The sequence below is a fragment of the Vidua macroura genome, chromosome Z (genome assembly GCF_024509145.1).
Source record: "Vidua macroura isolate BioBank_ID:100142 chromosome Z, ASM2450914v1, whole genome shotgun sequence".
Classification (NCBI taxonomy): domain Eukaryota; kingdom Metazoa; phylum Chordata; class Aves; order Passeriformes; family Viduidae; genus Vidua; species Vidua macroura.
Genome location: NC_071611.1, coordinates 75,305,252 through 75,376,168, shown reverse-complemented (window position 1 = coordinate 75,376,168; position 70,917 = coordinate 75,305,252). Strand labels below are relative to the sequence as shown.

Below are 70,917 nucleotides of genomic sequence, written 5' to 3'. Positions count from 1 at the left end.
GTGCAGCTGTAAGGGGCTGAGTGGTCTAGAGAGCAAGAAGGTAGCAAGAGTAACTTTGGTTTGTGTGTGTGTTCCTTCCAAAGAGAGAGAGTTACAGTGTAAACGTTCCCGTGCCTGAGGAAAAGCCAGGGTGGGAATCCTGGGGGGAGGTTGCTAAGTGGACAATTGCCCATGTCCTTGGCTGCAGCCCTGAGGAATGAGAGCCCAGCTGCTTTTCCAGCTCGATTCAGCACTGCATTCTGAGACGTAGAGTGAGGAAGCCTTTTCCTTGGTTCCCTACTTGAAGCAGTGTTTGTTTTTCTCCTCAGCCGATTTTGGCCTCTGTGCTCCGCTCAGCCGTGAGCAGAGTAAACGGAGGTCGATGGTCGGGACCACTCGCTGGATGGCACCCGAGGTGGTGAGAAGAGAGCCATACGGCCCCAAAGTGGACATCTGGTCCCTTGGCATCGTGGGAATAGAAATGGCCAAAGGAGAGGCTCCTTATATTCGGGAAACCCGTGAGAGGGTAAGGTGCAAATACGCTCAGAGAGCGGTGTCCTTCTCCTGTGTGTCCATTAGATAACATCCCATGCCCACAGCTTAAAGTGCTTCCACCAAGGCCCACTTGTAAAACCGTCCTTGGGGCTGGCATCAGCTGTCAAGGCAAGACCTGTTGCAGCTTGGAAGAGCTGGGGCTGCACTGGAGCCTTTTTTCCTTTGGGAGGGAAGGCTCATCTCTAAGCATCTGCTAGGCAAGAAATTGCCACTGCAGGCTGGAGCTTAAAAGATGGGGTTGAGGTGAGCACTGAAGGATATGGAAGAATCACGTAGAGTCTCATGTTTCCTTTGGCTTCAGGCTAAGTACCTGATAGGCAAGCAAGGCGTACCAGACCTGCACAAGCTCAGGCTGCCCTCTGGCTTGTGTGAATTTCTGGGCTGCTGCCTGCAGATGGATGTGGACAGGCGAGGCTCTGCCAAGGAACTTCTGCAGGTACAAGGCAAAGCGGCTGCAGCCCAAAGAGCTGTTCCCTGTCAGGGTTTGTTCCTCGGCCAAACTCCAGGGCTTCCGATGGGCCCCCCCACATAGCAATATCCACTCTGGGTGCTTTTCCAATGAAAACCAAGTAGGATCCAAGACTGGTTGAGATTAGAAGGGACCAGTGAAGGTCATCTAGTCCAAAACTCCAGTCACTGGCAAAGACATCTTCAAGTGGATCAGGTTGCTCAGGGTCCCATTCAAGCTCACCTTGAATGTTGCTGGGCTTGGGGCTCCTCCCAGCTCTCTGGGCAGCCTGTGCCAGTGTTTCAGCACTCTCCTCGTAAACACTTTCTTCCTTAGAGCCAATCGAGTGTCTTGTAGCTTAAAACCATTCACCCTTGTCCTCTTACAATTTGCCCTACTAAAAGATTTGTCCCCATTCTTCTTAGAAGGCCCTACGAATATTGAAAGGTCTCCTTGGGGCTTGCTCTTCTCCAGGCTAAACAAGCACAACTCTCCCAGCCGTTCCTCAGAGGAGAGCTCCCAGCTTCTGGTCATTTCTGTGACCCTCTTTTGTTCTCAGGTGGTGTATTCATGTTTACCTGGTAGCAAAGGAACTGAAGTATTGCAATGCCAGGGACGGGGGCTTGAAGAACACAACAAAAGCAGTCTAGAACCAAGCGGTTCTAGATTGGTCCGTGGGAAGGCAGGGGCTGTGGGGGAGCTCACTGTGAGCATCCGAGGGTACTCAGCTTGTCCCTCCTGCCCCAGCCTTAGAGGTTTCTGCCAGGCAGACGGGGACAGCTGAGCAGGAGTTGTGCCAGCCCCATGTGCTGCCTGGCCCGCTCAAGTAGATGAGAATTGCTGCGGCTTTGCTGCCAGGTTTTGTGGCAGACAAGGAGCTGGTGACCAGGCCATTTCCTTGGCTGTTCCTGCTGAGAAGGAAGATGGCAGCCAGCACAGGAGCGGGGGGCATGCCAAGGCAGACACTGCTCTTCCTGCAAGCCAGAGCTCAGCCCATCTGTGCCCTGCTGCTTGTGTCCTTGCTCCTGGCTTGCTGCTGAAAACCTGCGTGTCCAGCGCTCCTGAGAACAACACGTGCGGTCAATAATTTCAGAGCCCTTGGGAGTCTCTTGAGGACTGCCCAATGCCCCACATCTCTTTTGGACACTCAAATAGCCCATGTCTGTAGAAAAGAGGAGCTGGAATAAGTCTGTTGAGTTTCCTGAAAGGAACAAAACCTTTGGACAGCAAGCAGCAATCCCACAGTGCTGTCAGGACAAAAATGCCAGCAAGTGATGACACCTTGAGGAACGGACTAGTGCAGTTCTGGGCCATGTTTGCCTGTGCTAGCAGCATCCTGGACATGAAGGCTCATGTGCTGATGGTGACCTCAGGCCGCCTATGTTTGTGTATTTCTGGGGGCTAGAGGAATCCAGCTTGACCCTGTTAGGAAGTCAGTTTGGAAAAGAATGGTTCCTTTTTCCTTTGTGTCTTTTAATTTGATTTGGTTTGTTCCTTTTCCCCTTTGGGCAGCATCCATTTCTCCAGTCAGCGGAGCCTCTCTTAAGCCTCTTCTGACAGCCTGATCGCTGTCATCCCTGCAGCCAAGTCATGCAGGAAGCAAAGGAGATGACAAGGACCACTTCAGCACTTGGAGAACTGAACCTGTGAGAACAGGTAGAAATCCTGAGGGGAGAGGGGCCAGGAAACAGGCAGCCATCAGAGCAGGAAAGGAAGGTGGCATCTCCTTTTCCTCGCACCTGCTGATCCTGCTTTTGAATTTCTGCTTGGCACAGCATTGCTGGAGGGCACAAAGTCACTACTGACGTGCACTTTTCAGGTGGGGGGTGGTGCGAGGCATGAAGCTTCCACTGATTATTTGGGGAGTTTGGCTGGCACTTCATGTGGAAGTGTCTTCCTCCCCTCACCAGGAGTCAGAAGGGCAGCATCTGGAGGCACAGCAGCTGCTGGCACAAGGGGAAAATTTCCTGACAGAGGTACAGAAGGAGCAGGAGAACAGGCTGCTTGAGATGATGCTGTAAATTGCCATCATGCAGCCTGGGCGAGAAAAGATAAGAACCAGAGAGAGTCAAGAGGCACAGAGTGTGAAAAGAGAGTTTGTGTGTTGTTTTGGACTCCTCTGGGCCCCTTATGGGCACTGTTTCTCTGGACACTGTCTGTCTGGGTGGCATTGTCTCTTAGCTGGCCCTTGGTAAACAGTGCTGGAGAGATTTTTGTGTCTTCAGGGAGCGGTCTGGTGAGAGGCTACCAGAGCGCAGGTTTGAGGAAGGCAGGAATGGCGCTGCAGGCCCAAAGAGAAAGGGAAGCCCAGAACTTCCCCTCAGAAGGAGGGAGGTGCCACGGGAAGCCCCTGCAGAGCCAGGCTGGAGCTGTGGGAGAGGGCTGGCTGTCAGGCTGCTGAGGAGGTGCCTGAAGCTGCTGAGTACGTCCTGTGCATTCTTTGTCCAGTCGAGCAGTGTATTATAGTGTGTGTGCCTCAGCATGGGCTGTAACACACGTTCCTCCTCCTTTGGTGTTGGGAGAGACATTTTGGACTCCCTACAGAAGCCACTGTGGCACTTGGATGCAGGCAGGGAGCATTTGGGGCATTCCTTTTGCCTTTGAGGGCAGCTGGCAGTGGGTGGGCTTTGCCTGAGCTTCCCTCTACAGTAAAGACAAAAGCAGGGATTGTTTTGGGAGCAGCAGATGGCTGTGACCTAGCCAATGACTCAGAGAAGGTGTGTGTGCTAGTCTGGCCACACTGATCAGAACAGTTGGCTTCCTAGATTCCCTTTAGACTCCAGACTTGTCACCAGTCTTTGGAGACAAAATACTTCAGAGAAATTGATTGGCTGTAGGGCTGGTTTCATACTGCTGTTGTTTCTATGACTGTTTGTACTTCTATTATTCCTTCTCCAGATCACATGGGCCCCTGCCATCTAAATCCCAACTCTAAGGGCTTTTCAAATGAAAAGGAAGGAAACTTGCAGCGAAGCAATCGAGGAAGCAGAAGAGATGACCAGGACCACTTCAGGATTACTTCCTTCAAAGGCAGCTTGGAGCTGGACTCACAATAAAAGTCCTATACACCCTCAGGCCTTATTTTAAATGATGTTAATATCAGCACAGTGATGGCTTGGTTTGCTGTTTGGGTTTTTTTTTTACTTTAAAAATATACTAACATTCCCAAATGACCTTAAACTGCTAAGGGTGTTAAACTACTGAAAGAATCCATTAAATGGTACAAGAAAAAAAATTAGAAGTTCCCAGCACCATACCTGTGCTCTTGCATGAACTTCTACAAGGATATTTGAGTCCTGCTCTTCAAGATATTGCTTTTCTTTCTGCCTGCAATGTTCCTGTGCTTTTAACTGTTCAGACATTTTCTCAAAAGCCTTCTCCTGCTTCTGCTGAAGGTTGTTCATAGTGTCAGTCTTGTGCTTGCAAATATATTCTAGGTGAGATATCTGTGTGACAAGAATTTAAGAAGAAATTATTATTTACCTTTTCACTTTGAGTCAAGCACAGACTATTCCAGCATAAAATCTAAACTGTAATTTCTTCAAAATTTTCATTAAAACTAAGTAAAACCCTTGCACAGCAGATGAATTACTTGGTTCTCAAAACAAAACTGAAATATATTTTGAAACAAAATATTTTATTTGGTTTGGGTTCTGCCATCCTTTTACCACCTTGCAGATATTTGTCACCTTCTTTGTAGGAAACCTAAGCCAGACACTTCGAACATTTTTTTAAACAACTGTATTAAAAGTTAGTATATTCGTAAATTAATAATCAAGTATATCCTTTAGAAATTTGTGATGATTGCAAGCAATAATTAAAAAACAGCGTTTAATTTTTTGTTTTATTTGTGGTTTTTGTTTGTTTTTTGTTTGTTTGTTTTTTGCTTGTTTTTTGTTTTGTTTGTTTTGTTGAAAAGTCAAGACATTCCAGATTATTATTAAGTTTTGAAACAATTTCAGGGAATTCTAGCATAGAGAATGTTTTCCTTACAAGTAGCTCCTAAGTTTACGATGTGTTTTCAACAAGCATGAAGGGATTCAGTCTTGTGGTTTAACACTGCACCTCCCATGCAAATTAAATGGAGGAATGAACCAAGCCAACAATGATCTCCAAATGCACACACCTGCACTTTGCTACTAGAAAATATCAGCAAGACACTTCCAGATAGATCATGCTGAGCTGTAGGAAAAACGTTTGGTGCAACACAGTCTAAAATCCCAGAAAAGCTGCTAAGTACATGAGAAGATCCCTAGAGACCTCACAATCAGTCTCAGTAACAAGGCTCAATCAAAAAGCAAGAACAGTAAGACACAAACCCCACAAACACTGCCAACAATATCCATCTCCTTCCCTTCCCATGTCTTTCCTTCTCCCTTTCCTCTTTTACTTCAAAAGAGAAATAAACCAGAAAACAAAGTGGAACCCTGAAGAGTGGCTTAGCCACTCTTAGCTTAGTCTCTGGACCCAGCTGATCTATTTAGAAAGGGTTTTTTTTTTTTTTTTTTTTCCTAAAAATACAAGGTTTTCTGGGAAGAAAGGCCACGTAAGCTCACTTGCATTAATATCACTCAGAAAAGTACAGCTCCTCCTTCACACAAATACTGACATGTTTTAGAATAGGTATTTCTATTGTGTTTCTGAATAAAAATGCCATAATCCGAAAGTTGCAATTAAACAGAAAACCCCAGACTGGCAATCTTTCAAATAGTGCATCTGAGTCATAAACACATCATTTAAAGATGGTATTCCTGGAGAAAGTGTATTTTGCCTATGGATTATGGTAAAATAAAGACTTGCTTTATGACTGGAAATGACTACATTCTGTGAGTTTCTTCATCAGTAAGATGAATTTATTATCCTTGAATTAGGTGCCTGTGGCGGGTATCAGACAGTCCTTTCAGAATGTCCTGCACAGAAAGTGGAGCTGAGAGACTTGATGCACACTCCAGCCCCATCTAAATGCTCACAGCAACAGCATCAAACTGAGCAGTGGACCAGCCATAATTAATGGTGTTCATTTGTTAATGTCCAAATCCTCTTGGGGGGATGAATACCACTCCTTCTTCTCCTTTGTAACGAGACTGCAGTGTGCACAAATGTCCCTGAGCTCAGCAGAGGCAGCTGATGCCTGGGGACACTCAGCCTCTCGTTAGCCTTGTGGAAGTTCAAGATCAGGGCTTCAACATTCTCACGCAAGAGTGCACAAAGCCCTGTCCAAGGTAACTCTTCCAGGGCGACGTCTGAATGTTTGGCAGGCACATGGGCATTTGCCACGCTCTGGTATAAGTTTAGGAGGATGGACAGCTCCCTCTGGAACACAAAGAAAAATTAATTGCTGTAGCTGGGCAATGTTAAAATCAAAAGAGATGCATCATATGTGCAGTAGCGGTGCTGCGTGCAGCTGAAAACAAGCCCTCAAAGTTCATTCTCACAGCTTTACAAAATTCCTCAGTTCATTTCTAATGATTGCAGCCATAACATTGCATAATCTTACAGCAGAGTAAGAAAAGAGATTTCACAAAATTTATCTAATTAGACACAGTATGTCTATAAAGTATGTGGATAAATCCCAGTGCTGTCGGGGCCACAGCCGTGACCTGGCACAGATAAAAATTTCCGTGCTCTTAGTGGATGCAATTCATTCTCCCTTGTTAATACTGTGAGGTGCATTCAAACTGTGCCCCCACACAACTGCACAGCACACAGAAAACGGTCCAGTTGGCTGGGCAGCACAACACACTCTGAATTTGTTTAAAAATTGGTTTTGCATGGATTATATACGATTAAATAGCTGGCCAAAACAGGCCTACAGCTCCATCAGTCAAACTCCACAAGCCATGCCTCATTGCTTTACAGTGATTTTAATCAGTGGCAGAATAAATGGATTCAGGTTATAAATAAATTTCAGCTACAACAGCATGCAGTAGAAATTCAATTCTTCCTAATTTTAGAACATACAAGTGACTTAGAAACTTTGATTAAGCTAATAGAAAGCTGTTTCTCAAATGCCATGAGGACAAAGTATGTAAAGCACCGTATCAGTACAGTCAGAGATCAAGATAAGATTCTCAGACTAGAGTGGAAAGAACATATTCAGGGAGCATAAAAGTGGTATACAAGATGAAAAAATACTGTATAGGTCAGGAAAGCAGGAAGTGAAAATGAAGGGAAGAGAACACACTGACATTTTCACACAATTTTGGCACGGGTATAGCAAAGACCAACAGCAATATATTAAAAGTTATCTATACTTAGTTCCTGCTACAGTCTCCTGCTTTTTCATTTTGGGAAGCAAAATCAAAGCTGTCTCAATGGAGTAAACAGGATCACATACAGGCACTCCTGCTTCCCAAACAAATACAAACAGCTTTGGGAAAAATACAAACCCATCGAAGGCAATAAATACCTGATTTCATAAGGGAACCACTAAAAATGGGGGAGGTGGATGGTGGGCACTGTTGCCCTTGGAGTCGTGAGGGGAACCCTGCCCACACTCCATCCCCACAGATAAGAAACACTCCCCTGGGGAGCACTCTGGGGTATGGAGAGGACGTAGACAATATGGGAATGGTGTAATTGCACCAGTTGGCCGAATTATGTTCTTTTCAAATTGGTGTCACATCTCTTCTAGGAATTAATTGGGCCTGCGTGGCTTCAGACCATAGCTGATTAGATTGCTTATAGTAAAACTGAACACACAATGTTGCTTTGGAAGACCCCAGTTCTTGGGCTTCTTGTGGTGCATGTGGTAAAATCTTTGTCCACTCATCCCAGGTGCCCACAGGGTTGGGCCTCTTACCTGTATAGGGATAATCTTTGGATGCCAAAGGGATTCCCAGCAGGCATGGGGATAAAGGCTCTTCCACGCTGCCCATGGCCATGCAGAAACTGTCCTGTTGTAAAGACTTCACAAGAGTGACCCATATATTTTGCTTGGGCTGTTGGATGATCCAGGCAGTGCTGGTGCTGACAATGATCCAGGGCAGCCTCACAATCCTGTTGGAGAGCATCTTGATGTTTGTCCGGGTACTGGGCTGTAGCCTAAAAATTGTTACAATAAATAAGGCACCTTATTTATTGTAACAATTACATGAATCCCTCTCTCTCCCCTTTTCTATGTGCACGCCTCTATTCCACTTTCCCCTGTTCCCCCTTCCTCCACTCCGCTTTCCCCATTTTATTAGTTTAAGAAAACAAGGAAGGGGTCAGGGGAAAACATATGGAAGGCTAAAACTGCGTGAAACTAGGAGAAAAGGGAAAAGGAGATCAGGCAAAGTAAGGTATTGGTAAGAATGTAAGTAAAGAAATTAGTAAAAATATCATCTTTGATATTTTACAATTAGTAGATGGGCAACAATATATCCAACCCATGAGGGAAGAGGGAAAGGAGAAACCAGGGGTCAAAGAGCCAGAAGTCCATGGGGGAATCTGTCTTTTACTCCCAGGAGGACTACTCTATGCTAGCTAGTCACTGCCATGGCCAGGGCAGAAGACTTGGGAATTGACTGAGACAGGAGAGTTGATGGGATGCTACAGCTTTGTCCCAGACAGATGCCTGAGGCATTTGCAGGCTGCAGCAGTTTCTGGCGGGCCCTTTTTATAATTTTCTGATGTCACTGCTATCCTGCAAACCCCAGAGACACGTCTGTGGAGGCATGGCCAGTCATGACTTCTAGTTGTTACTGAACCTTGACACAGCTGGCACCTCTCTACTTAATCAACTGAAAACCAATGATGTTTAGCTCAAGAGTGTTAACACAAAAAATACATCCATGCCTGAAGAAAGCAGTGAAAAATGTTACTGAAGGCAACAACTTGTCCATTTAGTGCAAGATTGTACAAAATCCTGCCTGCTTTAATAGCTGCACTTTAATTTGCACCCAAAGGTACAGAGCATCCTATGCTTCTTTAGTATTCATGTGGGCACAGCCCCCAGTTCTCTATAACTCTACAGCGTAATAATTAGAAAACAGATGACATTTATCAACTGAAAGAAAAAAGAATGCAACCACCAAAGGATTAATGATCTGGATGACATAATAAGGGGGAAACTTTCTTAAATCTGAGATGACATCAAGCTAGGGAAAATTGGAGGCTTGCTGTGGGATAAGAGTCACAATTGGTGCTGACAGATGAAGCTGTTGCTTGAAAAAAATCAAGTGACATAAAGTAGGGATAAGCAGACATTAGCACATTTGGTGGTAGACATACAGGATGTGAGCTGGATGAAAAACTTTATGAGATTTATCGTGGTTCTCAAGTTAAACTTGAATTAACAGAATTGTGCTGTTGCAGAGCGGGACTTCTGCTTTTGCCTTCCAGTCTCTTTTCAGTGACGCTTTAAGCTGGTGTCTAGTTCTGTGTGCTGTCATCCATTCAGTTGGTGGATCATTTAGAGAAAGACAAGAGCAGCTTAAGATGATTGGAGATACAAAACATGGGGTTCTTTATTCAAAAGAAGGTGGAACATCTCATTCTGGGCTTTAAATATGTAAAGACTGTTTTTCTTACCCACTCTAATGGCAGAAATCAGTGTGTTAACTTCCTTTTTGAAGCAGCAATCTGAATTGTATCTGGGAAAATTGAAATTAGGAAACTTGCAGAAGAGAACAGTGAAGTGCTAGGACAGAGCACACGTGGAGGTTGTGGCATTCTTAAAAAGTAGCTTAGACACCTATGCATGAGGGATGACACTTTTTTGAGTCTGGTATGTTTTCTACACTGGTAGGACTTCCTTGCCTCTCTTCCTCTGTTTAAGAGTTTGTCTGCTGAGTTACACAATTTGTCTCTTGTGCTGATAATCAGGCAAACGTGCAAGATCCCATATAGTGCCGTAGAGACTTCCATAATACAGAGCTCAGTGGTCACAGAGTAAATATCTGTGAAAAATGCGTATTTTATAATTGGCTCTTGGCAAATATTGAATTGAATGCTCTATGTATTATGGAGGGTTATTTTGTAATACTGTATTAATCCTTTCTAAGTAGTGTGTTAAATATAGTCTTAGGTTACAACATAATGGTAAAATAGAAACTCTGCGATGTAAGATATTTTTTACTAGCTCAAGAAAGGGATAAGATAATCAAGAAGCTCTTCGCACAGAGATAACAGCAACAGGACACCTAATGAGTTACTGCCTCCTTATGGGAAAAGACAAACATTCTTCCACCTTCTCTCCATCTTTATGGAGCCACCAGGATTAAGAGGAAGGAGTTGACAAAAACCAGAAAAATTCTTAATTTGCAAGGAATTTCTGCATCATGTATGAGATATATGAATATGCAACAGGCTGTTGCTTTTAAGGGCTATTCCTTTGTTCGCAAGGCATGTTTTTGGCAGTTTAGTGTCCAAAAAGATCCAGACGTCCATAGTTCTTTGCTTTTTATTTTTTATTTATTTTTATTTTTATTTTTATTTTTATTTTTATTTTTTAATTTTAATTTTATTTAATTTTTAATATTTCATTTCATTTTATTTTCTCGTAGTGTCCTAATCCTCATTGTCCAAATTTTTATTACTCTAATTTTATTACTATTTATTTATAATTATTTTATTACTAATAAACTTTTAAGATTTTAAAAAACAAGTGATTGGTGTTTTTCACAATATCCCCTTGTAGGACTGCAGTCTGGTCTAGAGAACCTTTTCCCCCATTTCTTTCAACGTTATTGTTATAAATAAAATTGGCTTTCGTAGGTGGGGTTATAAATTGTTAATGATGTCATGTTGTTATGAATTGTTAATGAATGTAATGAATTGTTATGCCTAATTAATGCAGTAAGTTCTGAAGTTAAATGTACTGTAGCATGAGCATGTGCCCGCTAGAGGAGGGTGGTAAGAACTTTCCAGAAGGTTACCTCACGGCCTGATGACAGCAGCCCGGACTGTAATCGGACAACGAGCCAGCCAGTGACATCGAAGCATCCCAGAATGACTGGCCAGGAACGCACCGCAAATTGGACCAACCGGTGACCGGAAAAAGGCCAATCTATGAAAGGATCAAGAGCGCACCAATCCGGCAGCTTTAAGAGACTTTAAAACCCCCGGGTGCTGAGCGCCTGGGTCTTTCTGCGGAGCCAGTGTCCAAGGAAGCACCCTGTGCTGCCTACAGGCTGACACTTGTATCTCTGACTTGCTGCGTAGGCCACAGGCTTACCCTGGGCTCTCGTCTTCAGTTGCTTTGATTTTTAATAAACAGGCCGGAGCTTTTTAAAAGATCCTAGCCTCATTTTGCCTGTTTTTAACATTTATGTTTACGCTTTGCTTTAATCCCTTCATAAATGGGGACAAACATAGAAAAAGTCCCATAAAACAATCCAAAACTGGCCTGGCCAGGGCGGAGCCGATGAGGCGACCGGCGGGTGGCCGGGGAGGGGGAAAGGGGCCTGGCTCGCGGCAGGACCGCCCGGCCCGGCCTGGCCGAGACGGGGGCCAGGGCCCTCCACCTCCTCACCCATCGCAAGAGACAGTTCCCGGGTTTTTTTGTCTTTAACATGCGTGTTTCACAGAGCCGTGTCCAGCTTCTCAGTGGTTCAACAGACTGTCACTTACAAAAAAGCTTTGCATCACTTCCCTGAATTTCCTCCCATTCCCAACCAGGACGCCCATCCAAGTCCACTGCCTTCCCAGTCCCATATTCAGAAAACATTTGTTAACTGATTGTTATGAATAATTGATGTAGTTATTGACTTCCACTATTATTTGCTTTAGTAAATTCTTCTGATATAGTACAGTTAAAAATGGGACCACACTCCCGGTACTAAAAGTGATTTCAGCATTTATTATAATAAAAAGGCCTAAAGCAAGGGGGCCCGCAGGCCGAGCAGGAGCGTTCCCGTTGAGGATGCTGCGGTGCTGGCACTGGGTCTTCTTGAACAGCCACGTCCTCAATGTTCCAGGTGGAGCGGCACGAATTCAGTGGGTCAGATGCCCCTTTTTATCCTGTTTCTTGTCCCTTTGGATTTGTTTCTTTTTGGATCCTTCATTTGCATGAAAGTTTAAGGGGCTTCATTGGCCCATTACAGTTCTGTCCAGGCTGGCTGGTTTCACTTGGGGGGTGGTGCACTTTACTTAGGTGTGTGAAAAATGCGTATTATGTGATTGTCTTTTCACAAATATCAAAATGAATACTATACATGTTATGTTGGAAAGTTATGTTAATTAACTTATTAATTTTGTATTAATTTTTGTAGTGCTGTATTAATCCTTTTAAGTAGTGTGGTAAATATAGTTTTAGGCTCTAAGATAATATTAAAATAGAAACGATGCGATGTAAGATACTTTTTTTAACTAGCTCAAGGAATGGATAAGATCATCAAGAAATTCTTTGCACAGAAATAACAGCAACAAGACACCAAAATTTCAAAAGAAGAATTATTGCCTCCTTATCAGGAAGAACCAGACTTCTTCCAGACTTCTTGGAGCCAAAACACTGATTTACAAGATGAGGGGGGAAGTTGACAATAACCAGAAAATACCCTTTGTTTGGAAAGAATTTGTGAATCATGTATGAGATAGCTGAATATGCAACAGGCATATTGGGTTTGAAGGGTTAATCCTTTGTTAGCGAGGTATGCTTTTGTGGCTTAGTGCCCAAGAGCATACGGATGTCTGTTATTCTTTGCTTTTTATTGTCTTTTGTTGTCCTAACTTTGATTCTCCAAATTCTTATTGTCCTGTTTTTATTACTATTCTTTACTATTAAACTTCTAAAATTTTAACACAAGTGGTTGGCATTTTTCACAGGTGTAATACAGTATGCTGAGTACCGAGTTTCTTATAAATACCCTTTTAACCCCTTTTACCATAACCAAACTAACAGCACCTGCTTAACAATTATCAACTATTTTACAACCCTTTCTAACCTATTGTTAACAATTCCCCCCTCTAACTATTTGATCAGGCTTCTAGCCTGCATCAACCTTTATAAAGTTCCACTTCTACTTTTCTCAGTTGCTTGTGGAAAATGAGATGTTCAAGCATATCTCTGGCATTCTGATCACTCTGTTCTTTTATTACGGTTACTTTTTCACCATTTTTCCCTTCCACGTTACCTTGCAGCATGATGCTGCTTTGGACAATGCTGGTTACTATCTGGACTAGACATGGAATTACACATGGTAGAAATATTACACTTGCTAGTGCACACACCACAAAGAAGACCAATTTCTTCCACAATTTGCCATTCCAGGTGAACGAGTTGTCCCACTAATCAGATTCTCCAAACAAGTGTTCCAACACAGGTTAGTTTTCTAATATTTTGAGTAACGTTTTTAATTACATGACTGTGGTCATCGATCTCTAGGCAGCATTCTGAAGTATTAAATTTTCCACAGATCCCTCCTTCCTCTGCGAGGAGGTAGTCTACTGCCAATCGAATCTGGTAAATTACTGATCGTGTTTGCTGTTGCTGCTGTTTAAGAGATCCATGGTCAGAGTTTGATTTGACATTATTTCAAGCACTGCTTGTAAATGGATTCGACTGAGCACTCACACTGGGCTGTTCCACTCGCTGATCACCACATGTCGCTGTCGAGGTGGTCGCGACACAAAGCAGAGACCACACGCAGTCTCAGATGGCAACTCTTTATTATCGACAGTGGCTGACCTTTTATATACTTTCTAATTGTTTATACTTCTTCTGCCCCAACTATTGGCATCAATAAATCAACATAACACCACTGGTGAAAAGTAACAGTGACTTCAGCTAACTTTCTAAAACTACGTTGTCCAGCTACGAAGTTCTCTCCTTATCTTTCCTCAATTCCTCTCTTCTCTCGGTCTCCTTGGTAACAGCCTTGGAGAGAGCTCCTTATCAGCTTCTTGCTTCTCAGCTTCTCCTCGCTCCTTTAGCTGACAGGCCCGCCGTTAGCCCCTTCCGCAGTAATTCATCCATGAGGGGCAGAAAACAAGTAGAACAGAATAGGATTAAAAAGTCTGGTGATTAATTAGACTTGGTTTAAGTCTGACACACCTTGAGATGACACCAAAATTAATCATCCTAGAGTGCAGCCTACAGCCCACTACCCGCATTTCTGCATTCAGGAAACATAGTTTCTTCCTTTTACACTGTCTTTATTGAAAAGCTGAAAGATTCAAGAGGAATTACTAAATCCTCCAACGAGTCCATGAAGTTTCCTCTCAATGATCTCTTTAGTGCTACTGCAGTCTACTATTCAAGTATACAGGGACAACTACCACAATACTCTCATTAAAAATGCGTGCTTTGTTAAAATAACCATCACCAAAACCCCAATCAGTCATAGTAAGGCAGATAAGACAGAATCAGTATTGATACTGAAAATCTATTAGAGAAGCCGAGAAAGGCAGAATCTAAAAACTTCAGGTGTGCGTATAATATACTCATGTAGTTGGAAAAAACTAATACACGTTTATTAGAACAAGTTTTGTTTTAAAATCTCATTTTTTCTACTTTGCATAGCTTTACCTCAGCAGTCCACAAATTATTTTTGCTGTATTAAACTAGTGAAACAAGGATATTTAGTCTAGATTTTAAGTTCCAGAAGGAAGTATTATGCAGCTGTTATAAATGGAAAGTTAAGTTAGGTTCCTAATTTATCAGTAAAATACCTAATTGCAGAATGAGATCAGCAAGAAATTCTATTACTTTGGAAGAGCAGGGGGATATGTTAGAGAACTCTACCTTTCCAGACACTGGAGAAGGAGGACCAGCACAGGGGCTGGAACAGCTACTGCTCTCTGCAGGCTTCACTGAGGACTGAGCTGGTTTGTCAGCTGAGGATCGTCTGGAGAGCAAAATGTCTTTTTCTTTGTACTTCTTTGGTTGGCGGAGTGCAGGAGAAGCAGATTTCACTGAAACCCTAAAAAGGACATACCTTGAGTTTCACAAGCAGTCACTGAACATTTTACATCGACCTGTCAGCTACTGCATGACCAGACGTATTACAGCAACTACAAAATCTATTAAACCCTAACTAAAAATCCCATACTGATCATGCATTGCTTTTTAATGCTACTGTTAAACCTCTTCTGCTACTTCTCAAGCATCACAATTCACGGACAATATTCCTGACAGCTCTCTCAAACAGCAGGCCCAGGTATGAAACACTTCTTTATGGGATTACAAAGCAGCACACAACAGTATAACACCTTTCAACCTTATTTCCATGGTTTCCACCTCCTATGACTAGCAGAAATTTAAGTGAAGCTTGTATACATCAATTGCAACCTACAGTGAGAGGAAGACCTCAACATCTTACTTTTCAGCATGAGAGGAGGCAGACAATTCAGTTTCTGTTGAGCTTTCTCTGCTGTTGGTTGACTTCCATGTAGATGCCAAAGGAAGCTCTTCACAAGTCACAGGTCTTGGTCTCTGGCCAATTCCTGAAGGCTGCTGCAGACCTGCAGACTGTTCTTCAGCACTCAGAACAGCTGTAATTGCTCTTACAGTTGTTTCATCAACCTGAGACCACGGCTTAGAAGGAGCTCGCATACGACGCAGGAACAAGCTGTGCCACTTCTGCCTGAGTTGCAGCAGCATACCAGCAGCCTGCAGTGAATTCCAGTTCTGTTAAATACTGATGAAAATTAGATCACACAGGTAAGAGGACCCTGTCTTTTTCACAGCAGGCAGCACCTGGCATTCTAATATAAACAGGGCCCACAATGAAAGGCAAGACTAAGGTCTTGGGGAAGGGGAATAATCCATATTTAAACTAAGATGCTGATTTACTTTCTTTGCCTTGGGTGCAAGGTAATTTTTGAAACATTTCATTTAGCTCTGTACTAAACTTAGCTTTGTACTGTAAACCCACAGACTTTTTTTTTCCTTTTTATCTTCTGAGAAAACCCAATCCTTTCATGCTTTATGCCCTTCCTCTCAAATCAGTCTCTACTCATGCACTCTTCAGTCATACTTGAGGGAAAAGAGCTCTAAGTGACATTTTTCTTACAGAGACACCTGCTCAAGTGTGATGACTAAGTTCAGAAGACTGTAGTCTAATTCCCATGTTATCAGAAGTGCTTCCATTGAAATCAGTTTTTAAAAATTACTCTTTTGGACACGTCTAGGAGAGACAGTGTTATTATTAGAGCTGGTAAAGCTGTATGTTTCATGACCCATAAACTACCTCCTACCATCGCCACAGCTCCTCAATGACATAAAGACTTCTATTTCAAAGAGGTTTTGAAATTTCTCCTTCCAAAATCTGACAGCAACTTTCTTTCAGCAACTCCAGCTTCAAGTGCTCCTTTTTTGATCTGATTTTGGTTATTCTCTCAGAGAAAGAAGAGCACAATATGCCAATGTGGCTGTTCTCTCAGCTCTTGTTCAGATTTTGGCTATCCCAGCTCATGCTATGGCCTGATGGAGCACCATGCAGGCAGGACAGGAGGCCAGAAGGAGCAGAAGGGCCCTTACGCGGCCACTGTCACCTGCAGCTTGCTGTCCCTTGCAGCCATTATCTTTTGTCTGGCAGAATCTCTTCAGAATCTGCTGACCTGTGGAAAGGGACAAATCTGCCAAGCTCAGACATTTAAAACAGCGCACTGCCCAGAAAGTTTGTGAAGCAGATCCAACAGCATCTGGACTGCAGAGGCTTTCCTGCTCCCTTGTGTGAGAGACAGGACACCCACACCAAGAGGGAGGAAGAGGGGTGAGCACTCTCACTGTTGACTTAGGTGACTAATTATTTTCTTTCTTTTTGCTCACAGGTAAAAGAACAGAAAGGTATGGGTGATAGGTGATGAAGCATTGCAGCCCGGATGTTGAATACACGAATTCACGTGACAGACAACTCTGTGCCAAAGGGGATTGAAGCCCTTCAATTCCTGACGAGCTCGTCAAGTAAAGGTTAAATCACAGAGTACATGGTTTGAGAGACCCAAATGGACCATGACGTTCTTGGAGAAAATTCTGGGCTACTCAAATGTTACAAACACCTTTTCACATCTTTTTACAATTCTTCTACATGAAGCAAGCCCAGGACTAATTTCTTTCTTACTTCAGGGTCCAGTTTGAGATGGAGCCATTCATCCAGCTTCAGCAGGGGCAGATCAGCAGCTGTTTTGTCCTCCATCTCACTGTCACTGCTATCATTAGATACCCATCCCCCTGAATTAAAGACAAAAGGTGCATTAGCATCTCTATATTATTTCTGCTTACACACAAAAACCTGCATACTACTGTGTTACCAGCAATAATATTTTTCCTTCTAAAACTGACTTTTAAATGTAACCATTTGTAAAACTACCTCTTCTTTTCTGCAAATACACTGGAAAGTCTTTGCTCCAGATAGCAGCAATCAAGTAGCCAGACCTGCTGAAAGTCCTGCTATGTAAAAACCTGTACTGATATGATGTGACTCAACTCATGTACCTTCCCCAGTATTCACAGGCCACTATCCAACTTTTGCCTAAAGCTGTTTGCAAAACCACACGTGGCTCTATTTTCTAGCAAAGCAGCAGATTTAAAGACCTAGTAAGGAAATATATATATACAGATATGGCTATTAATTAGGATTCCTGATTTTTCTAAAATGCAATTCAATCAGCATAAACACTACTCTAAGGTTCACAGTTTAAAAGCAAGACAGGAAAGCTTCAGAAATAAGTTGGACTTTTAGTTTGATTCAAACTATGACAACTAGCTGCAGTTATTTTTGCTTCCATTCCAGCAGGACTCAATTGAAATGAGGAAAAAAAGGGAAATTTCTATATCTTCTCTATTACTTACAGTTCATAGTGCAGTTACCTGACATTAAAAATTATCAATAGAACCTATCTTGAAAATGTATGTGTCAGCTAGAAGCAACATGACTTGTTTGCCATATTGATTGTTTCTAAATTATTCTTGCCGTTTCAATAATCTGGTTCAATGTATCAAATAAAGTGGTCTGTAGAAAAAGAACACACATACTACACTTCTCAGTACCAGTATGATCATTAGACATTGTGGCTGCATTCTTTCCTTATGAACTATACTGCAGTTTCTGATACCCTGGAACTGTGTCATTTATGGACTTGAATATGTAAGGAAACCCAAAACGGAGAGATTTCTTACAGGACCAACAAACTCTTCCTGAATAACTACAGGAATTATAACAGTGCTGTTTCCAGAATCAGCCAATATATGTATTAAATATTACTGAAAAGTAAGCTTTCCTTGTCACACACTGATGGACACCAACGGAAACATTCCAAATCCAGACTCCGGTGTACCTCGAAAGGATGAAGATGCCTGCAAGGCATTACTTGGCAGTCTGGCTGGTCCACAGAAGAGGGACACGGTGACAGGTGTCACAACAGAGCAGCACCTGATGTTTGCTGTCCTGTGAGCTGCCGTCATTTCATCAATTCTCTCTCAGCTGAGTAGAACAGTATTTTCTAAAGCTGTAGTGTTAAATGCCCATAGTGCTTTTAACGTACTGACAACTAGGAAAAGACATTTCTAAAACATGGGAGAGATTTTAGTGCTGTGTTTTTTGAACTATGAATTCCAAGTGATTTTACCTTTTTATACTGAGACTGGCCAAGAACAGAGGTAGGATGAAATCGCACTTTCTTCTCCTTTGGTTCAGTCAACAGCAGGCTTTCTCTGTCTACATGCACCAGATTGGGATACATCCCGGCCACTAAGGCAGCTTTAATCACAGCCCAGTTCTCAGAGTTAGCATTAACATCTCTAATATCAGCTCCTCCTCTGGCTCTCACAAAACCTGACAAATGAAAAAGACAAAACAGCGCCACGTTAGCTTCTCTTTGGTTCTCAAAAGGAGTTAGAAACTAAAGGTGAAATAAACGACTTATTTGTTTCATTTTTCACCACTGCCAACCATAACAGCAGCAAGAAGAAACCATTACACTGAAATCCTTCCTGATAAGGGGTTTCATACTAACACAGAATATCACTATTTTCTACAATTTAAAGACATTTCCTCTGGGAATAATTTATTAAAACATGAAATGCAGTGGCATGTGGAGATGAGGGTGCTTTCAGTTAGATCAGCCACACTTCCTCATCTACTCCATACCCTGCACGAATGTGTACATGGAGGTGTATTTCAAATTAAGTAAGGAAAATTACACCAGTGAACATGACTTTTGTTACAATTTCTAAATGCCTGACTTTAAAACAAGGTTAAAATTGTTTCCAACTTCTTTACCTGAGGCTCTAAGCTGGCCAAGCAACTGTGTTCTCATTCCTGCAATGATTTCCATTGTGGCTTGGGATACAAAGTTCTTTTCACAGAAGGCTCTCTCCCAGCCGTCACTGCGGGCCTTCTGCCATGCCTGACAACGTTTTTACATTTGCCTATTAATTTGAAGGGCTTAAACTAAAACTGCATTTTTAAAAAAAGATTACATTTATGTCAATAAAATACAAAACCCACTCCAAAAGTTAATGTATCAAACGAGATACCTTTTTCTGCTCAAGAATTAGATTCTCTTTATGTTTTCCCTAGAATGATGATTATGTCAAGTTAAAACAAGAAATAAAGATCATTATATTAAGATTATGATTTGAAGTTCAGTGTAGTAGGATATAAAGAGGCACATGGTTAGAACATTTAGAATTGTATAAGGTTTGAAAATATCAACAAAACATACTACAAAAAGGGTTCCCTCACAAATTTATGAGTCCAATACCCAGGAAAGCCACTAGGCAAAAAGAAAGTCTTCTCCGAGGACTTAAGCACAGTCCACCACTCTACATCCAAGTGGCTTGGTACATTTGCATTGCTTGGCTGGTGTGCTGTGATCAGAACTCTCTGAAATGAAATTCTACCTGGAAAGCCCTGAGCAGGGCCATGTGGTCACTGAACGTCCCGGCAGCAAAACGCTTCCTGCACAGCACGGCTGCTCGCTTTTGGGAGGCCAGCGTGGGCAGCACAAAAGGGTCTTGGCAGGCAAGAGCACAGGCAATGGTCAGAACGGGGTCCAGGCACTTCAGAACTACAGCATACAACACCATTTTACCGAGGTGTGGCTCTACAGGCAATTCAGTGAGGTGATAACCAAGCTCAGTGAGATCTTCCCAAGGGTCCATGGCATCTATGGTCTGTTTATAAACAAACAAACAAACAAAGGAGAGGGGGATGGGTACGGTGGACAAAATCACTTTACAGAGAAAGCAGAAAGGATGTGAATACTGGACATTAACTAGACTTGTTTCCAAACACTAAAAAAGCAAGTGAAACTATTAACAGAGACAAGACTTCAAAGCACTCTCTTCCCTTGACATGGAAAACGACATCCCACACACAAAATGAAAACAGACAATAAACAAAAACTCAGAACATCCTTAGGTAATTAAAAACGGCTTCAGTACAAACTGAAGTCCGTAAGACAGACTGCTACACCACAAATTTGGGATCAAACACAATTACCATCTAAACCTATTCCTTCTCTGACCTTAAGCATATGCACAGCATTTCTCACAGTTACAGCAGGCGGCGGATCAGGAGCTTTCATAAGAAAGTCTACAACTGGACAATTAATTGGAGTCAGAAGTTTTGTGTACAAACAAATCTCCTGCAAGGTAAAAGGCAGAACAAAAAAGATTACCAAGATTTGGAAACAACCCCAAACCCATGATTTGTTGCAATTAATAGTATGGTTTGAGGACATTGTATTTTTTAAAGTTACAGTTTCTAACTGAACATGCACCTGAAGCGGCATTCTTAGAAGTTCTGGAGATTGAAATTCCAACATATTCTGAAATCGCAGCCTGCTGAAGAGACGAAAGCAGACTCCAGGCTGACAGCGCCCAGCCCTTGAAAATAAAATATGGGAAGTGGTGAAAATGAGGATTTCTTTCTAAAAACAAAACCTAAAGCCAACAGACAGACACAGAAACTCAGAATGGAAAAGAAGAAGCAGTTCTATGAAGACAGTGTTGTCAGTCACATGCAAAGTGAGAGTTTTCCAATCGTGAGTTATTTTTGAGAGTGTGGCAATTTTTTACGGTAATTTTAACCCACCACTGAGAAATCTGGAGAAAGAAAAACAAGGCTTATCTAATGTAAAGTGCTGTGGGGTTTTTGCTAACTTAAGACCAGTCCAAATCTCAATCATCCTTTGTTGTAAGGAATCAGTTGCAAACTTTATTGTTTCCTCTCACATCCCCCAAACAGAAGTGATGCTTGGAGTAAAAGGCAGAATAAAGATTAAATAACTTGTGAGTGAATGAGAGACAGCCAGCTCTCTCATTGATATACATCTATGTGCAAATGTGCAGCTTAATGCCAGTATGACTGATTAAACAGGCATTTGTTGCTACACAAACTTCTGAGCCCTCACCCACAGTGTTGGGAAGAATATAATCATGGCCTGTTAAGTCATGGATAGCTTGGAGAAAGTGAAACAGGCAGTCCTCTGCCCACAGACAAGATGTGAAAACACCCCACTGGACACTGTGACTGCTGGTGCTACATGGGAGAAAGAGGAAGGAGAACAAATTAATGGGGGGAAAACAACCCAGACCTTTGGGAAATGCCTGAGCATCACTCTTCTACAACTTGGGAAATTATTCCAAGGAAATACATACTGACCCTACACACTGGACTAGGCTAGAAACAGTTACTACATTGTGTGCTTTATTCGAAACACAGATTGTGGATATCTGCAAAATGGAAACCAGTATGAGGCATTTCTTACCTGCCTTTTCTCTGGACAGCACTGGCTTTTGAAATCCACCCCATTTTTAGCACTGGAACACGACTCTGCACATCAAAAGACTTTTAGAAAAACAAAGAAAGGAATATAAACTGAAAACTCAATAGGGTACATGAAATAAAAGTTACTAGTTATTTAGATTACCAACAGAAGTTTTCTAAAAAGTATGAAGCACTAATAGATATACAGTAGCTTCTGCAACAAAGGTACCTTCTCAGTTTCAAGTGAATTTATGATGGTATCTCCTTTGTAGTACCTTAATGCTCCACAGTTTGTGAAAGTCAACATTTTCTAGTCAATAGGTAATTGCAAGTCAGTAAAAGCTATGTCAAATCTGTGTTCTGAGAATCACAAAGCAGGTAAAACTACATTATTATACCAAATAAAGTTTTCCTTTTTATCTCACTTGGAAATTACCTACTTGTTTTCTTAAGACTGATGTACAATTACAAAAAAACCACTTTATGAGAACCTCAGAAATTTGGTGTGCATATCACCTATGAAATCCAATTTCATTTTCAAAGCTGTACACTAGGTCTTAAATTGCCTCATTGTGTGTTCTCACTTTTTTTGAACAAGTAATTAGGAATGGGCACTGAACACAGCAAAAAAAACTGCTTAAAAACTTCATGGATTATTTTTGGACTTGATACAATAGTAGGACAAAAGGAACTCCCAGTGCTCTCTAAGTCTCAGGAAGGTGGTGGTCTAAACTGAGGACTTGTTTTAAAAATCCAGCAGAAATACTAAATTGCAAAAGGGAAAGATCCATTAATACATCAACCTAGATTAGCTTTTACAAGGTTTTTTTAGACAGCTAGCTATTTACAGTATTTGTCTTCAAACAAATGGATGTTGAAACTTTTCAGCGAGGACTGTTGCCTGACAGGCAGTAGATCTCAGCATGTAAAAGCTTTTTTTCATTTTCATGTAAAGTAAAAAGGAAAAAAAAAACAAGTTCCCCAAAGTTTATGCACTGTGTGTTTTAGAATTGCACTAGGAAAATTTAAGGCAATCCTACCTCTTTCACCTTGCCTGAGTCAATGACAAACACCACATCATTGACTGTTATGCTGGTTTCTGCAATATTAGTAGAAAGAATCTGCAAAGCAAAAAAACCAAAACCACCGGAACTAGAGTCACTGTAAAAGCAAAGGCAAAACAGATCATTGTAGCATCGGACAAAGTCCTCTAATACTTGCAATTTTGCGGATGCCAAAAGGTGGAGTTTCAAGCACTTTCTTCTGATCCAAAGTCTGCACACTTGAATGAAGCATGAAAACTTGGTATCTAATGCAAGACAAAAGGAACATTTTAAGGATCCTGAAAAGAAGCAATGAAAAGCCACAGCAACTAAAGGTTTTACCTGTGAGCATTAGCAGCAAATCTCTTGTCATCCAAAAGAATGCGGTCCCTGAGGCTCACTATCTCATCATACCCAGGAAGAAATATTAAAATTGCTCCTAAAAAAGGAAGTGGGTTTGCAAAGTTAAACAGAAAATTCAAATACGTGTCGACTAGCACTCAGAAGGTTTTAACGTTTGGGGATTGCTGAAAGAAGAGCACGATTCATCAGAAGCCAAAGCCACAACAGCTGGTTGGGTATTTACCTACCTGCATCACAACTATGACAGATGCTGTGAAGTAAGTGCATTATCAGATCCAGATCCACTTTTTCATCATCAAAACTGTGATGATAAGCTGCCAGTAGTTCTCTGTCCTCTGCACTAAGGTCACTACCACTATTTTGGACCAGGGAACTTTCATCCAGATTTCCAAATGCAAATGAAGTGCTGTAACAGAAAAATACACCAGAGTCAAGGCTGCCCCTTCGGGTTTGCATTGAGCCATCAGCTCAAACTTAGATCAGGACCAACACGACTATTGGTCTTGAATTCTAGTGCTGAAGTGTAGCAGAAGGGAACCACCATACTATTGCTGTTCACTGATTTCAATGTTAACCCAACAAAGGATGCCCCTTCATTTATTAGTGCTAACTTTAGGTTTCTTCAACTTCATTGAAACAGAACCATAAGCAAATGAAAGTGTAAAGATACTTCTCGTTCATCTGTTCAAGGAAAAATATTTAAGAGATATGTATTCTCCAAAAATTTCCCACTAGCAGAAACTGCACTAAGAGAAATTATAATAAATATAATCTTTACAAAACACTACCTCAACTATGATAACTGTAAGTTAATCAGAAAAGCATTCTTGAATGGCCTAGTGTACACATTACTTCTGTCAATTTTCTTTAACATGCCTATTGCGTATAAAAAATATACAGATAAAAACACATGACAGATTTGTTTGCAAAGTAAGCATGTGAAAAGAAAATGGCACATAGCATACAATTAGCAAGTTGTGCAAACATAAACAATACGATACTGAGTACAAACTTGTTTGGTTTTGAAATTCTTATTCTTAAAAAATAGGTATTGCTATTCAGTCCAGATTTTACAGCATGAAAAGCTAAAACCTGTTCTGATTAAAAGAACACAAACCTCAAATTCCCCATCACTATCATATACAACTCCTTCTGCAAAATAGCTACAGCTTACCTGTAGGATTCCAACAGATCAACAACCTCTGTCTGTCCAAAGTGCCTAGCCCAGTCCACAGCCATCCTGAAAGAGTTGCACAAGTCGTTTCATTAGATTTTTCACTTCAAAAGATGAAGATGAAGAGCACATCAGGTGAGGCAATTGACACCAGACTTTTGTACCCATTTCTCTCAGTTATCTCTCAGTTATTGCTGGATCTTCGACTTCCCATTTGAAATAGGTGTTAACAGCTATCTGACTTTTAGGTAACTACAGTTCTTTACCACAGAAGAATGTCCTTGTACACAGGAGCACCGGCAAACATGCACAAGGAAATGAGGAGGAAGGAGGTGCCATTCCTTTAAAAAGCCCACAACAACGTGCAGAGATCAGACCTGCCTGTTTGCAGTACCCTTGAAGTCATCTCCAAAAGTCACACCCCAGGCTTAACATTTGGCTATTTCAGGTCTTTCAGAAGCTGTCCTCCTCACAATGCACTTCACTGTTTTACACCTTTAAACTGCATTTCTTCCCAAGTTTTTCAAATGTTAGTACCAGATATCAGACCCCTGGAATCCTAATTCTTATCATTCCATACTACAGTTACAAACTGTACTTCCCTGCTTAGATGAAGACATACTCCATGACCACAGAACTTGAGCTTCTACAGATTCACAAATATTTTTACATGCTACAACATATTTAGAAACGTAACAGAAAGATCTTCTGATATAGGTAACTCCATGAAAATACAAACTGCCAAACATTTTGGTCCAATTCAGTAGATTACAGTTGTTCTGCTAAGCAGTGTCTTAAATAAGACCTACTGAAATAAAGTTTATAGCTCATAATCAAGACCATGTAATTAAGAATTCAATTTAGAATTTACAGAAAACAATGTGATTAACAGGAGTTAGAGACTGTTTAGGCTGTCAAAATCTACAGTTCTTACAGCAGTGTCATAAGTTAGCAAATTAATTTAGATGTTAAAGAATTTTCTTTCTTTCTCCTGTATTGACAAATAAATCTATCTTTTGGTTTCTCTGTTTTTACCAGCCATTAGATGATTTGCAGTGGATACTTGCTCCCATGCTGATCAACTGTTCTACTTGACTCAAAAAGCCTCTCCCTGAAGAAATCATCAGAGCAGTCGCACCAGTTTCACTGTGCCTATAATCAACTGAGAAGTAAAACAAAAAAATCCAGCAAACCCCATAGAAATCTTATTTCTTCATCTAAATATAGTACAAATATTGCTTTCAAATTCCAGCCCAAAGAGAATTTGTTTCCTCACTTTATCTCTGCAGTCACTTCATGTCAACTCCACACTCTTTTAGAAACACACTTCTGTCAATACTTGAAAACAACATCATCAACTAACTAAACAACTCATTAATTCTGCTAGCCCTATCCATTTTTTCAGTAGGCATCAGAATGTAAAGGTAGCAACATTTGAAACTGGAGAGAAAAGTAGCCATAAAAATCAAAGTAAAGTTGAGGTTGCTTTTTTCTTATGTAATAGCACATGAAACTTACCACTGACATTTTCAGTTAAAATAAGATTTAACACCTGAGCAAACGAATCAGTATCTTTATGCAACCAGATGTCAGAAAGACAGGAATCCATTTCTTTTACTATCCACGGTTCAAGGCAATTCACATCTTTTTCAGTCTGAAGATAAAAAACAATACTGAAAGATTAATCTCTTCCAAGAGTTGTCTTCATTCTCATACATTACCCACAAAGAATCTGAATGGTAATTTTCCCCAGCAGCAACCAGAAATCCAGCACTCAGGTATCAATGCATTGATTTTGTCAGATGCAAGTACTAACACAATGGCAGTCGAGCCATTTGATCTGAGGAAAAGCTGTGTACAACCACCCTAACTGAAGAGCACACTTCAGCTACAGCAGTTCACCCCAATCAAGTAATCTTTAAAACAGGTTAATATCCCCAAAGACTCTACAGAACTACCTGTAGAAAACAGATTTTAAATGGCTAGTAATACAACACAAATACAAATGTCTCTTCCAACTAAAGAAAAAAATTACCAGTTGATTAAATACTGTGTCACCACCATCACCCAACCATTTGTACTCCTCATTTGCCCTTGGAACCGATTTTTGTCTCCGAGATGTCCTTTTGTTACTGTTGCCTTGAGCTGAACACCACTCAGCAAGAGTGTACTTCTGTTTCTCTTCTAGAATGCAAAATATTCCCCAAGAAAGTTTGAGTCATCTTTATTATCCATTGTTTTCTACTAAAAAAGACAGTTCCAGCAGGTCCAAGTTTTACCTATTCAACCTCTCTTATTTAATCTAGAATGCTACTACCAGTCCAACATAAATGACATGTTTAAGGGTACCCAAAGTGCACACTGCAAACAAGGGCTATAAGAACGAGGTAAAACCCACCACTTTGGTGTTTCACCCCCCAAGCCTCCATTATTTCAAACTACTGCATTCAAAGGGTCTTCCTTAAGTAATCACCTTCCACACAATCTCAGCCCAGATCTTTTTCCAGAAATGGAATGCTGAAGACAAGCGAGACAGTCCCTGCACGTAACAACTTATTTTTCTACACAAGTGGAAGAAACATTAGAAAACACCAGTGTCTTAACTGAACTTTTCTGCCCCCAGTGATCAGAGATGAGCACTGTGATAAATATCCAGTTAGGACTGTATGTTATAGCTTTGGGGTTTGCATTTTTTTTTTTTTTTTTTTTAATTTCTTTAAATAATCACTGGGATCATTACTTTCAGGTGCCAGGAAAACTTCTGAAGCAGTATCTACTTAATCAACTGAAAACCAATGATGTTTAGCTCAAGAGTGTTAACACAAAAAATACATCCATGCCTGAAGAAAGCAGTGAAAAATGTTACTGAAGGGAACAACTTGTCCATTTAGTGCAAGACTGTACAAAATCCTGCCTGCTTTAATAGCTGCACTTTAGTTTGCACCCAAAGGTACAGAGCATCCTATGCTTCTTTAGTATTCATGTGGGCACAGCCCCCAGTTCTCTATAACTCTACAGCGTAATAATTAGAAAACAGATGACATTTATCAACTGAAAGAAAAAAGAATGCAACCACCAAATCAAAGTGATTTTTTTTCATTAATTGCATAAACTATTTCAGTAATGTAAATACTGAGAGCTTAAAAATACTTGCTGTCATCTAATCACATCTCATTTAATCTCCTGACTTTGGAATTTTAACAGAAAAGAATCCTGTTAATTGTTTGTTCAATCAACCAATGATTCTCATGGCCAACCCTTACAATTAACAAGTCCACCGACCTTGCTGCTTCTCTTCTTTGTACTTCACCATCTCTTTGTTTGTATACCCAGTGCTTCGTAAAATGTCCTCCAGAAACAACTCTTTAACTTCAAAAGGCCTGCCTTGGACTAAAATAGAAAAAAATCCATAAAAGATTATATATTCACTAGCTTCACTTACAGCATTCATTTTTTCAAAAACTATCTTCACTGGTGTTTATTTTTCTCAGAATTATACAAAACAAAACATTTCCAAAGTAAAATGCCACCTTGTTTCTCCTCAACCTCTTCAATTTTATCAAGTGTTACAGCAAGAGATGTTCATAAGAGTGACAGTTATTAATTTTTTTAAATGAGAAAAAGAGAACAGCCGTTTTTGTTTAGGGTTACAAACAAGAACTCGCCATGTAAGTCTGCCACCTGGATTTAAAATTTCATGAATTAATAAGCAATTAATACAGCTTTTTGCAAGGTTCCACACGGAGACAGTACATCTTTGCACTGAACTACTTTCTTTTCATCAGAAGTATGTGAGAAGGGAGCCTTATCTCCATGTCCTCAACTTATTCAGCAAAGCTGAGCTTTCTTTACTGAATACTTCTTGACAGATGAGACATCCCAGTGGCCTCTCCCTTCTCATAATTTATCCTGATTTCTTTTTCAACATGACTGTTTTCTAGACCTTATCTATGGACATTAAAGGAGGCTTTTTTGCATGAAGAATTCAAATCTCTGCATTTTGATTTCTTGTCCCTTAAGCTGACTCAGGATCACTCCGGATTTTCCTTCAGAAAGAGCAATCCACAATTCACATACTTTTAGAAGCTGTCACAGAGGAAGCCTTCCAACACTGAGCACAAGCTCTGTGTACTACAGCAATCCAAAGCTACAAAATGTTGGTTTCTGTGGTCAGGATTTTGTCATAATGCTGAAGGAGAATCAAACCTTTTACATTACATGAACAGACAAAGATGCTTCTTTTAGTTCTTAAATTCTCAAAAAAAAAAAAAAAAAAAAAAAAAAAGGGGGGGAAACCATCTTTTCAATTGTTATTGGCCTGTTACATAACCAGCACAAGCACTGTGGTAAACTGGAGAGATTGCCATCAGAATTTCCAACACAAATTGACCGATCTGAAAGAACAGGAAGCTGCAAAAAGAGTAAACTGGAAAGCCACACAACAATCACAACTGAGGCTCTCGCTTGCAAAAAAAATTCAGAAAACATGAAAGCATGTGTAATTTCCAGATTCCTGTCTCCAACAAGTTGCAAGCCTTATTTTACTAGGCAGAAATTCAAAACTGGGAACTAAACACTTCCATCTGTAAAAAAAAAAAATTAGGAAAAAGAGGTTTCCTCTCACAAACATTTGTTAAAATAAACCAGTAAGCAATCCCACTTCCTAAAACTGTTGAGATTTTTTTAAAAAAGGCTGATATGCAGAGCATCTACCTGATTGTCAAATAAAGCATTATCTTAAAAGCTACTTTACATTAAGTAAAGTAATGTAAGCTTAACAGCTTACATTAAACTTGGACATTATTGTTGAAAAAGTAAGAGGATTGCAAGGTGCCAGAGCAGGTCGCCCATGCAGAAAAACCTTCAAGCCAGGAGTGTGGGGAAAAAAACGCAAACCCACAAAAACCCCCCATCTCCCACACATTTATATTTTGCCTCTACTAAAGATCAGTCACATGAAATTAAAACAGCAATAATGGTAACTTTTCTTTGCATTTGAATGTAATCTAACTGCAGGTAACTGAGTCTGAACACAAACGAAGAGAAACTGGATGCCTTTTCTGAATATTCACCTAGATGAAGGGCTACTAATTTTCTTTAAATCAAAGAATCATGTCATTCTTTTTTTCATGTGAAACCCGATCTGCCTGAGCCTGTATTTCTGAACTGAATAGCTACAGTTAGCTGTGTTTCATCCAGTAGCCAGTAACAACCTTCACCAAGCCTGAAGAGTGAGATTCTACTGGAATGTATTAATATGTATCACACTCATGTAGCTCCTAAGTCCTGTATCAGCATGAAGACAGCACTTCAATAACCTCTTCCTACTTCTTCAGTTAACAGTGGAGGGGGGCAGGATGTACCTGCATGTACAGAACTCCCAGTGACTAAAACACTTCACTCTGAACGAGGTGCAAATAGTCAAGAAACAAGAAACCTGAATACACAAAGAACAAGGATTCCTGGAACTCTCAGTGTATTCAGCACCTGCCTTTACTCAGAATAGTTTGCTACAGTTTACTAAGATCTCTGAGTCTCAGGGCAGGTATACTCAGATTTAAGAGTTAAGATCAAGACTTACTATGTATTACTGGGCAGCTTCCAAAATACCTAATAAAGAGATTTGTATCTACAGCAGCACCAGAAAGAATTAGTTTTAAATTATGCTGGTTTTGCAGCACATCTCTCAGTTTTATTAGCAAGAAGTCGCTGAACCTATCCCTCTCATGTACTTCATCCTGCAACAAAAGGAAAAAAAAAGAGATAAAAAGCCATCATAGATTCAGGATCACAACTTCTGACAAAAACAAACTTTTCTAAAAAAATTAAATACATGATCTGGTGGCACATTACAGAGGCCTTAAAATGTGTAAGTCTAGTTTAAGTAATAGGGTTTTATTTAAAAACTATCCATAAGGGAAAAAAAAAACACTTCAAAAAGTTTTTATCAGCGCTGAGTGCGTTGCCATGCTGAAGCTGTACGCACCTTAACTTTAGAGGCTAAAGTGAATATCTGAGACCTCTCTGATTTTGTATTTGAAGCCAAATTTCAAGAAAACGCCACAAACCACAAATCCTACAAATCTTATTTTCATAAATTCTCACTTCACCACTGATGAGCATTTAAAGAAATGGATGACACCACATAATCAGAAAAACAGACAGATTGCTTAGACAAGTCAAAGCCACACAAAGCCTATAAATTAAGGCACCTAACTGATTCATCATCTTTGTCATTCTTCTGTTTTGATTTCTATTATGAATGAAGGAAACAAGGACTCAAAATACAAGGCTTGTAGGCTGACATCAAGAATGTATAGATCATTCTCATGCCTTTTTAACTTTGATAAACAGGCAGGCACCTAAACTTACCTTTTAATCTTCAGGACTTCAATCTTGCCATAAGCATTCTAGTTCCCCTTCCTTATTAAATTCCACAATAGGAATATTAGCATACTCATAAATGAACACATCTGAATAATTTGTTAGCCATTAGACTCCACATTATCTAGAACACTCTGGGCAAACAAATGGACTGAAAACCTGCTATTGCTAAAACAAATGATAACAGGAATTCTGAGACAATCACATTGAACCACATCCATGTAAGCCTCCCTAAGGATTTGCTGCTGACAGGGGAAGTTCCGAAAAATTTACACTTCTGTCTTTCTCCACTCCTCCTGATTCCACAATTAATCATTGGCATGAAAATAAACTATTTTTACAGGAAAAAACACAAACACGCAGAAAAACACCAAACTCCACAAAACAATCATGCTACTCTAAGGACTCAGAAAGTCTCTAAAGCTGATTCATCTTCTACCAAACAAAAACACCTGAAGTGCTCAGCAAATCTAAATAAAACAAATGAGGACCTCATTTTCCAAGGCAATACATATTGCCCCACCCCACATGAAAGACCACAGGATGCTCACCACAATAACATGGGTCACGGTGGAGAGGGTGCTGTCTCCTGCCATCAGCGTGCCAAGGAGCATGTCATTAGTGCAGAATGTTACCAGTGTCTTTGGAGAAACCCTATGGAACACATCACACAGACAGCTCAGGGGCTTTGCACCATTTAAAGGCAGCTAGCTTTCCAGGGATCAAAAATTAAAGCAGCTGCTGACCACAAGAGGAATTACAGTTCTCTCCCCAAAAGACTCCTGCACACCACTTGTTTTTAACCGGTGCCTTTTCCCACACATTTCCTAACAATTTGTAGTGCTTGCGCCCCAAAACTTTGGATAACAGATTAATTGAAAAAATAAGATTCAGATTTTAATAAATAAGGAAGTAAAAGAGAAGCGTGAAGAAATTCTGCTTGCTCTCACTGCTCTTCTTGAACTGCTGCCTCTGTTGTGCAGGTTTTCCTCCGCTGTTCCCCACTGTCCCAGAGGCACTGCCACCATCACAGATGGGCTCAGCCTCGGCCACAGGCAGGTCTGTCTTGGCTGGCACCGGCTCTGTCACACACGGGAGAGGCTTCTGGCACCTCCTCACAGAAGCCTCCCCACAGCTCCCAAAGCCTTGCCTTGAGGACACAATACAGTACAGCTGACTAAATCACAAAGTCATCTGCTTCATCCTCTGCTCCTTCAGAAGCTCAAACTACTGAAATGTTACAATTCTATACTGAGAGAAGCTGTCCCAATAAAAACAGCAATTGTCACTACTCCCTCTGGTACTGCCATCCTAAAAGAAAACCTTAAAAATTATACTTCTGTCTTACTATAAACACCTCTAAACATCTCCATTCCAGATTTTTTTTTTTGTCCACAGCTCAAAATATTGTTATTTCTCCCTTTTAGTGTTTCTCTGCAGCAATTGTATTGATTCCTCTCAAGCTGGATTTCCTGCACTGCTTCCAGCAATTCTTCCATTTTCACCTGACTTTGCTCTTCTTCTGCCAGCATAGTACTTCCATATATTAATTATCCAGCTTATTTGTGATACATCTTCACCAGCTCTTCTAATCTCTTTATATCCTTGTGAGCTTTCGTACACACATTTGAATTCTTACTGCGGCTTTGTTGTTCAAGCACATTCATTTTCATCAGCTGTGTGTTATCTTTGTTCACTCAAGCAACACAACCTTTTGCCATCTTCTGGTCACTCATATCCCAACTGCTGGCCCTTCCCTGAGATGTCATTTGGCTACACGGTGCAAAGATGTAAAAACCCCACACAATCCATTCATGCTCTGCTTTACAGACAAATTCATCATGTGATACTGAAATCTCTACTTTTACTTCACTTCATGTTTTAAACACAGAAGCTGAAGAAGAGTAAATTTAGCCCAAACTAGACTAATAAATAATGCTCATCTCCATCAGTCGCTTTCCAATTTTGTTGTTTTCCCTTTTATGACTCCTATCAACTCACACTACATAACATTTCTTACAGCATGCTGGTCTTCACACCTACCTTCAAAGCTTGCAGAACTTTTGGATCCACACTTGTTACAAGTAGAGAGGGGGGAAAAAATAAAAAAAAAAAAGAAAGTGTAGACTTGATCTGAAAATCAGACAAAGATTTCCTTGCATACACTCCGCAGAAGAAGTCAACAGAAAATACCTGAGATTCAGTTCTACAAGACAACCTACTACATGAAACTGCAAAACACAGCAAGAAAGCCATCCTTTTCCCTCTTACGTATTCCTTACCTGCAGTAACATATCCCACCTGGGAGGCTGCAACCCAAACACACTGCAGTTTACCTGTGCACAAGATGCACAAGACCAACACAAGATCAACTGGCACTCAGAAATACCATTAGTACCTGCTTTCTAACCGGATCTGGTAACCAATTGTCTGGCCAATCTTCTCTCTTCTTTCTGCTGCCACTCTTTCAGCCACAGCAACAGCTGCTAAACGTCTGGGATGAGTACAGAACACACGACAGGCAGTTCCATTCTTGCAGCAGTCATCAAGGATAAATTGAGGGATCTGTAAAGAAGTGGTTCAAATTTACTTTTTGAGACAGTCACAGCTTTGTTAGCACAGGGAAACAATTTAACTGCATCTCAGTATTACACATTGCAAAAGACTTTTCATTAGGATTATCATGGCAAGCATACCCGAAGCAGTGGAAAATAAATTTCTAAGTATAACCTCTTTAGGTTTTTTTTAAGAAAAAACTCGCAGTGTCTCCCTCCTGCTTCAGAGAAATCTGAAAAAAAAAGTCCTGTAGATTATCTCTCATTTTAACACAAAAAATACTCTGGGTACTAAGAACAGAACTACCTTAGAAGAAAAAGGCCTATACAAACATCACAGCTACTTTCCCTTCAATATTTTGTATTGTTTTAAGGAAAAAATTGTATCTACCAGAAAAAATTGTGAGGAATCATTTTCGCTTTTAGTACCTATTTACTGGCTTAGTGTTTCAAAAGGAAGAAAGTGAATTGGAACAAGATTCTCAATCATACAGGAAAAGAAAAGCCTTACAATAGCATCAAAATATCCCGTATCACAAATATTACACAATTGTCATAAATACTGTTCTAGTTTTTATTTAATTGAAGAAACATACTTGCGTAGTTTTTCCTGATCCAGTCTCTCCTATGATCAAAACAATTTTATTGTCCTTTATTGTTTGGACAATTTCTTCCTGTTTCTCAAGAACTGGTAGTGACTGCCTGAAGGAATCAAACTCTGATTCCCCTCTTTCCACTGGGACCTGGGGGATACCATCATTAAGTCGAAAAGTTATCTTGTTTACTTCTTTGTTTTCTGTGAAGACAAGGTAAAAGTTTATTTATGCAGGTACAGAGGAAGGTCACAGAAAAACACTGCTCAAAAACTGTACTGAAAAATTAACATTGCTGACTTTTGATGCATCCCTGTGGGTAAAGTGACAAACCCATCACACATTTAGAAGTCATATTTATAGCAACATGTCCTCCTGCAGTGCTTGAAATAAATATCTTTCAAAACAGTTATTACTTTCATAGGTATTTTGAACAAAACCAGACTCTTCCAGAGCATTGCTCCAAGTCAAAGAAGCCCACAAAGAGCAAAAGGAGAAACAGAAACTAAACCAGAGAACACAGCCCGGTGGATTTTGGTGGCCCTTGTATCTGCGCCCACATTTCACACCTGCAGTTCTCCCTAGAAATACACACTTCCAGGGGTAAGCCTTGAAGCTATTCCACGCCTTTGCCTGAAATCATACTAATGCAAGCATGCTGTATCAAGAGTCCTGGCCCCCACACAGCAGTGTGATGTGTTACAAAGCAGTGCATAAGTAGCCAACAAACGGGCACATCTTCTGAGGCAGCTACTTCACATCCATCATTGCAAGTGCTACTCTCTAATTCCTTGAGAATTATCTTCCAGAAGAATGAAAAGCTTGCTGTAAACTCAATTATACATATTTAATGTCAGTAACAGATTCATATACTAAATTTCAACCTCTGCTGTACCAAGACAAACACAGACTAAGAGATCGGGAGAACTAAAAATACATTCTTGAGATGCGGAGAAAGGCAAATATTACACTGCTCATTAACTTATCCCTTACATTCCTAAGACATTGCATTTCAGTCCTTGCATTATAGCTTCCCTCTGTTCATTAAACAATCCTATTAAACAACTGAAACAATTGGAAAGAACAGCAAAGGAAGCACTTCAAGAACAGACACCACCTATCAGAACCATGCCATTAAACAAGGCATATTGGTACAAGTGTTTTCTGTTCACTACACCCATCTCTGCACACAGAAACACACTGTAACTCTTCCACTTGTAGCTGATAAAGCAATAATCTAGATTAAAACCTTGCTTTTTTAAAAAAAAAACCCCAACATTTTATCAGAAGTTTGTCTTTCAGTGAACTCTTCCATATTCAAGAAATCAAGAAGTCTGGACAGTAGTCTCTTAAGGACCAAATCTATTTTGTAGAGATGAAGAAATAAAAATTAAAATTCTTCATTTATCAAGGACATTAATTTCTACAAGCAGAACAGACAACTTCATTTTCTCATATGGGTGTTCTTACAGCAGCAGGGGAACACTGACTCTTCAATCCCACCTCACAGAACTTTTATGGAGCCACATTTCAAACTGTGCTTCCAAAAAGGTTTGGCTGGAACTGCCTCAAAGATTCTAAAGTAACACAACACAAGGTGGACATCACCATGTGCATGATATGACTTCCCAAGTTCCTCACAGCACCAGTTCCAAAAGACCTTAAAAGTAAGGAAAATTAATGCGTTTGCAAGAAGGTGTCTGTTAGGACACGAGAGGGGACAGAACAGAAAGAGGTTTCTTTTGTCTTTGGGCTGCAGGTGGTTTTTCCAAGTGGTGGTGATGGACAAGTCCAAAGCAGAACACACGCCCAACGTACCAGATTCAACAGCACAGGCATTTCCTCGCTCTGTCCTTGGCAGGAGTTCCGTGCCTTCCTTATTTGTGACGGGAAAGCGCTGAATCAGACTCCGAACAGCGTGTTTCGTACGGAGAGCCAAGCCACAAGTCATGCCTGCGTGTGCCTCTGATACATCCTTCTTCCTTACAGTCAGGTAGCGATTGGCTCCTTTTCTGTCGGCGGGAGAAGAAAACATATTTTAGGAAAAAGGAACCTACTCTAGGTTGACTTTGATCTGTCAAGGTAGGAGATGCTATGCAAAATCTTTGGGAAAAAAAAAACCAGAAATCACAGTGAGAAGCTTTTTTAATGGAGCCATTAAATCCACAAAGTATAAAAGCAAGCTGTCCCAAAAGGCATGTCACAAGCTTTTCCAAGCATGCATACAGCAACGAACACAGATGCTCATTTCTCTTTTACACTTTTTTCTCTAATACTATTCCTTGCAACACAGTTGAGTATGTTGAAAACATCAGTCAGGTTATCATTAGTCTTGAAATTCTATTGGTCTGCACCAAAAAACTGAAAATTGTACCCTGACTTACCCTTTGCTTTTAGATACCAGTCCAAGAGACTGACAGAGACGGTGAACAAATGCTCTTTCAGTACTAGTGAAGCTAGAAGGAAATTCCATCTCTAGAATGATAAATAATAATGAGAAAACAGTAACAATGCAACAGGCACTAATCTTGACAACTCAGTGTTACAGAACCACAGAATTGCTAGGATTGGAAGGGAGACCAGCCAGTGCAACCCCCTGCAGGGTCACCTGGAGCAGCTGACAGAGGAACACATCTAGGGTTTGGGATGTCTCCAAAGGGGCAAACTCAGCACTTTCCCTGGGCAGCAGTTTCAGTGCTCTGCCACTCTCAAAGGAAAGAAGTTCTCCCTCATGTTCAGGTGGAACTTCTTGTGTTTTAAGTTATGGCCACTGCTCCTTGTCCTGTCACCAAAAAGTCTGCACCGCCTTCCTGGGACTCATCTTGAAGATCTTCTTATGCATTAGTGAGATCCCCTCTCGGTCTCCTCTAGGCTTAACAGGACCAACTCCCACACCTCTCCTGATAAGAGATGCTCCAGACCTCTCATCTCATCTCGGTGGTCTCTGCCGGACCCCTGCAGTGGCTCCCTGTCTCTGTGCTGGGGAGCCCAGAGCCGGACACAGCACCCCAGCCGTGCCTCACTAGGGCCGGGCAGAGGGGCAGGATCCCCTCCCTGACCCGCTGCCAGCGCCCTCCCAACAGCCGCAGGCTGCCCCCGGGCCGGGCTGTGCCGCGCACCCGCCTCGTCCCCGCTCCGGAACCGCTCCAGGGCGAGCTGCACCGCCATTTCCACCACCTCGTCCACGCCGACCTCCCTGAGGGCCTCGGCCCGGGCGCGCCCCGCGGCGCCGGCAGCCCAGTCCCCCGCAGCCCCGCCGGGCTGCCGCCGCAGAACCCGCCTGTGTCGCGACATGGCCCCGACACGGCCCCACACGGCCCCACACGGATCGGGGGCCGCAGCTGCTCGGCCCGAGGGGCGGCGCTGGCGGCGGGCGGGGCCTGCGTGGAGTCACCCACAGCCCCGTCGGCCCGAAGGGAAGGAAATTGGCTCTTTTCCCGACGGTAGGGCCAAGCCTGCCTAGTACCGAGGTATGTGTATGGCTGTGGCCGAAACGTGGCACTGGTGCCCTGTCCGGTCATAAATTACGTGCTTTAATTCATGGTATTAAACGTAGCTGTGGCGAGGGTCATCTCGGCCCTCAGCCTCCTCACTCTGTAAAGTGTTACTTGCCCTTGGTTTTGGATCGTCTTTTCCTGCTGTCCTTTGACTCCACGCTGAGAACACGAGGTAGAAACTAAACCCAATCCTCTTGGGCTTGACGCAGGGCTCGGGATTGAAGGCTGCTGCTTTGGAAACATCATCGGTCAGAAGGAGAGTACTTGGAAGAAGAACAAACTACTCCTCCGTTTGAACAAACATCCTCAGTTGTGAACTGAAGTGAGCAATTAAATAAATAGAAGATAAACACTCACTGTCTGATGCAGCTGACTGAAAAACAGCTCTTAAGCCACCTCTACCAAAGCTTTTACAAGACTAACTTCAGCATAATTCTGCACTGAGAGATCACACTGGAGCGGAACAATTGATCTGTTCTAAGGTTATTTTTAAATTTTTTTTCAGTTTTCAGTTCAGCTATCTGACTGTGTATCTTCAATCAAAGTACATAATGCTAGGTCCTCATAGCTGTTTTTGTGACATTCAGTACTGCCACCGCAAAGCAGATCACAGTTATTATGGAAAATTAAACACTTCAGCTGAATAAGATGAGCATTCCTCTTATCATCCTTGGTATCAAGAGTAAAAAATGAGAGCTCATAACTAATTTGAAAGAGTCACATCAGAAATCTTTAATTATGAACCCAGATCTCTTAACAGTTTTTGCCTCTTAACAGCATCATCTTGCCTTCCTATAGACAAAAAGCTCCATGATTCTGAAAAATGATTCCTCAGGTTCAATTCTGCTCTCAGTTTGCAGTCCTGTAAATACAGCAGGGCACAGAGATAACTAACTGTTGGGTTAAGTCTCATCTACATGGCTGAGACTGGCGTCAAGCCTGAGTGCATCCTGCATAACAAATTCCTTAATACATGCCTTTCTTCTTTCGCTGCTTTTTTGACTGTCCAATGCTATTAGAAGGGTGAAAAAAGAGGAGAGTGTGGTCAGGCATGCACTGCCTGCTGCAGCCCTGCTAAATACTGAGTTGCAGTCTGCACTCAGCATATGAATAAGCAAAGAATTGTGCTTACCCAGGCTCTTAGACATGGAGGTTTTATTCTTTATACGTATTCTCTTAATAAAAATCACTAGCTGTGGTTTTTCATATTAAAAATAACAATCTGTAAGGATTTAAAAATTCCGTTTTCATGATTGGCCTCAGAAATACCTTCTGGCTAATGTTGACTCAAAACAAATAACCCCTGGAATAAGAATGATTTCCTTGTATTAACATATGTCCAAATACCCATGTATTTTTTATAAGAAGAATTAAGAAGCAGCACAGTTTTATGCAAAAATACATCTGCATGTTTAAATACAATTAGGTATTCTTATTTTACCCTCCCTAGAGGCACTTTTGCTGACTTCTTTTCAGTTTGCAGAACATTTTCTCTCTTGTAAACACTCTTATGTTCCACAAAAGATGCCAGTTCTACCAGAAAAAGAACTGCAAAGGAAGTTAGTGAAACAGTATTATCAATTCTGTACCGTGTTAGATTGTGTCAGGTTTGGCTGCAAAATAATTAGTCTTTCTGTTTTTTGTTTGTTTGGGATTTTTTAAAGATTTTAAGTGCTGTAAGACTTCGTAGCTGTTGAAATATGATGCAAGGATCACTGGTGAGCCAATTCTTCAAGACCAAGTTAATGAAAGAGCACAAGATTTATTTCTCTTTTCAGTTCCTTGATTATTTGGAAAAAAAAAAAAAAAGGAATTCCAGTATGTAGGGGTTTAAGCATTATAGTAAATTTGTAAGCAGACAGCTGTTGGCTGCTGTGATCATTAATGTTGCCATGAAGTAAGTTATGTATTTATACACATTTAGGGAAGTAAGACTGATGTCAAATTCTATTGAGAGATATTTGTTTAATAAATTAACTGCAGTGAAAATGGGCATTTCTTGCTCTACTGCACACTCCTGGATACACTGATCCATTGATAGTTCCCCAGACCTTTGGCTGCTGATGCGGGTGATTGCCTCTGCCCCATTTCTGGAACCTCTCCTATCATCTACTGACACATCATTCCTTACTTCTCTGTCTTTTCCACTTCCCTTACTTCAGTTCTTATTGATTTTTGAGACATCAAGGAAAAAGCCTTTTGATCAGTTCTGTCCTTGTAAAACAACCTCTCTCAGGTGCTCACTTGCCACAGTGCAGAACTTGGTCTTTGTCTCTACAAATCCATTTCCCACATCACTGCTGAACTGAACTGAGCCGCAACCCTTCAGTGCCCTCAAGGCATCCAGAGAGTTCAGCAACGACTCCAGGACGAAGGCTGGGAAGAGCGTGATTCCCAACAGGGTCAGATATGCCCCAGGTCTTCCCACAGCTTTCTCCACTACTCCTCACTCCTAAATTGAGAAACTCTAGTTTCCAGGGTGAGCAAATGACAGAGGACAGGAGGGAGAGTTGAATGATCCTGTGCTAGCAGATCTTTCTGTGTCTACAACATGTTATCAAGGCAGCATGAAAACTGCAGGGATCCCATGTCTTGTGAGCTTAGGAGTAGACTGAAGGCAGAAGGATTTCATCCCCGTCATTCATGTGCTTGTGTCTTTGCTGAAACAGGAACTGATGTGCTCCCTAGGGAGATTAAATTTATCCAGAATGTAATTTCCTACTAGAATACTGTTTCACTGAAATATTTTGATGAAAACAAAACCTATGTTGCAGAAATTTTCTGGAGCACAGAACAGATTTACCTATTGCAGTCATCAATAGCTTGCAGCAAAAGGTTTTGAGGTTACTTCCTAGTCACAGTCTACAAAAAGACCATTTATCTTGACATGTGCCCCCACTTTTTTTGACCAAAGTGGTATTTTGTTAACAGAAATACAGCTTCAAATAACATACTTTGGCAAAAAAATAGTGGGACTATTCAATATCTTTGTTTACATGTATATACAAGAAATGAGGAAATGAACTTCTAACTTTCTGTATCCAAAATGTGGATCCTTATCTAAGATCCAGGAATAGGAACCTGTCTGAATAGGAGAGCAGTTTAGGATATTTTTGGAAAAAGGGGCAAATCTGTTCTCATTTCTATTAATCATCATCATCACAAAAAAGTACACTTTTCAGAACAGTTTTACAAGGTGGTTGAGCATTTATAAAGGTGAAAAATTATTAGGAAGCTTCTCAAAAGAGGCATTAATATTCTATCTAAACATTAATATTCTCTCTAAAGTATTTTTAATCCTAGATTGAAAAAAAATTCTTTTGAATATACTGTTGTAAGAGTTTTCAAACAGCTCTACTTGCTAAGAATTCCACAGCAAAGGCTGCACAAGACTTATATTTCTAGATGGAGCTTTAAATCATAGATCTGTGATGAGAAGTGGATCTAAACAAACTAATGTGAAGAAGGTAATACACTGACTTCAGACACAAGATTTTGATGAGAATTTAACTAGCAATTTCCTAGCTAAACCATTACTCTGTTGGCAGCAGATGCAGTTTGCTGTACACAGTGATGTTTTATATAACATTAATTTGAACTCACATTATATGTCTGTTACTTAAAATCTTTTTACAGTGAAGGTCAGTAAACAAAGATGGTCTTTATCTGAAGCCAGCTGAAACACGGTATAATCTCTCCTTTGACACCATCAGGCATTGCTTTTGATCATAGTGTACATAAAAATCTTCAGTCTGAATACCTAAGCAGTGGCAGCAATTAGAATACCTAACTCTCCCATCTATCTTACAGCAACATCAAAAAATATGTGGTTTGTAAGCTGCATTATAGAAAATAAATTATATTTTTAATTTCATTTCCCTAAAAAAAACAAGAAAAGAAAAAAAAAAAAGAAAAAGTATGTTTACATAGGAAATTACTTCTATTTAGCCCTTATATTACCTGGGCATGCTTTATATAGGCTAGGCACAGATTCAGATCTGAGCATACCTGCATCTTAGTAGCTTGGTATACGTGTGCAAAGTCACGTTATGTGAGTGCCTGGTGGCCAAGCCAGCTCCACCCTGGTCCCGTGTCCCAGCCTGCCCTTTGTTGTCCCAGGGAAGTGTCTGATACCCTGGGCTGATCTGGCTGCCATGGCTGGGTGGTCCTGGCTGCCAGGCCCTGCTCTGACTTCCCAGGCAGCCCCTGCAACTTCTGGCTCCCCAGCCCCTCGAGATTGTCATTGTAATACTGATACAGCAAACCATGGATTGGGATCTGACCTGAGCTGCAGAGATTCAGGTGATGAGAAATTATAAGTTAAATTGTATTATAAATTCCCTACCGTGCTAGTTACAGATTGTACTATGTTGACTCTGCTTGTAGAAATCCTGTGCCATTCTAATAATAAATTCTCTTCTGTATCAATCATAACATCCTGTTAAGAAAACAAAGTTTGAATTGTACCTATGGTTTAGTGCTATCCTCACTCTGCCAATATCCCCAAGAGAACCCATCTGTGCTGGGTGACAGTGTCACTCGGATAACCCTGACATGTCTATTAACCGAGAACCTCTTGGAGCAACAGGGAACTTTTTAGCAAGTGTGTGAAAAGGGCTGGATGTAGTATTTAGGAAATTGAAAGAGATGGTATTCTGGACAGTTGGGCTCTGGATGCTGAGAAAGTTCTGCATTGCACACCCTGGCTACCTTGCTCAAAGGAATGTTACTAAATTAAAACTTCTGTTTGCAAATTAACTTACTGTTTTGTTAGTGGGTTTTGAAAGAGATTAATTGAAAATGCTAGGGCTGAATGTTATCTAGAAGGAAGTTCTTCCATTTTTTTGGTCAGTTGATTTTGGTCATTTGGCATCTTTTTATGCAGTGACTTCAGCTGTTTTCTACTGCAAAACCACTTCTAGGTAAATTTGGAGAGGTTTACAGTGCTTTTCTTTTTCTATTGTTCAACATCTGATTTGAGGTAGACTTGACTTTCAGAGATCAGAAGAATTTAGGTGTGCTGTTGATTTGGTGAAAACTCCGGAAAGTCCAGCATCTCTGGAAATCAGGTGTCTCCTGCTCATCTTTCAGAGATGTCTGATTTTGGGTATATCAATGTTGGAGATTAAGTGCAGCTAGTAGTGCTACAGCATTGTTATTAACGTTGGCATTGACTGTCTTGTATATGCTTATTTGAATTTAGAAATCAGGGCATTATGGAAAAATTTATATTGTGCAATATAAATTATATTGAAAAACGAAAGATTTATTTAACTTACATAAGAAGAGAAATATACCCAACGGCTTGACAGTTAAAACCCCCAGTCTTAAACAGAAAACATACAAACTTTTAAATATTTATTTTGAGAAATATCAAATCTATTTTGCTACTCACAGCAGTACAGAACTCTCACTCCTTGCCCTCCTTCCTTGTTCTCTTCACAACTTTCTAGGCACCACATACCCCTCACACCAGGGATGCTTCAGGCGGAATTGTACTTTCTGCTGCACAGCATAGTTTGTCTTTTAAATGTGGGGGTTTTGCCATCTGAAATTCACATTTTTTGCTTTGTTATCAGGGAAAGTCAGAAACCATTGCACCAGGTTTTCTTGGGACTGGTACAAATGCAAAAAAAAAGTTAACTACAGCTGATGCCCAGAAGGAAAAGATAGCAGGAAAAAAATGAATTCAACCAAACCAAAAATTGTTCACAATGAGCAGGGTGAAGATAAGGAATGGGTGAATTTTTGATCCAGAAAGAAAGCTAGTGTGTGCAGCATGCATCTAAGATGAGAACAAAAGATAAAGTGTTATCTAGATTAGACAAGAAGTGGGAGATTAGTTTAAAAATTGTGAGAACTGGCCAACTGTGAGGCTTAGCAGACAGCATCTGAAAGGATAGGTGCAATATTTTCTGCTTTAAATGCCTTGGAAGAGTATGGAAGTGTGTTGGCTCCATACTACAGTGCCCTGGTCATCCAGCAAGAACTAATGTGAGCGATGTAATTTGGAAATCTGCAGAGCCTGAGACCATATGAGACCAGTGAGTGTATGCATGCTTAACTTGCAAGCAGTTTCAGTTAATAAAATGCCAGAGGAACTCTTTACCTTGTAATGACTTACGTAATCAAGGTACAATAAATATTAACAATTAGAACTGTTGCCATCAGTTAATGTACTTTAAAGGCACTGTGCAATAAGTGTAATAACTTTGCTGGATTTATATATTCATTAATCCCTGACAGCAACAAGAAAGATCAAGATGTTTTGTGGCATGAACTGGATATCTTCAAAGACTTCATTAATAGGAAAGGAGTAATACCTGATGCTATGAGGGAAACTCATATGTCCTTAATATCAAGGTCTTTTTTTTTCAAACACAGAAATAGGTTAGGAAAAAACTTAGTTCACCCAAATTAATCGTGTGACATGATGGAGTAAGAAACATAATGTGTTATGTAAACTGAAATGCTGTTGTAGACTGTTTCAGAATAGCTGTTTCCAGTTAGAGAGAAAACAGATTGGTGCTGGTGCTGTCACTTTTTTCACAGGGGACATGAGGCCATAATGAGCCAAGCAAGATCCTGCACAGCATGGCAGCAAAGACATTTCCTCACCGTGGCCTTGGCACTCCAGGGCAGCCCAAAAAGGGCCGAGGAGTCCTGTGTGTAACCAGGAGGGATGACTGACATCACTGTGGGTCCCAGCATTCCCCAGTCCCTTGCTGGCCATTCAGTGCACACTGGGGACGCTGGGCATGTGTGGAACATGGGGATGGGGTGCACACAATTAAAGGGGGGCCCCAAAGTGGAAGGAGTGGAAGCCAAAATCGTTGGGTGGAGACCCCCAAAACGGAGGTGCGATATCTCTAAATGGAGGGAGGAACCCACAAAATTGAGGCAACGCCCCAAAAAACCACATGAAGCTGTTCTCTCCCTCCATTGTTTACCAACAAGAACTATCTACCAACTCTAATTTCAGCAAATAATTTCAAGTGTTTTAGCTGAAAGTCATTCTGAGCAAACTTTGTAGAAGTGATCACAGAATCACAGAGCGTTCTGTGTTGGAAGGGATCCACCGAGTCCAATTCTGAAGGGAATGGCTTGCTGGCAGGGTCAGCACCAAAGACACCCACACCAACTTAAGGAAGAAGTGTCATTTCCTGTAGGGCAAAGCAGCAAAGAAGTACAGAAGGATAAGCTAAGCAATGCACCCGATTATTGCTACAAAAGATTGCCTGTAGGGATGAAGAAAGACACATCACCAGTTACCCTAATACTTGACCATTGTCCTGACACACACGTCAGCTGGGGATGCCCTGTCACACCAAAGGATTGGAGAAGCACTCCCAGTAACGGGGAATTCCTATGTGGTTCGCCCACCCTCAGGCCAGGCTGCCAACTTTGCTGTGAGAGGGCCCAGATTTTATACTGTTGAATAAACAAGCTACCATAACTTCTAGTGCGGGCACATCTGGTTTCATCCTCCTCTTGGGCAGGGCTCAGGGAGGAACCAAGGGAGTTTGCTTTGACCCTCTACCTTCAAACACAGCCAGATGGAGATGTGATAAATGAAGATGATTTGTGCTAATAATTGTAACTATATTGATATTTTAGAAAATATTTGTTAAAAAGTAATAGGGGAAAGGGATATGTCATTAGCATCACAAAACAGATGTTCGCAGATGTTCATAAGATCCAGGATAGAGTATTGAGATATTTTAGCACAAACGGCCTTGGGAAGGACAAAGTTGGGAAAACTTCCAAGAGTGGAATCGACATTGAGACAAATAAAAGTCCAGGCAACTTCTTCTTAGGCAAGAACAGCCTTGAAGACAAAGCAGTTGATATAATTCCAGATAGAGAACCCAAAACAGGAACATAATGCTTACTTATATAACACCAAGCTCCATGTGCATGCGCAACCTGCCAGGTTATTCAGAGGACAGCCAGGAAGACCATCGGCCTTCATCCAAGAAGACCCCTGAAGAGTCCAGAAGACCCCCCAGCAACAACGGGAACATGCGCTGTGTAATATGGTGACGTAGACTTCAAGAATCAAAACTGGGAGGAGATTTACAGGAACTATTGATGAATATGTATTAGCATACAGTATAAAAGTTGTGCTTGGATTCTTTTGCCTTTTGTACGTGCGGCAGGGTGAGAGGTCCTCCCTGTCCCCCGGTTGGTTTTGCTTATGCTTTATCAGAACCACTGCCAAATTTCTATTTGTAACTACTTCATTATATTTGATTTTATTATTATTTTATATTTTTTTATACCTCAATTAAAATTGCTGCTAAAGTTTAAATCTTGCAGTTTATTGAACTTGACATATGGCACCTCATTCATGACACCAGGAAGAGGCACGCAGGGCCGGGCTGCTGCCTCCTGCAGCTACAAGGGCCTCCTGGCAGCCTGCCTCTGCCGAGGCTCAGGCTGCTCCGGGCTCTGCCGGGGCTCTGCTGCGGCTCCAGCCCGGGCAAGGCCGGGCCCGCTCTCACCTCACAGTCGCTGACAGCTCTGCACCGCAGGAGACCTTTCAGAGCACCCTCTCTGATCTTGCTGCTTTCTCAGCTGAGCAAGGCTCTCCTCCAGCCAGAGACATTGCACTTAGGGATACAAATCCAAGTGGCAAGCGCCCAAGTGCTCTGGAGTCACAGCTGAAGGCCTGCATCAGCACAGGATGGTTTGGCTTCCCCACTCCCCCTTTGGTTTTTCCTGCTAATGCCATTGCCTTTTCTGCCTCAACTAGAAGTACCACAGCTGGGCAAAAACAGACCAGTGGGCCGTATTCCAAAGGCAGCGTGGTCTGGAGAAGATGAATGAAGAACAGCTTTCCCCACTTCCACACTGTGCCAAAGACTCCATAAGTGTCACTTTCCACCTTTTGGAAACAACTGACAATTCATAAGAAAATCACGAGGTTATTCACAGAGTGAGAAAGAAGGGAATCTTCAAGGAGGGGTGTGGTTTCAGAAACTTTATTCATTTCCAATTCTATTGTTCCAAGTCCGATTAGAAAATCCTACCCTAACTTTACCCTAACCCTAATCCTAACTCTAATCGTAACCCTAAACCTAACCCTAATCATAACCCTAACCCTAACCCTAATCATAACCCTAATCATAACCCTAACCCTAACCCTAACCCTAACCCTAACCCTAAGTCTAATCGTAACCCTAAACCTAACCCTAATCATAACCCTAACCCTAACCCTAATCATAAACCTAACCCTAACCCTAACACTAATCCTAACCCTAAACCTAACCCTAATCATAACCCTAACCCTAACCCTAATCATAACCCTAATCATAACCCTAACCCTAACCCTAACCTTAACTCTAATCCTAACCCTAAACCTAACCCTAATCATAACCCTAACCCTAACCCTAACCCTAACCATAACCCTAATCACAACCCTAACCTACAATCCTACTCTAAGTCAATGGTAATGGTGCTGATGTGATTATCACATTCTTGTCTCCTTCCTCTTCTTCACTGAAACAATCAGTGGCACCAGGCAGGACGCAGGCTCAGCAAGTGTTACAAATGGATGCTGCCCAAAGAAAAAAAACCAACAAAAACCAATGAACCGTGACTTTCCAAGCTCAGTATTTCAGAGGATTCCTCTGGCTCCTAGAAAGATGCAGAAAGAGGACCAATGGGACCATCTGCACCTCCATCTTTTATGTGCAGGACCTTGCCATCACAGGCAAACCTGGCCCAGAATCCCACTTATCCCTTTATTCTGGTTTCTCCATCTAGCTGGGATTTTTGCCCTGCCAGTGCTCTAGAAATGGTGCTTTCTGTCCCTGGGGTTTCTTCCTTTCAGGAAACTCCAATGACCCACATAGGTCCCTGTCTTTGAGAGACAGGCACCGTGCTAATTTCCACAGGGAGACAGAGCAGTGTCTACCTTTGCATGCCCTGCCCCTCCTGTGCTGGATGGCACCTTCCTTCCCAGCAGGGCCAGCCGAGTGGCGCTGGCTGCTGCAGTTCCCTCTCTGCCACACAGCCTGGCAGTAAGCCTGGGCCAGTTCCCCTCTGCCTGAGCGTGCCAGGCAGCAGATGGGGCTGGGACAAGTCCCTCTCAGCTGCCCCTGTCTGCGTGCCAGAAACCTCTAAGGGTGGGGTGGGGGGCAGAAACCAGGGCCCCTCAGAGGCTCACAGTGAGCCCCCCACAGCCCCTCCTGCCCACAGCCAAATCTCTCCAGACTGCTCTGCCGGGACTGGCTTCCTTGGGTTCCAGAAACAGCCAGAAAACAGAGCACCTGTCCTCTCAGGAAATGCGGAGAGAGGTGGAGTTATTCAGCTTTGTGAAGAACAGGCCCCAGGGAGACTTTATTGCCACTTTCCAAGACTTCAGAGTGGCTTTGAAGAAAATGGGGGACATCTTTTTTAACATGGCCATTTAACAATAGAATGTGGGCAAATATTTTTAAACAAAATGGGGATCAAGAGTAGGTCTAAGGAAGAACTTGTTTACTCAGAGCATGGTGCAACACCGGCACAGATTGTCCCAAGAGCTTGTAGGTGCCCCATGCCTGCAGGTATTCCAGGTCAGGTGGGAAAGGGCTCTGAGCAACCTGATCTCTTTGAAGATGTCCCTGCTCATTGCAGGACACTTGGACCAGATGACCTTCACAGGGCCCTGCCAGCCCAGTCTAGGATTCTTCACTGTTTTCATTTGAACAGCACCAAGAGTGGAGGTGAGGAGGAACGGGGGCTCATCTGATGCCTTGGACCTCACTGGAGGAGGAACCCATCCCTCAGACACTCTTTCACCTGCAGCCCCTTTGCATTTTACCTGCAGGAGCTCCTTGGCAGACCAGCGCTGTGCCTCGTTTCTCAGCAGGCAGCAGCTCAGGAAGTCACGCAGGCAAGGCGAGAATCGGTTGGGCTGCTGCAGCTTTGGTGTCCCTCGTATGTCTATCAGGAGTTGAGGCTGGGGAAAAAGGAAACATAAGGCTCCAGCTGCTTCTTTCCCATCTGTAACTGCTCTCTCAGATCCCATTGTTTAAGCTCCACTCTGCAGAAACTGCCCTGAAGAGACCCAGAGATGACTTTCCTTTACCAACCAAAAACCCAAACCCCGATGCAGCCACAGCTTTTCCAACATTCAGCAGATCTTGCCTTGGCAGCTGATTTCATTGACTGACCTAGTTAGTGGGAACTACATCAGCAAAAGCATGTTTTGCTTCTCTGAGGATTTGCACCAGCCTGACAGGCTATTTGGAAGGGGGAGTTTATTCTATCCATACTATTTCCAAGGATTATTACATGAAAGGAATCTTTGCAGTGCTTGTTGGTCCCTTTAGCACAGCTTCCATGAAACAAAAATCATCAAGTTTTTTTTTTTTTTTCTCCTCTTGAAAAAAATGCAGATGCAGAATCCATCTAAAATAGACTGAAATAACAATGGAAGGAGGCCTGGGAGTCTCCATGAAAATGCCCACCACAATAGTGACAGCTCTGTGCTGGTGGCACTGAAATAGATGGTGACCAAAGAGACTTTGTTACTTTCTTCTTCAACCCAGAGGAAAAATTCCTTCGCTTTTCCCACACCCCCAGAGGTCACAAAGAGGGTTTTATCCTGTCTCTCTGCAGCTGTGCTCAGCCACTGGACATGGTGGGGAGCTGGAGTCCTCACTGTCCTTAGAGCTGTGCAAGCCAGGGGTGGCCCTGCTCCTGTGGTAAAGGAACACAGCACCGGCGTCAACCGCCCACGTTGGATCCCAGCCCCGGGCACCTGGCTGCAAGCTCATCAACTTGTTAAAGTACCCAGAAACAGCCAAGAGTTTAGTGTACAATTCTAACTGCAGTCGGAGAAAAACACATCCTAAACTTATCCAGGCCACCCACACGCAAGACTGAACAATGTACAGATGATTTGAAAGCCTGAAAGTTTTAAAGACCCACAGGATTGGGAAAAGATGCTACAGTTTGGAGGAAAATTGATGTGCTGTGGTAAATGAAGGGAAAAGCAAGCAGAACTTGCTTGGGCATTTCTTTGGTGGTTTTTCCTCCTTTTTCTTTTTATTCTTTTTCTTTTTCTTTTTTTCTTTCTTTTTTTCCCTTTTCCTTTTTTTCTTATTTTCTCTTCCTTTTCCTCTTCCTTTCCATTTTTCTCTTACTTTTTCTTTTTTTCTTTTCCCTTTTCTCTTCCTCTTCCTTTTCCATTTTCTTTTTTTCTTTTCTCTTTTTCTCTAAAATTGAAACTAGGAAGATTCAATCTCTATTTTGAAGGATATTTATCACACATCCAACCATTCCACGGAAAAATTCCTTTTCTTCAGAGACAGAGCTCCAACATTGTTCAAAAAGCAAGTGAAAAGTGTCAGGCATGGCTGGAGGCCAAAATGGCAGGTTTCTGAACTGGTTAGGTTTCTGAACTGCCACTTCCCTTCTGATGCAACCAAATCGACAGCAGATGCTGATGTGCTGCAGGGACATTTTCAGAAGGGGACCTTGGTGGAAGTGGTGCCAGCAGATGGCAATGGGATTTTGTCCAATGGCACACTGACCATGGGACAGGTGAGAAAGACAAGCAGGATCAGTGAGTATTTGCACCTTACCGAAACAGGAGTTTCATTCCAGTAAGGAACTTCTCGTTCCACCATTTCGATGCCCATGATTCCAAAAGACCATATGTCCACTTTGGGGCCACATGGTTGACCTGTCACCACTTCAGGCGCCATCCACCCAGAAGTGCTGGCCACTGAGCTCCGTCGACTCTGCTCAGGGGTGAGCTGAGCAAAGAGGCCAGAGTCAGCTGTGGAGAAAAAAACAAACCATGAAAGCCAGCTCAAGTTAGGAAATCAAGCAAAAGAATTCCCCACTCTCAGTCTAAGAATGTGCTGTTGAGTCTCCTGGAGAACTGTCCATGCTCTGTTTCCTCAGGGCTTTAGACAAGGAAATATGGAATTGGCCACTTCAAAAAAAAAAGCCTCATTGTTTAGACTACCTCCAGCCTTTTATTTTTCTGAAGCTTTAGATTTGCAGCTCCCTCCCTCTGGAAGGGACACACACAGAGCAACGCCACTCTTGACTCCTTGTTCCTTGTCATACTTCTGTGCATGTTGCAACTGTGCCCACAGTTTGTGGCAGGGTTCCCTGCACTGCCACCAACACCAATTTTGGGAAGCTGGCAGTCACTCAAAGCAGCCCCACAGCCCACATCCCTGGAATGCTGCACCTGACCAAGAATACACTGACCCAGCTTGACAGAGCCATCGGTTCTGAGAAGGATGTTGCTGCTCTTCACATCTCGGTGGATCACATGGTTCGAGTGAAGAAAATCCAGGCCTTGCAGGCACTGAGAGAGAAAACAGAAACAGGAGGGCAAAAATTAGCGATGTGATTTCATTACACAAGAAAGGAAACAGCTCTAAAAGATTGCCTCTGCAGGGGAATGGCGAGTAATGGAGGAACACAGTGCCATTGTGAGGAAGAGCTTGCTGCTCCACCACTTGCAGAGCAGGACCTTTCTAAGGAAAGGCATGTCAGCTTTTGAAAGAGCAACAGCAGCTGCTGTTGTTGTAGACTGTCCCCTGCAAACCAGCCAGCATGGCTGCTGCTGCTGTGGATGTGCTTTCTCCATGCAGAGGACAAGTGAGGGGTTTTGCCAAGGAAGAAAAAGTCCCTCCCTTTGGTGTGAAGTGGATCACTTTGGGGTGGGAGGCTGCATGACAAAGGTTTTGTTGCTGGCCTCAGCACAGACTTGGAAGTATCATAACAGTCACCTTCCTGAAGCAAAGAGCATTTTGGCTGCACTACTGTCCTTTTCAGTTGAGGACTGAGAGAAATGAGTCTTTTTTTCTTTGCTGATCATTTCAAATGCTGCCACCAGCACCATTGCTTTTACAGACAAGGAATGCAGTGCAGACAGGCTGGAGATAAAAGTTTAGGGAGGCAAGGTGGAGAACAGCAAATACAAATACAAGAGACAGAGCGAGAATACAACAGTAGGAGATATGAGTACAAGAACTGAGTGCTGTGGGTGCAGGGGCACTGGCAGGCATTTCACTTGAGAGGCTTTTACTTGCCCATAGCATACCAGCAACACAGAAACAAAGCTTGGCACATGAAATCACTCCAGGTCGGAGCCCTGTTTCCCAGACAATCCTGCCCAAGCCCTGGGCAGCACAGGTGGGATTGCTGACCTCCCGACTGATGGCTGCCATCTCGTCTTCAGACAGGTGGGTCTCGCTGATGACATCGCTCAGAGTGCCTCCGTCCATGTACTCCATGACCAGCCAGAGCTGCCCATCCACACGGTAGCTGAAAGAAGGAAACAAGAGCATGGAGATAGACATGCATGGCTAGGTTGTTTTCTTGATTGATTCTTGTTTCCAAGTCCCTTTGTGACTAGGACAGAATAAAAGGAATAGACATTCCCTCTAGGCTGTGCATTGTTTGCAATCTGTCTCAAGAAGAAAGGCACAGCTGTGAAAAAAGGAGATGTCTTCAATAGCCAGCAAGTAAAAACTGCAGGTTAGGAACAGATCAAAAACCTGTCAAACTGTGTGTTTCTGGAAATAAGCACCTAGTCTTCCTGGCATGCAAAGCAATGGAAAAGAGGGGACACAATCCAAGGGAAATCCATGTTAGTTTATCTGGACGTAAGAGGACTCTTGAGAAAAACCAAGCCCCAAAACAATGTGGTGGCTGTGAACTTACAGGCTATTGATTTAGTAAGATATGAGTGATGCAGGTTTTTGAATAATTTTAGAACTCTGTGTACTGGGGAAGACTCATGCAGACAAGATGCACTCTCTTCCCATCCACTGGAGATGAGCAGAGCAATAATAATTAACCAATAATTACAGCTCTATTTTCTGCCAGTGAACAAAGTGGAATTTTACCATGCATGTTTGCAATATGTAAACAAACATTCACAACAACTCACCTGTCTAAATAGTTGACCAGATTGGGATTCATATTTGTCTTCATGACCATGAGTTCATAGACTCTTAGTTCCTTCTTCCTCAGTTCTTGGAGATTTATTTTCTTTATGGCCACCTAAAATGACATTGAAAATCAGTAACTTGAGAAGTTGGCGGCACAAGACCACAAGGCACATGGAGCGAGTGATTTTGCAATGCCACAGCCCAGCTGTGCCAAACTGCCTTGTGACTGGGCATTGCAGTAATTAGGAACTGACATTGCAACAGCCCATTTCTCTGCTCCCTTGGAGGCCACTTACAGGACACGTGGCCACTGAGGTTTTGCCTTGTCCACTTGGTAACTGTGGTGTCTCAACTATCACCCACAAAGCTCTGAGCACACTCCCTGCTGCTTTGTCTGGGATTCAGAAGAAGTAATCCATGCCTTAATACTCTGTGGATACATCTTGGGCTATGGGCAGGACTTAGGGCTTTTAGGGATGCTGTGCAGATCTCTCCCTACGTGCAGTTCTCCAGTGCAGCACTGCAGGTGGCTAAGGAACTACCAGTAACTTTCAGATGCATTTGCTGGCAAGCAGAAGTGAGAATTCAGGACTCTGAAGCCGTAACCCCAAAGAGCAGTGAGATGCTCAAAGGCACCACCTTTGTTTTAGCAATGGAGAGCAAATGAGCACATCCTTCTCTGAAAGGAACTGTTGCCCTCCTTGCCTTCCTTCTGGCAGCTGAGAAGGACAAAGACTGTCCCAAATGTATTTTGCAGGCTGGTAGCAGTCTGTGCTTCTTGTGCCTTTTCAGCACAGCTCTACTCAAACTCCAGCCACAGCTGCTCACACCAGAGGACCTGCGGGAGATGTTGACATTTACCTCTTCTCCTGTGGCATTGTCAAGTGCTCTGCAAACATCTCCAAAAGTCCTAGAAACAAAAAAGCAGCAAAGAAAGGAGAAGACATTTAGATCTTGCAGTGAAAGCCAGTCCACAGAGGAGATCTCTGCTGCAAATGCCTAAAACCTGCTGGATGCAGGCGGGCTCTGCCCGAAGGCAGATGATGCATTTTCCTCTCAAGTGCATGGGCACTGGGCCTGTCCCTGAAGCGTTGCTGTTTACTGCCTCAGCTCCTAAGGAGATCTCCTTCTTTCACCTTGGGTTTCAGGTTCTAAACTGTGCAGTTTTTATCCTGACCATGGAGTATTTCCTTCTGCAATCTCTTGGAAAGAAATGTTCCTGAGAACTGTTATCTGACAGCTATCAGGGAGTAGGTTGCTGTTTCAGGCAAGCAAGTTTCTTCCCCTTTTATTAGTGTGGCTGTATGATTTGGAGATATACAAAAATGCTCAGGAAATTAACACAGAACTGTCCCACACTTGAGAGACAAGGAGATCTTCCAGGTCCTGTTCCTTGCTGCAGGCAAGAACTTGGCAGCATGGAGGTGTCTCTGCCAATGCCTTCTGGGCACACTCACGAATTCGGAGCAGCACTGAGAGATGGGACAATCTATCCCCAGTGTCTGAACATGGGGATAGATGTCTGTTTGCAGCTGTTCTGACTTCACACTGCATAGATATTCCACCAGAAAAACACCTGGCCCATGGTTATATAGAAGTGACTGTGGTTGAACTCACCCTCTGCCAATATATTCCAGTTCCGTGTATTTCATCACGGGATTTTCCATGTTCACTATTTTCCCTGAGGGAAACAAAATGCAAGATGCTCACTTTAAAGCAGAGATCCCAGCTTCCAGGAGATTCAAATGGCAGACCCAGAGCCTGGAGCTTTGAACCCTTTGTGTTCGGCTGGGTAACAACAACAACCAGGCAGACAGCTCTGCGGCACAGGTGGCCAGCACAAAGACTGCTTTTCTACAGCAGTTCCTGTGGGGAAATGTCTCTAAATGTCCCTGGGACACCAAACTCAGGAAAAACATTTGGTACAGCTATGCTGGCACCTGCACACAATAGACTGTCCCTCAGACAAGAAATACAGCAGACGTACTCCGTAGCTCCAGGGAGTCATCCTTGATCTCCTGTTGCTGAGCAGCAGCTGGGCCAGCACTGGAGATGAACAAACCGCCCCGGCTCCGCTTCTCAGGGTGGAGAGCAAAGGCTCCTTTAGACCATGCTGCTGCTGCAGCAGGTTTGGTGACAAAGCCCTTGTAGATCTGGGACAAGAAATGAGTTTATGTCAGAAAGGTGGCTGGCAGAGATTAGCCTGAGATTCCATTTCAAATGCAAGCCCTTAGGAAGGTGCTGCCAGCAACATGCAGGGCTCTTAAGTGGGTTTTTTCTGATGTCCACTTCTCAGACTGGATGGGTCAAAACCAAAGGGTAGTTCTACTTGAGTGGATGGCCAGATTCATGGTCCATTTTCATGGATTTTCTGAAGGATCACTGCCACAATGACCATTCTACTTCCACTCAAGGATTCCTTTCCCCCTCCAAGGGCTTCAGACACACGTGCAGCTCCTTGTTCAAGTGTTCGTCCTCCCCCCACTGTGTCTTCTTTTCCTGCACCATCTTCAGGTCATGCCCAACCTGTAGCACCTTTGGTGGGGACAGTTCCTGTGCCTCACGCCAGCCTCGGGGCTCTTCAGTGCCACTCATTTGCCGGAAGTCTTTGCCGGCTGCCCGGTGAGATGTCAACACTTGCACCTCGAGTCAAACAGAACAAAGCAGTCAGAGACTACAGCTTGTCCCTGTCAGTCAAGAGTCACTGACTGTGAGGAAAGAACAGATTTACAAGGGATACAGACAGCTTGTTTCAATCCTCCATCTGGGTCACCATCTTCCCCTGTAAAAACACCTCAAGAAACAAGGAGAGCAGGAACAGGCCAGCAGGAATCAATTTGGATGACTGCTGGCCAAAAGGCCAAAGGACAAGTCCCACTGTCCAGGGCAGCAGCTGAGATTCAGCACACCAGGAAATGTCCTTCTGAGTGACTGTGATACACACTAGAGCAGGATGGCACTCAGAGGCATCACCCTGCTCCCTGCTGCTCTGCACTGGGAAGGCCAGAAGGGCAGAAACCACCAGTTTGGTGACTGCCGTGGCTATCCCTCTTTCACTCACTTGCTTTTGTAGAGCCTGAGGGAGGGGATTAAATTTTTCTCTGATGATTTTCATTTCTTCCTCCTGCCTCTTCTCCCTTGCCTTGATCTTAGCGTGAGCTTTCTGAAAGTCTGTGTCCAGCTGTTCCTTCAAGTTCTCTAAAATACAAGAGAGAGGATGTTTCATGAGTGGAGTGGCTGCCACTCTTTCACTCACCTGGTTTTGTTGATCGCCCCTCTGCTGATGGAGATTCATCTCCTCTTGAATTCTTCTCGTGTCTTCCTGGTTCCTCTTCTTCACTTCCGTGATGGCACTCTGAGCTTCGGGCAGCTCTGCTTGTGGCTCTGCCTTGATATTCTGTACACACAAATGCAGAGCAAGTGACTGGGAGCTGCCATAAGGCTCAGCTTTTTCCTCTTGCAGCCTCAAAATCACATTTATTCAGCCACTTCTTTCTCCTTCCCTACCCACACCTGCTTCCAATGGAGCTCTCTTGTCCCAGTGCTGATCCCTGCAGATTCCAAGGCTCTGTGCTTTCAGTGCCTCTGGGACTCCTGGCCTCCTCACTCCCAAGAGCTCTGTTTTATGCCCCTCTTCCTGCCCTTTCCCTCTGACACCTGGCGAGTCAGGCTTACCTGGCCATTCTCCTGTGGCTCTTCCACCTGCTGCCTGAGCTGCTCTTCCTGCTCTCGGGCTCTCAGCTCTCCCTGAGTCCGGCATGGCATCTCTGATAAGGCAATCTGTTCCTGCTCTTTCTCTGGAAGGATCTGCACAGAAAGCAAGAGAAGATGGGTTTCAACTTTCCATAGGACATTTGTGGGCCAAGACTCAAGGACTGATGGGCTCACACGTTCCCAGAGCACTGTGCTGCTGCTCTCCTGGGTCATTCTCTGCCCGTGGGGAGGCACAGATTCCAAAGTGACCCTGGCACTACAATCAGGGGCCATCTGGGGCTGAAGCTCCAACAGCCTCTCAGGCAGCTGACAGGGAAGGTGTGGCATTTCTCAGGGATCTGGTGAGGGCCTCCCTCTGCTCCTGCCATGTCCTGTTTGTCTTTCAGTAGTGACTGACACCCAGCCCAGTCCCACAGCTCCATCCTGCCTCTGCAGGTGGCTTCCTGGGTGAGCTCACCCTTTATGAGAGACACTTCTGGAGTTCATGTTCTCTTCACCACCTAAAACATGGAATACTTCCACCTCTCTGGGACAGGCAGAAAATTAAAAAATAACTGGGGGCTTCAGGAAGAAGAGGCTGGAGGTGGAAAACAGCTCTGAGGGGAAAAAAAACCACCATATCTGGAGGGGGAAACAGCTCTGCCTGCTCGGAATTGGTCAACAGAACGTGTCTCTAATCCTCTCCTGAAAGGGATGCTTTAAGTGAACTTTGCACCTCCAACTGCTTTGGACCAGAGCCAAGAAGATTCAATTATACAAATGATAGATAGATAGAGAGATAGATAGATAGATAGATAGATAGATAGATAGATAGATAGATAGAACTCACTCTTATAATCTCTCTTTCCTATCATTTCTGTTGCTACACACACTTGGTAGCCATTGCCCTGATCAGCAGCACTCCTGAGATTGCTCTCCTGTTGCTTCAATAAACCACACTCCCGGGGAATCTGGAGCATTTAGGTCCTTATGGAATGCAACCAGATCTAGAGCATTGCACTGGGAATGGCACTCTTGCAGCATCTGTGCTCGGCCAAGTGCTTCTCTTGGACTTGACAACACTGAGAGTGCTAAGGGGCTGTAATCAGAAATAAAGCCCAGCTCCTTCCAGCTCCTCTGATCTCTGAGGACCAGCTGGAATGCAAGAGCAATGATTTCCTGCTCAATTCCCAAACCACATTTACTGATTCCCTGGGCTGCAAAAAAGCAGAGGTACTGTCAATGTGAACGCGAAGTGCAAGGTCCTGTTGACTGGCCTGGCACCAGAACAGCTCCTTCTGCACCAAGCTCACTGCCCCAAACAATGTGTTCTCATGCAAAAATACTGCATCCTCCAGAAATGTCACCTTACAAAAGAAAAAGCTAGCAGAATATCGACAAGAGCTGGAAAAGGACGGGAAACATGGAGGAAAATAGCTTTCCCTTCCTAAAAAATGAGAAAATGAACAGGACATGTCCTCCTAACAAAGGAAGAAACCAAAAGATGAAAGAGTGAACAAATCAAGTGTCAAAAGCACTTGAATGCTGTGAGAAGATATTTCCAGAAAAAAAAGCATTTGTATTGAGCACTATCATGCAGCGATTTATGGAAGTGTGCCTGAAGGGCCCTGACGAGCCTCCCGTTGTCCAGGCTAAAGCTCCCTCAGCACCTCCTCCTTGGCCTTGCACTCCACAGCCTTCCCCAGCTCCCGTGTCCTCCTCTGCACACGCTCCAGCCCCTCAAGGACTTTCTGCTTCACAGGGGCCCACAACAGGGCACAGCACTCCCAGCTGTGGCCGCAGCGCTGCCCAGCCCAGGGGGACGCTCACTGCCCTGCTCCTGCTGCCCCACTCTTGCTGACACAGGCCAGGACGCCCTTGGCCTTCTTGGCTCCCTGGCCACGCGCTGGCCCACCTTCAGCTGCTCTTGACCGGCACCCCTGGGTCCTTTGGGCCCACGCAGCTCCCCCACCACAAAGTTGCCCCTTTGACTTCAAATATAGCACCCACAATTCCAAGATGTCCTTCCTCTTCTCAGCAACACAAGACAGCAGTCAAGGACTTGCAGCTTCACCCCCACCCAAGGCACTAATGCCATTTCCAAAGCTGCAGGCTTCATCCCAAAACACATCCACAGAATCTTGCCCCTTCTGCTTTTTGCCGGACAAGAAGCCTTCCCAACGAGGCACTTGCTTTCTTTGGCCACACCTCACAAGAATGGCCTACCCCAGCTTCATGGACAACGCAATCATCTCCTTGCAGCTTATCAAAAGCCAAAAGAGAGTGTACAAGTGAAGAACTGCTGCAGAAAACTGCAGAACACTTCCACAAGCCAAACACACCTTTGCACAAAGGGAAAACAACTAAAGAAAGCCCTGTGACCTCCAGCACGAGCACCTGTGCCCTTGGCCACGGCCCTGCAGAAGCCCAGAGACAGAGCTTCACTGAGCCAAGCAGGCAGAAGCTGAGCCGCAGCCCCCAGCTCTTGGGTGCCTCAAGGTGACAGGCCAAAGGCCAATTTCTAGCTGTCCCTGCCTGCAGGAAATGGCCGCGTCCTGCGGGATTCCAGCACTCAGCATCCTCAGCCAGCAACAGCAAGTGCTGGCTGCTCAGAAACTTGCAGCTCTGCCTTGCACTAAAGACAGCACCACCCACAACTGGCACTTACTCTCTTGGAAGCATCAGGCTCTGCTGTGACCACAGCTGCAGGCTTGTGGTCGTCTTGCTCATTTTCCTCCTTTTTGGCTTCTTCTCCAGGAGCAGAGGGAGCCGGGGCAGAGACTGCTGCTGCTTCTGTCATCTGTGGCAAGAGAGAAACATGAGGGACAGGCCGTTACCTATCGTTTAGCACCTCCTTTCTCCTCACATCTACAACCACCTCTTGGAAGGAGAAATCATCAGCTCTCTTAGCAATGGCATTCTAAGTCACTCCGACCAGATTGAAATGGGCTAATTCAAGAGAACTCTGTTTGCCTAGGAATTTGATAGTCCTCCCTGGCTGCTATCTGCAAGGCACAGAGCCTCTGCACAAGGGAGCTTTTAGCTCTTGAAAGCTGTGAAATGGAAAAGTAGGAAATAGCCAGCAAGGCCTTTGCTACTGCTGCGGCAGACATGGAAAAGTAAAAGTGGATCAGAATCCCTTTCGGTGCATGAAAAGGGCAGGAAAGCTTGTGCAGAAGCATCTTTGCTTGCTGGGAAGAGAGAAAATCAGCAGGGCTTCTCCTCCTAGCAAGCCAAGAAACCACAAATTGGAAGTGTCACCTCCTCAGGTGGCTAAAGCACATGGATGCAGTGAGGGGATGTTTGGCAAGGAAACAGCTCTTGTGGTGAGCACTGTCCTCTATGGATCTATGGAAGTGTGCCTGAAGGGCCCTGACGAGCCTCCCGTTGTCCAGGCTAAAGCTCCCTCAGCACCTCCTCCTTGGCCTTGCGCTCCACAGCCTTCTCCAGCTCCCGTGTCCTCCTCTGCACACGCTCCAGCCCCTCAAGGACTTTCTGCTTCACAGGGGCCCACAACTGGGCACAGCACTCCCAGCTGTGGCCGCAGCGCTGCCCAGCCCAGGGGGACGCTCACTGCCCTGCTCCTGCTGCCCCACTCTTGCTGACACAGGCCAGGACGCCCTTGGCCTTCCTGGCTCCCTGGCCACGCGCTGGCCCACCTTCAGCTGCTCTTGACCGGCACCCCTGGGTCCTTTGGGCCCACGCAGCTCCCCCACCACCACAAACTTGCCCCTTTGACTTCAAATAGAGCACCCACATTTACAAGATATCCTTCCTCTTCTCAGCAACACAAGACAGCAGTCAAGGACTTGCAGCTTCACCCCCACCCGAGCCACTAATGCCATTTCCAAAGCTGCAGGCTTCATCCCAAAACGCATCCACAGAAACTTGCCCCTTCTGCTTTTTGCCGGACAAGAAGCCTTCCCTACAAGGCACTTGCTTTCTTTGGCCACACTTCACAAGAATGGCCTGCCCCAGCTTCATGGACAACGCAATCATCTCCTTGCCGCTTATCAAAAGCCAAAAGATCGCCGGGTCATAAGAGACTTTAGAAGTGAAGGACTGCTCCAGAAAACTGCAGAACACTTCCACAAGCCAAACACACCTTTGCACAAAGGGAAAACAACCAAAGAAAGCCCTGTGACCTCCAGCACTAGCACCTGTGCCCTTGGCCACGGCCCTGCAGAAGCCCAGAGACAGAGCTTCACTGAGCCAAGCAGGCAGAAGCTGAGCCGCAGCCCCCAGCTCTTGGGTGCCTCAAGGTGACAGGCCAAAGGCCAATTTCTAGCTGTCCCTGCCTGCAGGAAATGGCCGCGTCCTGCGGGAGTCCAGCACTCAGCATCCTCAGCCAGCAACAGCAAGTGCTGGCTGCTCAGAAACTTGCAGCTCTGCCTTGCACTAAAGACAGCACCACCCACAACTGGCACTTACTCTCTTGGAAGCATCAGGCTCTGCTGTGACCACAGCTGCAGGCTTGTGGTCGTCTTGCTCCTTTTGCTCCTCTTTGGCTTCTTCTCCAGGAGCAGAGGGAGCCGGGGCAGAGACTGCTGCTGCTTCTGTCATCTGTGGCAAGAGAGAAACATGAGGGACAGGCCGTTACCTATGGTTTAGAACCTCCTTTCTCCTGGCATCTACAACCACCTCTTGGAAGGAGAAGTCATCAGCTCTCTTAGCAATGGCATTCTAAGTCACTCCGACCAGATTGAAATGGGCTAATTCAAGAGAACTCTGTTTGCCTAGGAATTTGATAGTCCTCCATGGCTGCTATCTGCAAGGCACAGAGCCTCTGCACAAGGGAGCTTTTAGCTCTTGAAAGCTGTGAAATGGAAAAGTAGGAAATAGCCAGCAAGGCCTTTGCTATTGCTGCGGCAGACATGGAAAACTAAAAGTGGATCAGAATCCCTTTCGGTGCATGAAAAGGGCAGGAAAGCTTGTGCAGAAGCATCTTTGCTTGCTGGGAAGAGAGAAAATCAGCAGGGCTTCTCCTCCTAGCAAGCCAAGAAACCACAAATTGGAAGTGTCACCTCCTCAGGTGGCTAAAGCACATGGATGCAGTGAGGGGATGTTTGGCAAGGAAACAGCTCTTGTGGTGAGCACTGTCCTCTATGGATCTATGGAAGTGTGCCTGAAGGGCCCTGACGAGCCTCCCGTTGTCCAGGCTAAAGCTCCCTCAGCACCTCCTCCTTGGCCTTGCACTCCACAGCCTTCCCCAGCTCCCGTGTCCTCCTCTGCACACGCTCCAGCCCCTCAAGGACTTTCTGCTTCACAGGGGCCCACAACTGGGCACAGCACTCCCAGCTGTGGCCGCAGCGCTGCCCAGCCCAGGGAGACGCTCACTGCCCTGCTCCTGCTGCCCCACTCTTGCTGACACAGGCCAGGACGCCCTTGGCCTTCTTGGCTCCCTGGCCACGCCCTGGCCCACCTTCAGCTGCTCTTGACCGGCACCCCTGGGTCCTTTGGGCCCACGCAGCTCCCCCACCACAAACTTGCCCCTTTGACTTCAAAGACAGCAGCCACAATTCCAAGATGTCCTTCCTCTTCTCAGCAACACAAGACAGCAGTCAAGGACTTGCAGCTTCACCCCCACCCGAGCCACTAATGCCATTTCCAAAGCTGCAGGCTTCATCCCAAAACGCACCCACAGCAACTTGCCCCTTCTGCTTTTTGCCTGACAAGAAGCCTTCCCAACGAGGCACTTGCTTCCTTTGGCCTCACCCCACAAGAATGGCCTGCCCCAGCTTCATGGACAACGCAATCATCTCCTTGCAGCTTATCAAAAGCCAAAAAAGACTGTACAAGCGAAGAACTGCTCCAGAAAACTGCAGAACACTTCCACAAGCCAAACACACCTTTGCACAAAGGGAAAACAACTAAAGAAAGCCCTGTGACCGCCAGCACGAGCACCTGTGCCCTTGGCCACGGCCCTGCAGAAGCCCAGAGACAGAGCTTCACTGAGCCAAGCAAGCAGAAGCTGAGCCGCAGCCCCCAGCTCTTGGGTGCCTGAAGGTGACAGGCCAAAGGCCAATTTCTAGCTGTCCCAGCCTGCAGGAAATGGCCGCGTCCTGCAGGATTCCAGCACTCAGCATCCTCAGCCAGCAACAGCAAGTGCTGGCTGCTCAGAAACTTGCAGCTCTGCTTTGCACTAAAGACAGCAAAACCCACAACTGGCACTTACTATCTTGGAAGCATCAGGCTCTGCTGTGACCACAGCTGCAGGCTCGTGGTCGTCTTGCTCCTTTTGCTCCTCTTTGGCTTCTTCTCCAGGAGCAGAGGGAGCCGGGGCAGAGACTGCTGCTGCTTCTGTCATCTGTGGCAAGAGAGAAACATGAGGGACAGGCCGTTACCTATCGTTTAGCACCTCCTTTCTCCTGGCATCTACAACCACCTCTTTGAAGGAGAAATCATCAGCATTCTTAGCAATGGCATTCTAAGTCACTCCGGCCAGATTAAAATGGGCTAATTCAAGAGAACTCTGTTTGCCTAGGAATTTGATAGTCCTCCATGGCTGCTATCTGCAAGGCACAGTGCCTCTGCACAAGGGAGCTTTTAGCTCTTGAAAGCTGTGAAATGGAAAAGTAGGAAATAGCCAGCAAGGCCTTTGCTATTGCTGCGGCAGACATGGAAAAGTAAAAGTGGATCAGAATCCCATTCGGTGCAGGAAAAGGGCAGGAAAGCTTGTGCAGAAGCATCTTTGCTTGCTGGGAAGAGAGAAAATCAGCAGGGCTTCTCCTCCTAGCAAGCCAAGAAACCACAAATTGGAAGTGTCACCTGCTCAGGTGGCTAAAGCCCTTGCATGCAGAGCGGGGAGGTTTGGCAGGGAAGCAGGCCTTGGGGTGAGCGCTGTCCTCTATGGATCTATGGAAGTGTGCCTGAAGGGCCCTGACGAGCCTCCCGTTGTCCAGGCTAAAGCTCCCTCAGCACCTCCTCCTTGGCCTTGCACTCCACAGCCTTCCCCAGCTCCCGTGTCCTCCTCTGCACACGCTCCAGCCCCTCAAGGACTTTCTGCTTCACAGGGGCCCACAACTGGGCACAGCACTCCCAGCTGTGGCCGCAGCGCTGTCCAGCCCAGGGGGACGCTCCCTGCCCTGCTCCTGCTGCCCCACTCTTGCTGACACAGGCCAGGACACCCTTGGCCTTCTTGGCTCCCTGGCCACGCGCTGGCCCACCTTCAGCTGCTCTTGACCGGCACCCCTGGGTCCTTTGGGCCCACGCAGCTCCCCCACCACAAACTTGCCCCTTTGACGTCAAATACAGCACCCACAATTCCAAGATGTCCTTCCTCTTCTCAGCAACACAAGACAGCAGTCAAGGACTTGCAGCTTCACCCCCACGCGAGGCACTAATGCCATTTCCAAAGCTGCAGGCTTCATCCCAAAACGCACCCACAGCAACTTGCCCCTTCTGCTTTTTGCCTGACAAGAAGCCTTCCCTACAAGGCACTTGCTTCCTTTGGCCTCACCCCACAAGAATGGCCTGCCCCAGCTTCATGGACAACGCAATCATCTCCTTGCAGCTTATCAAAAGCCAAAAGAGACTGTACAAGCGAAGAACTGCTGCAGAAAACTGCAGAACACTTCCACAAGCCAAACACACCTTTGCACAAAGGGAAAACAACTAAAGAAAGCCCCGTGACCTCCAGCACGAGCACCTGTGCCCTTGGCCACGGCCCTGCAGAAGCCCAGAGACAGAGCTTCACTGAGCCAAGCAGGCAGAAGCTGAGCCGCAGCCCCCAGCTCTTGGGTGCCTCAAGGTGACAGGCCAAAGGCCAATTTCTAGCTGTCCCTGCCTGCAGGAAATGGCCGCGTCCTGCGGGATTCCAGCACTCAGCATCCTCAGCCAGCAACAGCAAGTGCTGGCTGCTCAGAAACTTGCAGCTCTGCCTTGCACTAAAGACAGCACCACCCACAACTGGCACTTACTCTCTTGGAAGCATCAGGCTCTGCTGTGACCACAGCTGCAGGCTTGTGGTCGTCTTGCTCCTTTTGCTCCTCCTTGGCTTCTTCTCCAGGAGCAGAGGGAGCCAGGGCAGAGACTGCTGCTGCTTCTGTCATCTGTGGCAAGAGAGAAACATGAGGGACAGGCCGTTACCTATCGTTTAGCACCTCCTTTCTCCTGGCATCTACAACCACCTCTTTGAAGGAGAAATCATCAGCATTCTTAGCAATGGCATTCTAAGTCACTCCGGCCAGATTAAAATGGGCTAATTCAAGAGAACTCTGTTTGCCTAGGAATTTGATAGTCCTCCATGGCTGCTATCTGCAAGGCACAGTGCCTCTGCACAAGGGAGCTTTTAGCTCTTGAAAGCTGTGAAATGGAAAAGTAGGAAATAGCCAGCAAGGCCTTTGCTATTGCTGCGGCAGACATGGAAAACTAAAAGTGGATCAGAATCCCATTCGGTGCAGGAAAAGGGCAGGAAAGCTTGTGCAGAAGCATCTTTGCTTGCTGGGAAGAGAGAAAATCAGCAGGGCTTCTCCTCCTAGCAAGCCAAGAAACCACAAATTGGAAGTGTCACCTCCTCAGATGGCTAAAGCACTTGGATGCAGAGCGGGGATGTTTGGCAGGGAAGCAGGCCTTGGGGTGAGCACTGTCCTCTATGGATCTATGGAAGTGTGCCTGAAGGGCCCTGACGAGCCTCCCGTTGTCCAGGCTAAAGCTCCCTCAGCACCTCCTCCTTGGCCTTGCGCTCCACAGCCTTCCCCAGCTCCCGTGTCCTCCTCTGCACACGCTCCAGCCCCTCAAGGACTTTCTGCTTCACAGGGGCCCACAACTGGGCACAGCACTCCCAGCTGTGGCCGCAGCGCTGCCCAGCCCAGGGGGACGCTCCCTGCCCTGCTCCTGCTGCCCCACTCTTGCTGACACAGGCCAGGACGCCCTTGGCCTTCTTGGCTCCCTGGCCACGCGCTGGCCCACCTTCAGCTGCTCTTGACCGGCATCCCTGGGTCCTTTGGGCCCACGCAGCTCCCCCACCACAAACTTGCCCCTTTGACGTCAAATACAGCACCTACAATTCCAAGATGTCCTTCCTCTTCTCAGCAACACAAGGCAGCAGTCAAGGACTTGCAGCCTCACCCCCACCCGAGGCACTAATGCCATTTCCAAAGCTGCAGGCTTCATCCCAAAACGCACCCACAGCAACTTGCCCCTTCTGCTTTTTGCCTGGCAAGAAGCCTTCCCTACAAGGCACTTGCTTCCTTTGGCCTCACCCCACAAGAATGGCCTGCCCCAGCTTCATGGACAATGCAATCATCTCCTTGCAGCTTATCAAAAGCCAAAAAAGACTGTACAAGCGAAGAACTGCTGCAGAAAACTGCAGAACACTTCCACAAGCCAAACACACCTTTGCACAAAGGGAAAACAACTAAAGAAAGCCCCGTGACCTCCAGCATGAGCACCTGTGCCCTTGGCCACAGCCCTGCAGAAGCCCAGAGACAGAGCTTCACTGAGCCAAGCAGGCAGAAGCTGAGCCGCAGCCCCCAGCTCTTGGGTGCCTGAAGGTGACAGGCCAAAGGCCAATTTCTAGCTGTCCCTGCCTGCAGGAAATGGCCGCGTCCTGCGGGATTCCAGCACTCAGCATCCTCAGCCAGCAACAGCAAGTGCTGGCTGCTCAGAAACTTGCAGCTCTGCCTTGCACTAAAGACAGCACCACCCACAACTGGCACTTACTCTCTTGGAAGCATCAGGCTCTGCTGTGACCACAGCTGCAGGCTCGTGGTCGTCTTGCTCCTTTTGCTCCTCCTTGGCTTCTTCTCCAGGAGCAGAGGGAGCCAGGGCAGAGACTGCTGCTGCTTCTGTCATCTGTGGCAAGAGAGAAACATGAGGGACAGGCCGTTACCTATCGTTTAGCACCTCCTTTCTCCTGGCATCTACAACCACCTCTTTGAAGGAGAAATCATCAGCATTCTTAGCAATGGCATTCTAAGTCACTCCGGCCAGATTAAAATGGGCTAATTCAAGAGAACTCTGTTTGCCTAGGAATTTGATAGTCCACCCTGGCTGCTATCTGCAAGGCACAGTGCCTCTGCACAAGGGAGCTTTTAGCTCTTGAAAGCTGTGAAATGGAAAAGTAGGAAATAGCCAGCAAGGCCTTTGCTATTGCTGCGGCAGACATGGAAAACTAAAAGTGGATCAGAATCCCATTCGGTGCAGGAAAAGGGCAGGAAAGCTTGTGCAGAAGCATCTTTGCTTGCTGGGAAGAGAGAAAATCAGCAGGGCTTCTCCTCCTAGCAAGCCAAGAAACCACAAATTGGAAGTGTCACCTCCTCAGGTGGCTAAAGCACTTGGATGCAGAGCGGGGAGGTTTGGCAGGGAAGCAGGCCTTGGGGTGAGCGCTGTCCTCTATGGATCTATGGAAGTGTGCCTGAAGGGCCCTGACGAGCCTCCCGTTGTCCAGGCTAAAGCTCCCTCAGCACCTCCTCCTTGGCCTTGCACTCCACAGCCTTCCCCAGCTCCCGTGTCCTCCTCTGCACACGCTCCAGCCCCTCAAGGACTTTCTGCTTCACAGGGGCCCACAACTGGGCACAGCACTCCCAGCTGTGGCCGCAGCGCTGTCCAGCCCAGGGGGACGCTCCCTGCCCTGCTCCTGCTGCCCCACTCTTGCTGACACAGGCCAGGACGCCCTTGGCCTTCTTGGCTCCCTGGCCACGCGCTGGCCCACCTTCAGCTGCTCTTGACCGGCACCCCTGGGTCCTTTGGGCCCACGCAGCTCCCCCACCACAAACTTGCCCCTTTGACGTCAAATACAGCAGCCACAATTCCAAGATGTCCTTCCTCTTCTCAGCAACACAAGACAGCAGTCAAGGACTTGCAGCTTCACCCCCACCCGAGGCACTAATGCCATTTCCAAAGCTGCAGGCTTCATCCCAAAACGCAACCACAGAAACTCGCCCCTTCTGCTTTTTGCCAGGCAAGAAGCCTTCTCAACGAGGCACTTGCTTCCTTTGGCCTCACCCCACAAAAATGGCCTGCCCCAGCTTCATGGACAACGCAATCATCTCCTTGCAGCTTATCAAAAGCCAAAAGAGACTGTACAAGCGAAGAACTGCTGCAGAAAACTGCAGAACACTTCCACAAGCCAAACACACCTTTGCACAAAGGGAAAACAACTAAAGAAAGCCCCGTGACCTCCAGCACGAGCACCTGTGCCCTTGGCCACGGCCCTGCAGAAGCCCAGAGACAGAGCTTCACTGAGCCAAGCAGGCAGAAGCTGAGCCGCAGCCCCCAGCTCTTGGGTGCCTCAAGGTGACAGGCCAAAGGCCAATTTCTAGCTGTCCCTGCCTGCAGGAAATGGCCGCGTCCTGCGGGATTCCAGCACTCAGCATCCTCAGCCAGCAACAGCAAGTGCTGGCTGCTCAGAAACTTGCAGCTCTGCCTTGCACTAAAGACAGCACCACCCACAACTGGCACTTACTCTCTTGGAAGCATCAGGCTCTGCTGTGACCACAGCTGCAGGCTCGTGGTCGTCTTGCTCCTTTTGCTCCTCTTTGGCTTCTTCTCCAGGAGCAGAGGGAGCCGGGGCAGAGACTGCTGCTGCTTCTGTCATCTGTGGCAAGAGAGAAACATGAGGGACAGGCCGTTACCTATCGTTTAGCACCTCCTTTCTCCTGGCATCTACAACCACCTCTTTGAAGGAGAAATCATCAGCATTCTTAGCAATGGCATTCTATGTCACTCCGGCCAGATTAAAATGGGCTAATTCAAGAGAACTCTGTTTGCCTAGGAATTTGATAGTCCTCCATGGCTGCTATCTGCAAGGCACAGTGCCTCTGCACAAGGGAGCTTTTAGCTCTTGAAAGCTGTGAAATGGAAAAGTAGGAAATAGCCAGCAAGGCCTTTGCTATTGCTGCGGCAGACATGGAAAACTAAAAGTGGATCAGAATCCCATTCGGTGCAGGAAAAGGGCAGGAAAGCTTGTGCAGAAGCATCTTTGCTTGCTGGGAAGAGAGAAAATCAGCAGGGCTTCTCCTCCTAGCAAGCCAAGAAACCACAAATTGGAAGTGTCACCTGCTCAGGTGGCTAAAGCACTTGGATGCAGAGCGGGGATGTTTGGCAGGGAAGCAGGCCTTGGGGTGAGCGCTGTCCTCTATGGATCTATGGAAGTGTGCCTGAAGGGCCCTGACGAGCCTCCCGTTGTCCAGGCTAAAGCTCCCTCAGCACCTCCTCCTTGGCCTTGCACTCCACAGCCTTCCCCAGCTCCCGTGTCCTCCTCTGCACATGCTCCAGCCCCTCAAGGACTTTCTGCTTCACAGGGGCCCACAACTGGGCACAGCACTCCCAGCTGTGCCTGCAGCGCTGTCCAGCCCAGGGGGACGCTCCCTGCCCTGCTCCTGCTGCCCCACTCTTGCTGACACAGGCCAGGACGCCCTTGGCCTTCTTGGCTCCCTGGCCACGCGCTGGCCCACCTTCAGCTGCTCTTGACCGGCACCCCTGGGTCCTTTGGGCCCACGCAGCTCCCCCACCACAAACTTGCCCCTTTGACGTCAAAGACAGCAGCCACAATTCCAAGATGTCCTTCCTCTGCTCAGCAACACAAGACAGCAGTCAAGGACTTGCAGCTTCACCCCCACCCGAGCCACTAATGCCATTTCCAAAGCTGCAGGCTTCATCCCAAAACGCACCCACAGCAACTTGCCCCTTCTGCTTTTTGCCAGGCAAGAAGCCTTCCCTACAAGGCACTTGCTTCCTTTGGCCTCACCCCACAAGAATGGCCTGCCCCAGCTTCATGGACAACGCAATCATCTCCTTGCAGCTTATCAAAAGCCAAAAGAGACTGTACAAGTGAAGAACTGCTGCAGAAAACTGCAGAACACTTCCACAAGCCAAACACACCTTTGCACAAAGGGAAAACAACTAAAGAAAGCCCTGTGACCTCCAGCACGAGCACCTGTGCCCTTGGCCACGGCCCTGCAGAAGCCCAGAGACAGAGCTTCACTGAGCCAAGCAGGCAGAAGCTGAGCCGCAGCCCCCAGCTCTTGGGTGCCTCAAGGTGACAGGCCAAAGGCCAATTTCTAGCTGTCCCTGCCTGCAGGAAATGGCCGCGTCCTGCGGGATTCCAGCACTCAGCATCCTCAGCCAGCAACAGCAAGTGCTGGCTGCTCAGAAACTTGCAGCTCTGCCTTGCACTAAAGACAGCACCACCCACAACTGGCACTTACTCTATTGGAACCATCAGGCTCTGCTGTGACCACAGCTGCAGGCTCGTGGTCGTCTTGCTCCTTTTGCTCCTCCTTGGCTTCTTCTCCAGGAGCAGAGGGAGCCAGGGCAGAGACTGCTGCTGCTTCTGTCATCTGTGGCAAGAGAGAAACATGAGGGACAGGCCGTTACCTATGGTTTAGCACCTCCTTTCTCCTGGCATCTACAACCACCTCTTTGAAGGAGAAATCATCAGCATTCTTAGCAATGGCATTCTAAGTCACTCCGGCCAGATTAAAATGGGCTAATTCAAGAGAACTCTGTTTGCCTAGGAATTTGATAGTCCTCCATGGCTGCTATCTGCAAGGCACAGTGCCTCTGCACAAGGGAGCTTTTAGCTCTTGAAAGCTGTGAAATGGAAAAGTAGGAAATAGCCAGCAAGGCCTTTGCTATTGCTGCGGCAGACATGGAAAACTAAAAGTGGATCAGAATCCCATTCGGTGCAGGAAAAGGGCAGGAAAGCTTGTGCAGAAGCATCTTTGCTTGCTGGGAAGAGAGAAAATCAGCAGGGCTTCTCCTCCTAGCAAGCCAAGAAACCACAAATTGGAAGTGTCACCTCCTCAGGTGGCTAAAGCACATGGATGCAGAGCGGGGAGGTTTGGCAGGGAAGCAGGCCTTGGGGTGAGCGCTGTCCTCTATGGATCTATGGAAGTGTGCCTGAAGGGCCCTGACGAGCCTCCCGTTGTCCAGGCTAAAGCTCCCTCAGCACCTCCTCCTTGGCCTTGCACTCCACAGCCTTCCCCAGCTCCCGTGTCCTCCTCTGCACACGCTCCAGCCCCTCAAGGACTTTCTGCTTCACAGGGGCCCACAACTGGGCACAGCACTCCCAGCTGTGGCCGCAGCGCTGCCCAGCCCAGGGGGACGCTCACTGCCCTGCTCCTGCTGCCCCACTCTTGCTGACACAGGCCAGGACGCCCTTGGCCTTCTTGGCTCCCTGGCCACGCGCTGGCCCACCTGCAGCTGCTCTTGACCGGCACCCCTGGGTCCTTTGGGCCCACGCAGCTCCCCCACCACAAACTTGCCCCTTTGACGTCAAATACAGCAGCCACAATTCCAAGATGTCCTTCCTCTTCTCAGCAACACAAGACAGCAGTCAAGGACTTGCAGCTTCACCCCCACCCGAGGCACTAATGCCATTCCCAAAGCTGCAGGCTTCATCCCAAAACGCACCCACAGCAACTTGCCCCTTCTGCTTTTTGCCTGGCAAGAAGCCTTCCCTACAAGGCACTTGCTTCCTTTGGCCTCACCCCACTAGAATGGCCTGCCCCAGCTTCATGGACAATGCAATCATCTCCTTGCAGCTTATCAAAAGCCAAAAGAGACTGTACAAGTGAAGAACTGCTGCAGAAAACTGCAGAACACTTCCACAAGCCAAACACACCTTGGCAGAAAGGGAAAACAACTAAAGAAAGCCCTGTGACCTCCAGCACGAGCACCTGTGCCCTTGGCCACGGCCCTGCAGAAGCCCAGAGACAGAGCTTCACTGAGGCAAGCAGGCAGAAGCTGAGCCGCAGCCCCCAGCTCTTGGGTGCCTCAAGGTGACAGGCCAAAGGCCAATTTCTAGCTGTCCCTGCCTGCAGGAAATGGCCGCGTCCTGCGGGATTCCAGCACTCAGCATCCTCAGCCAGCAACAGCAAGTGCTGGCTGCTCAGAAACTTGCAGCTCTGCCTTGCACTAAAGACAGCACCACCCACAACTGGCACTTACTCTCTTGGAAGCATCAGGCTCTGCTGTGACCACAGCTGCAGGCTTGTGGTCGTCTTGCTCCTTTTGCTCCTCCTTGGCTTCTTCTCCAGGAGCAGAGGGAGCCAGGGCAGAGACTGCTGCTGCTTCTGTTATCTGTGACAAGAGAGAAACATGAGGGACAGGCCGTTACCTATCGTTTAGAACCTCC

The 70,917-nt window shown here is 44.9% G+C and overlaps 2 protein-coding genes and 1 long non-coding RNA gene across 3 annotated transcripts; 1 reads left to right on the top strand and 2 right to left on the bottom strand.

The window, feature by feature from the left end:
- Positions 1-18,349: 18,349 nt before the first annotated feature.
- On the bottom strand, positions 18,350-36,372 carry LOC128822377 (3'-5' RNA helicase YTHDC2-like). Its single transcript, XM_054004074.1, has 22 exons — positions 36,118-36,372; positions 35,552-35,745; positions 33,737-33,936; positions 32,984-33,150; positions 31,137-31,239; positions 29,783-29,939; positions 27,484-27,591; positions 26,237-26,385; positions 25,720-25,855; positions 25,237-25,363; positions 24,202-24,267; positions 23,255-23,433; positions 23,007-23,103; positions 22,843-22,930; positions 22,662-22,742; positions 21,623-21,702; positions 20,633-20,738; positions 20,378-20,497; positions 19,752-20,024; positions 19,129-19,255; positions 18,476-18,681; positions 18,350-18,355 (listed from the first exon to the last, which is right to left on the bottom strand). The coding sequence occupies exons 1-22, from the start codon at positions 36,204-36,206 to the stop codon at positions 18,350-18,352; spliced, it is 2,859 nt and encodes a 952-aa protein (XP_053860049.1). The 5' UTR covers positions 36,207-36,372.
- Positions 36,373-36,684: 312 nt separating this feature from the next.
- LOC128822194 (uncharacterized) lies at positions 36,685-37,586 on the top strand. Its single transcript, XR_008441389.1, has 2 exons — positions 36,685-37,203; positions 37,440-37,586. It is a non-coding gene; the product is annotated as an uncharacterized LOC128822194 (long non-coding RNA).
- Positions 37,587-46,702: 9,116 nt separating this feature from the next.
- On the bottom strand, positions 46,703-51,491 carry LOC128822376 (serine/threonine-protein kinase PAK 3-like). Its single transcript, XM_054004073.1, has 5 exons — positions 51,396-51,491; positions 50,449-50,548; positions 49,809-50,005; positions 48,041-48,178; positions 46,703-46,789 (listed from the first exon to the last, which is right to left on the bottom strand). Exons 1-5 carry the CDS (start codon positions 51,480-51,482, stop codon positions 46,703-46,705), a joined length of 609 nt encoding a protein of 202 aa, XP_053860048.1. The 5' UTR covers positions 51,483-51,491.
- Positions 51,492-70,917: the final 19,426 nt, after the last annotated feature.

What these genes read in the sequence shown, in the direction of transcription:
- LOC128822377 (XM_054004074.1), bottom strand. Translation starts at nt 36,206, where the DNA reads ATGGAATTTCCTTCTAGCTTCACTAGTACTGAAAGAGCATTTGTTCAC. An exon ending in CCGTGACCCATGTTATTGTG is followed by an intron (nt 29,940 to 31,136) that starts GTGAGCATCCTG and finishes CTTTTGTTGCAG; the next exon opens with GATGAAGTACATGAGAGGGA. An exon ending in CCCTGCTCAGGGCTTTCCAG is followed by an intron (nt 19,256 to 19,751) that starts GTAGAATTTCAT and finishes AAACGTTGTCAG; the next exon opens with GCATGGCAGAAGGCCCGCAG.
- LOC128822376 (XM_054004073.1), bottom strand. Translation starts at nt 51,482, where the DNA reads ATGGAGTACATGGACGGAGGCACTCTGAGCGATGTCATCAGCGAGACC. An exon ending in GGAATGAAACTCCTGTTTCG is followed by an intron (nt 48,179 to 49,808) that starts GTAAGGTGCAAA and finishes CTTTTTCCCCAG; the next exon opens with CCTCAACTCCTGATAGACAT. An exon ending in CTGCCAAGGAGCTCCTGCAG is followed by an intron (nt 46,790 to 48,040) that starts GTAAAATGCAAA and finishes TTCTTTGGGCAG; the next exon opens with CATCCATTTGTAACACTTGC.